This window comes from Hemitrygon akajei, unplaced genomic scaffold, assembly GCF_048418815.1.
Source record: "Hemitrygon akajei unplaced genomic scaffold, sHemAka1.3 Scf000073, whole genome shotgun sequence".
Classification (NCBI taxonomy): Eukaryota; Metazoa; Chordata; class Chondrichthyes; order Myliobatiformes; family Dasyatidae; genus Hemitrygon; species Hemitrygon akajei.
This window is the reverse complement of record NW_027331959.1, coordinates 4,164,112-4,236,200: the sequence shown is the minus strand read 5'-3', so window position 1 is coordinate 4,236,200 and position 72,089 is coordinate 4,164,112. Positions and strand designations below refer to the sequence as shown.

Below are 72,089 nucleotides of genomic sequence, written 5' to 3'. Positions count from 1 at the left end.
GTCATTCTTGGACCTTCACACCTTTCCTTTCTTCCACCACCCTCCACATTCCCCTCAGCTGTGGCGAGGAGGGAGGGCCACAGGGGTTAGGAGGGAACTGTGGGAGGGGAGCGAGGTGGGACATTGTGGGACGGGGTGAGGAGGGAATGCTGTAGGAGGGGAGTGAGCTAACACGATTAACTCAACCAATACGAAACGCAATGGATCCCGATAATGTTGGTAAGCTGCCGATTATTACCGCTGGCAGTCTGTATGTAACTAGCAGCTGTGGATTTTTTTTTTCGTTCCAGATATGCGTTTATAGGCCAGGCCCACATAGCGATGTTGGTCTTTATGAAGTCAGGGCAATACAGAGGAAATGGGATCTCATAGCTGTAATATATTTTTTCCTCAAAGGGTTAATGGAGGGTTCAAAAATAAGACTGAGCATTTGCACTCTCACAGATCTTCACCAATTCTGGGATATTATTTCGGGTCCAAAATATTACTCAACTATACTGCCGTTGAGTACACATTACATGCTGCGCCGTCACAGGATGACTGAATACTCATCAGGCCATGCACTCTTAGCGCTGATGTCATCAGGAAGTATATACCGGAGCCTTGGGTCCACACAATTGGGCTCAGGAATAGTTATTTCCTCTCAACCACCATGCTCCTGATAGTGTGCGTAACTTCAATTATTCCAGTGGTGAACAGATTCCACAACCTATATTTTCTTTCAAGGGTTACATAACTCTTGTACTCAGAATTAATTTTTCCTCATCCATTTGTTGAAATTTTGTTCTGATTTTGCATTTGTGTACAGCGTTGCCTATTATTTTTCTGCGCTTGTTTTTGAGAATTTCTTTACAGATTCTGTTACGTTTCTATGTATGTACACTGAATGCCGTAAGTAAATGAACCTCGAGGCAGTATATGACTATTTGTGGACATCTAATAACAAATTGCCTTTTAACTTTATTCTTTACTATCTGCAAACATCAAAACTTTCTCAAGAGTATCGAATGTGCAATTAGTTGAGTCACAAAATAATGCCTGAACGGGAGTGGAGTTCATGTTTTTAAGAATTCTGCATATTCCTGCTTAAAATAATTGGCGAGACGATCAGGGTCCCATACAGTTTCTAAAGCATCCATTGTGAACTTAGCAGTTAGGAAATACGAATAATCAATTCTTGATATCTGCAGCATTAATGCGATATTTAAGCGTGAAAATCCGTACCTGAATTGCTGCGTTCAGTAGGAGTCACTCTGGAACCTGTGTACATATTGAAAAGAAGTTTACACAAACGCATCTCTATTGGTGTTTATGTTTGGTAATTCTAATTACGAAATTAACAAATCAGTTGGAGAGAAATTGGAAATGTCAGACAAAGCACAAAGCCTACCATAACAAAGAACGATGACATCTTCTTTGTGATCACAGTCGTGTTGACCAAATGATGAGGATCGACATCTGGACAGAGAAGATTCACTTCCGGTGCATTTTACTTCATCAAGCCAGACAGCACCGGCTACCTGGGTCATTTTAACATCTTCTGGAGGCCAGAGAGCAAGGCCACACCCTAGCTGTCTGCAGACTACATTGGCATCGGCCAGATCCCAAGAGTCGTCACACACCGTGCCCCAAATGTTATTAAACCGTATCTCAAGCTTTCCGGAGCATCTGTGACTGCCGCCAACAAGACGCAATGGAACATCTAGGTATGAAACAATAAAATGAATATTTATTTAATAATTAGTCTGGGAATCCGATGTTCGTCAGAGAGAAATTAGAACTAATTATAGAACGCAAGGACAGGCACCTCGGCCCATCATTTCTCAATCCAATACTATGCAAATTATACCACCAACAACATACACAAAATGCTGGTGGAACACAGCAGGCCAGGCAGCATCTATAGGGAGAAACGCTGTCGACGTTTCGGGCCGATACCCTTCGTCAGGACTATCCGAAAGGAAAGATAGTAAGAGATTTGAAAGTAGTGGGGAGAGGGGGAAATGCGAAATGATAGGAGAAGACCGGAGGGGGTGGGATGAAGCTAAGAGCTGGAAAGGTCATTGTCGAATGTGATACAGCGCTGGAGAATGGAAAGGATCATGGGACGGGAGGTCTCAGGAGAAAGAAAGGAGGGGGAGGGAGCACCAGACGAGATGGAGAACAGGCAAACAACTAAATATGTCGGATGGGGTAGGAAGAGGAGGAGGGGTATTAACGGAAGTTAGAGAAGTCAATTTTCATGCCATCAGGTTGGCGGCTACCCAGCAGGTATATAAGGTGCTGCTCCTCCAACCTGAGATTGGATTCATTTTGACAATACAGGAGGTCATGGATAGACATATCAGAATGGGAATGGGACGTGGAATTAAAATGTGTGGCCACTGGGAGATCCTGCTTCTTCTGGCGGACCGAGCGTAGGTGTTCAGCGAAACGGTCTCCCAGTCTGCGTCGCGTCTCACCAATATATAAAAGGCCACACCGGGAGCACCGGACGCAGTATACCACACCAGCCAAATCACAGGTGAAGTGTCACCTCACCTGGAAGGACTGTCTGGGGCCCTGAACGGTGGTGAGGGAGGAAGTGTAAGGGCAGGAGTAGCACTTGTTCCGTTTACAAGGATAAGTGCCAGGAGGGAGTTCGGTGGGCAGGGATGTGGGGAGGGGGGGGGGACGAGTAGATAGGGGAGTCGTGTAGGGAGCGATGCCTGCGCAAAGCAGAAAGGCGGGGAGGGAAAAATGTGTTTGGTAGTGGGATCCCTTTGGAAGTGGCGGAAGTTACTGAGAATTATACATTGGACTTGGAGGCTGGTAGGGTATTAGGTAAGGACAAGGGGAACCCTATCCCGAGTGGGGTGGCGGGTGGATGGGGTGAGGGCAGATGTGCGGGAAATGGGAGAGATGCGTTTGAGAGCAGAGCAGATGGTGGAATAAGGGAAGCCCCTTTGTTTAAAAAAGGAAGACATCTCCTTCGTCCTGGAATGAAAAGCCTCATCCTGAGAGCAGATGCGGCGGAGACGGAGAGATTGTGAGAAGGGGATAGCCTCTTCGCAAGAGACAGTGTGAGAAGAGGAATAGTCCAGGTAGCTGTGAGAGTCTGTAGGCTTATAGTAGATATCAGTAGATAGGCCGTCTCCAGAGATGGAGACAGAAAGATCAAGAAAGGGGAGGGAGTTGTCAGAAATGGACCAGGTAAATTTGAGGGCAGAGTGAAAGTTGGAGGCAAAGTTAATGAATTCGACGAGCTCAGCATGCGTGCAAGAGGCAGCGCCAATGCAGTCGTCGATGTGGCGAAGGAAAAGAGGGGGATGGGTACCGGTATAGACTGGGAACATGGACTGTTGCACAAAGCCAACAGACTGGGACCCATCGAAGTCCATCCAGGTGTCACCTTAAATGCGTCCGTTAATATTTGGTATTTTTTTTACAATGATTCAGACTCTCTACCTGACCTGTCTCACCTAATGTTATGCATCTGTTAGGACTAATTTTAGGTCCGCAGAATGAGTCTGAAGTGTTTCCGTCCTTTCTTATCCAGGCAGACTCTGAGTAAGTCTCTTTTATAGCCCCCAGATGCTTCTTGAAATGCGACGAATGGCAATATAAATAATGTGAAACCATTGCCTTACATATCCACAAACACTTTTTGCAGTCAATTCACTGTTAAACGAACACGCAACATATCTTATTCTTACCATCAGTGTCCGATTAATGAAGGCAAGTCACAAACCTTCCTCTTCAACTCATAATTCATCATGAAATGCTCAAACACACGATGAAGACACTATCAGCCACTGTTTTTCTGTCCTCAGTTCATACCGGCGAAAAAAATTAGTCGAATACAGCTCATGCATTTCTTTCAATTCCATCCATAAATTGCGACTTTGAACATACGTCGTCCTATGTTCTGTCTAGTTAACCACTCGTGTTAGTTTGGTAATGTAACACAGAATGGCTTGATGTTTCCTTTCCTCATATTTTCAATTAAATAACTATCTTTATCTATGGATCGCAGCCTTTATTCATCTTTCTGTACTGCCCAATAGACCGACCGCATTTATGTATCCTGCGGTTTCCATATATTTACTTCATGTATTTTGATCAAACCATCAATGACTTTCTCCTTTGAATATCCCCATACTTTCCATCGTTCACTTCCCTCCTTCCCAGGTAATACCGATTCCCAAGTCCGTCCAGCTGGTCATAAGACAATTACTGCATATCATTTATAATCTTGCCAGATAACAAATGCTCCCAATTAATTCCAATTAACTCCCTCTATGTTCTGGCTGGGAATGGAATTTTTCCCAAGACACTCCCATTTGGCAGTGCTCAACAGTTTCATGGGAAACCAGGATTCTAGTCAATGCGGACACAATTTCGTAGAGGGCAAAAGGAACGAAATTCATTTTTCTAATAGCGACATTTATACAAGGTTTTCTGATTTCAGCAAAGGCTTTTTCGAATTCGTTACCTTCTGAAGGGAAAGAGGAGAATGTGTTTTCTTGCAAGCAGCCTTTTTCAGTGAATCCTTCCGTCATTTTGGTTTCTGTTGGCAAAATAAACATTTTGACGATTTTATGCATAAAGATGTAAAACGTAAATAGATATAAGACTCTCTTATTTACCCTCACATACAACTCCTCCGTCATCCGAATGGTCACACTGGTGTTTTCCCCACGGTTGTGACTGACACTGCCAAAGGGTCGATTCGTGTGTAGTACATTCAATCTCATCCAACCATATAGGTCCATGACCCTTTCCGAATTGATAAATATACATTGTTGGCCCACATCTCATTTGTTTGCAAATCACTTCCGCAGATTTGGCATCAAGTTTCGTGGAGCACACTGTTCCCCAGGTCCCGTTGTACCACACTTCAATTCTTCCTTCGCATCGACTATCTCCGTCCTGCAGGCGCAACTTTTTGTGCTCTGATAAGGATGCATTTGAAACAAAGGTTTTTGAAACTTAGAATACAATGGTAATCGCGTTTTTTGTACTTCTGCAACAGAAATTAGCCCCGTGTGTGTGTGTGTGTGTCTGTCTGTGTACGCGCGTGCGTGCGTGTGTGTGTGTCTATCTGTCTGTCCGTCTGTCTGCCTGTCGATATGTGGCGTGCAGAGCTAGGGTAAACATATAAAATGAGCACATTCAATAGGAAGTGATAGATTAGCAAAATTAACTGAAACCAGAAGCACGGAGTGATATATTGAGCTGAATTACTGAAAGGAGGGAAGGCGTTAGTGAAAACGGTACGTAGTTAAATGTTTTGACTGTACCTCAGTACCTTATTCTTAAGACCGCACCTATTAAATCCGGACTAACAACAGACTGTGATGAAATAAAGGCGAAATTACAATATTATTTTCATGTATTCTATCCCCCGATTCGATAACAGTATTGGAAACTGATTTCTGTATTGTATTTTTAAAACCATTATATATATATATATATATATATACTAATGTGATCACCTGCACTATTTAATGGCATGCAAAATATCCATGCTTTGAATTCGGAAAAGCTGACCTCACAAGAGCTTCTGGCTCTTTCCCACTTTACTTCATTATGCCACAAGTACTCTGATTGTGTTATCTGACGTTTATTCTTTTATGCAACATTAAAACTCAATAGAATATTCGTCTTCCCGGTACACATTACAACCTTGTAGTCTCAGTGTCAAACTTCTAACGTTGGCTCTTCTGGATGATTTTGTTTCGAGAGATTATTTACTTCTGATTTTTTTCACCAGTTGCCCTAATAAGTGAGAAGGAGAGGTAAAGAAACATGGGGAGAAAGAAACAATGGCAATGGGGGTGGGGGGCACCGAATGCATGTTTTTGAATCTAATTTTTTTTTTTATTTTATTACGTGGTATTTAGATCGATCCAGTTTGATAAATCGTATTGTTCTGTCTCTCCTGGTTTGGTTTGCTATGTTACGTCTCGTAACCAGCTGGACCTGCTTACTTGTATGTTCACAGCTACTTACTACTGCTTTGCTTAGTAATTGAATTTCCTCAGGATATCGGGCATTTAAGAATCGATCGAATATTTTAGTCAGAAGCACTTTCCTACGGGTCGAAAGAAATTGGATCAACATTTGGATTCAACAGTTGAATCTATCTTTTGTGAGAACACCTAGCAGCGCAGTTTTTTTCACAGCTTCTTGAGTAGTGTAAAGAGTCGGTGAACAATCAGTCAACCATCAAACTGTATCGACGCAGAGACTGGTGATTATTTGCTTGCCTAGCTTTAGTGAAGAAAACGGGGAAACACTGGAGCGAGGGCAGAAGAGTTCTTAGGCAGAATCAATACTGAACTCAGGATGATTAATGTTATGACATTAGTAATGGGAAATATGAGCATTCCATATACGTAGGGAATAAGTTGATTGTTTCTGCGTAGGTGTGCTCTCATGCATTATCAACATTTAGACAGTTCATCCTGGCCCAATGGTCTCCTTTCCTGCTTTACATTATTTATTACATCTCCTTAGTCACTGCGTGCTGCAAAGACAAAGAAAAATAAATTTTAAAAAACTGTAATTTTCTTTACCAGAGCAAGTCAATGTCAGGGCTTCTTTTTGACTGCAGTCATGTTCGCCCCATGGTGCTGATGGACATTCCCAGAGAAATGTTTCGTTACCCGAGCATCTCACTTCATCTAACCAAACTGGGAGAGAGCGTCTTCCGCAGTAAGCGAGAGTTTTATTCTCCAAAGCATATCCACAACCCAGTTGTCTGCAGACCACGTTAGCGTCAACCAGATCCCAGGAGTCATCGCAAACCATGCCCCAAGATCCACGGTAATAAACCTCTAGCTGACCAGCACATGGATCGTCACTTCCGGAGAGCCGTAACTGCAAGTGGCCTATCGAACAGAAACATGGAAAATAAATCAATATATCAATAACAAATCTGGAATTAGTATTATTACACTTAGAAAGAATTGTGCTGTGATGTAACAATTATTCCGGAATTCTAAAAAAAATGTTTGAAATTTAAGCACAAAATGTAAAAGTTTGGAAGAATAGAACATATCGAGAAGCGTAGAGTTGCTTCCCTCATTAAGGACGGAACTCAGCGGCTGGTATTTGGACGTTTTATCACATCTGCTGCCTTTCCATTTCCCTGCCTTTTGCACAAACGAGGAAACTACAAGCCAGTTAGACTGATCTCAGCGTATGGAAATATATTGAAATCTATTATCAATGAGAATGCAGAAGATAAACAAATGCCTGACAAATCTGTTGTAACTATTTTGAAGAAATAATAAACAGGATAGACAGAGGAGAATCGGTTAATTTTGAGGAGCTTCGATCTTCAAACGGCCATCGTCAACTTGCCACACATGTGGCTGCCTACCGAGTTAGAGCCCATGATATAAAATAAATATTCTAGGATGGATAGAGCAGTCGATGATTGGCAGTAGGCAAAGATCGGGAATGAAGGGAATGTTTTCTCGTTGGCCGCCGGTGACACGTGTTATTTTTAGTGATCTGTGTGTTACGGATTCAGGCAACAATAAATATATGAGTTACGCAAGGGTTTTTATAACAAGTAACACGTTTATTAAACACCGAAAGCAAACCCCCCAAAAGTAAACAAATCACTAACGTAACCGGAATTCAGCTGCTGTGCGGCAGCTTAAACGGTTCTTAAAGCAATGAAGCTTACAGTCCTTAAAGCGATGTTGCAAGAACAGTTCTTTAAAGTAGTATTGCCAAAAGTTCAAAATGCTCACAGTCCATTTAAAAGGAGAGATTTTTAAAGACGATTTAAGTTCTCTTTCACGTCTTTTTGTTTCAGTTTCCAAAATCGAACTTTTCCCACGAAGAATTTCACGAAATGAAACGGCTTAAAGGCACTGACCTTTCCTTTAACACACTGTCCTCAATCCTTTCTGCTATTTCGCAGAGATTAACACGAGAACAGTCAACGAATTCCTTCCGAATAAGGATCAAATAAAGTCGAACCCGTTTCACCGTCGAAATCGATTCTCCTCGATCTTTAACTCCCGAACTCCTATCTTCACTCTCCATTGAATCTTAACTAGCAGTATTGTAAGGAAACTGCTGGCCATGACCTTTTAAACTTTAGGCATTAGATAAAACTTCATCTTTCAACTGAACTGCGTCATTACATTAAATCACGCAGTGGCATGAAGTCAACATGACAAATCCAGCCACGAACTGCCCCTCCTCACAGGGAGGGGTCCTCCTTTTATACCCTGTAAAAAAAAACCTGTTACATCATCTCTACTGGCGGGAAAATGACGTCACTCCACCATCACAAGACCATTACCTCATGTCCAGTATAACTTCAACCCCAATCACGTGACAAGGGTACCAGTGTCACGTGTCACGAGTACGTAACATGTGCTTGGACCAATTCCACTTAAGTTGTGTGTCAATGATTTGGATCGATTTGTTGATGACTTTGTTCAGAGATTTGCAGACAATATTAAGGTCGCTGGAGGGTGAGTTAGATTTGTGGTGGTGATAGGCCACAGAATTACAAATATAGCTTAGGAGAGTGGACAAAAAAATGACAGATGCAATACAGTTTTGGTTAGTATGTGGTCATGCCCTTTGGTAGAAAAAAAGGAAATGTTTGTTTCCTAACTGGAGAGAAAATTGAAAATCAATCAATCAATCAATCAATCAATCAATCAATAGATGGATGGATGGATGGATGGACGGATGGATGAATAAATAAATTAATATATGAAGCGCAAAGGTTCTTGGGAGCCCTTGCGCAGGTTTTTCCAATCGATAGTTCACGGGTGCAAGTCGATGGATAATAAGGCAAATGCAATAGATGTAATTTTGAAATTATATGAAGCTCTAGTGAGACCTCACTAGTAATACTCTGCGCAGTTTTGAACCACTTATCTCAGAATGGATCTGCTGAAAATGGAGTGGGTCAAAGGAGGTTCACTAGAAGGTATTTTCATAAGAAGAGCGTTTGATGGCTCCGGGTTGTGTTCACCAGAATTCTGAAGAATGAGGGTTGACCTAATCGAAACCCATCGGATGATGAAAGGTTTTGACAGAGTGGATATGCAGAGCATGTTTCCCATGTTGTTCGAGTCTGAGACCAAAGGATACTGCTTGAGAATATAGGACAATACAGTTGTGTCATTGTTGATTATCAGCGAGGAGTAGATTTTTTGTTCATTCTAACTGTGGTCCTCAAAGAGGAAGTCAATAATCCAGTTTCAGAGGGAGGAACAGAGACCCAGGTTATTGATCTTGTTTATTAGTTCTGCGTTTTCAGTGCAAAATAAATCCATTATCAAGGTACGTATATGTTCCCAAAAACGACGCTGAAATTCGCATATTTAGTAAATTGCTTTTCACTTCGTTTTGTAGGATTTCCCTTCAATAGAATTGAAGTTTCCATACTAAGCTGTGATATAGCTTGTTAATATACTTTCTAACTTTCTTTCGAAGTTTGCTAAATACCATACCGAATCTTCGAAATCACCTAAGTAACTCGGGACTCTGCTGCAGTTTCACTGTAATTGCAGTTATGTGTTGCACCTACGACAGGTTCGCCGAAATTAGAACAGGAGGTAATTGAAATTGCTGACCTTCTCCGCATCTGCTGCTCCGTTCAGGCCTGACTCATGGACTGGTGGTTTCCTCCTCCTGAACTCAATACCTACTATTTGTCATGCTGATTTGAGAAGGAGGTTGGTGCTGTGGCATCATTCCTCCTGATTTTTAATATCCATTCACAATGCAGTTGTGTCACCAACTTTGATTCGGCTTTCGTCAGTGGTGTGGTCAGCAAATTTGAGTATGGCAGAGGTGTCGTTTAAAGCGAATCACCAGTGCTGACGGAGATTTTAGGGTAGACCGTGTTGTCATTCAGAACATATTGCCGGGGTCTGCAGTGCAGGATACAATTGTATAAATAGTTATTGGGGTACCGACTTCAACTTTCTGATCAGTTGTAAGGGGATGGTGGCATTTTATGCTGAGCTGCAGTGAGGAAGCAACCCTGTAATGTGTGTATCTTTGCTGTCCAGATGTCCCTGGATAGTATGAAGAGCCAATGAAATGATATCTTTAGTGGAACTATTGCTCTGGTAGGCAAATTTGAGATGCCATGGTCCCTTCTGTCAATTCCCCACGTAGCTATTTACCTCCGGAATTGGGCCTCAGTCCCCTCGTTTAACTTCCAATCATTCCCAGGTTTCACTAACAACACACTCCTACTGTCCATCAGAAAATGCAGGATAAAGACAACGAAAGCGCTTGCAATTCGTTGGTCGACTCCGGTGTGACCTCGTTTTGCTGTTCATAGGACTGACAGTTCTAAGCCTAACATCGCTCCTGGATTCTCTCCAAGCCCTGGACTCCGGGTAAAGACTCTCTTGGATACTGAATTCACGCTCGCTACGTCAATAACGCCTCCCAAATCTGCCTCTGCGCCCGTGTTCTGCACTTGGTTTCGTCCACCGCCACGCCTGTGTAACACGGACTTGTCTCCTCTGAGGCAGAGGTTGATATGTTCCATTAACAAATTCTCAAAACACTTCCTCATTGTTGTTGCCATTGTAACTGACCGATAGATCTTCAGGCAGATCATCAGGTTCTCATAAGAAATCGGTATGTGAAGTTTACTTGTGGCTCTATCAGACTGCAGAAGCAAGATGCTGACGATCCCCCTGAGCACGCCAGGCAGTTGATCAGCTCAGGTCTGAACTACTTGGCCAGATATCCCTTCTAGTCCGGATGCTTTTGGTGACTTTGCCCTCATGAATGCTAATTGCATGTCAGCCTCTCAGACTCAAATCACAGAATTAAGGGGGGTTTCGGGAATTCTTGATGTCTCGTCCAGATTTTGACAGTCAAAGCGGGCATAAAATGGATTGAGACCATCTGGAAGCGAAGCTTTTTGTCCCCTACGTCGCTTGATTTTACTTTGTTCAAACCCTGCCTAACTTGTCAAGCTTCCTTCATGGATTTCAGCAAGGCATTTAGAAAGGTACACTAAGCAAGGCTTAATGAGAAAATAAGGAGACAGGAAATCCAAGGGGACATTGCTTTGTGGATTCAGAACTGGCTTGCCCACAGAAGGCAAAGACCGGCTGTGGACGAGACCTATTCTGCATGGAGGTCGGTGACCAGTGGTGTGGCCGAAGGAACTGTTCTTGGACCTATACTCTTCGTGATTTTTATAAATGCTCTGGGGAGGAAGTGGAGAGATGGGTTAATAGTTTGCTGATGGCACAAAGGTTGGGAGTGTTGTAGATAGTGTGGAGGGCTGTCAGAGGGCACAGCCCGACACTGATAGGATGCAAAATTGGGCTGAGGATTGGCAGATGGGGTTCAATCTAGATAAATATGAGATGGTTCATTTCGGTACGTAGATCAAATACAATAGCAGGATATAGTATTAATGGTAAGACTCTTGGCAGGGCAGAGGATTGCAGGGATCTTCGGGTCCATATCCATTCAACAATCAAGCTGCTGGACAGTTTGACTCTGTGGTTAAGTAAGATTACGGTGCATTTGGCGTTCATAAATCGTGGGACTGAGTTTAGGAGCCGGCAGGTAATGTTGCAGCTACATAGGAAGCTGGTCATACCCCACTTGGAGGACATTTCTCAGCTCTGGTCGCCTCGCTACAGGAAGGATGTGAAAGCCATAGATGTTGCCTGGATTGGGGAGCATCCCTTATGAGAACAGGTTGACTGTTCTCGGTCTTTTTCCGTTGAAGAGCCGAAGGATGAGTGGTCACATGATTGAGGTGTATAAGATTATGAGAGGCTTTTTTTCCCAGAACTGAAATGGCTAGCACGGGAGGGCACACTTTTAAGGGACTTCTAAGTCGGTAAGAGGAGATGACATGTGTATTTCTTTTTAACGGAGAGAGTGCTGAGTGTGTGGAATGGGCTGCCGGTGACGGTGGTAGAGGAGGATACGTTAGCGTCTTTCAACAGACTACTGGACAGGTACATGGAGCTCAGAGAATTAGAGAGCTATAGGTAGCCCTAGGTAATTTCTAGGGCACTGCTTTGTGGGCCGAAGAGGCTGCATTATGCCCTAGCTTTTCGATGTTTCTGTGATTCGTGCTTAATATCCTGCTCACCGGTCTTGTTTTCCTCTTATCTGGCCCTCGCCAAATTGCGAATCTCATCTTTCATCTAATGTTTCGTTTTGCGAAAGATTCTGTGTGATCTTGTACGTCCACACTGGTCTATAATTAATTATATGAAGTATGTAAGAACCATGGTGTTATCATTCAGATCCACAGATAAGTTCCTGAACTCAGCTCAGTCCTCCGAAGAGAAGCATCCCGTAGCCGTCGCTCCTGCCTCCCTCGACGTCCCCTTTGCTGTCCAATTAGATAGCGCTTATCTACTTGTCTGAAAGTAGGAGAAGGGCGACCACTAAATCAGATTTACCGAAATCCGGTCTGGTCATGGAAAGATATTTTCCACAGTTATATATGCGAATATACAAGCTACACGTACGACACATTAGGAATTGCTCAGGTAGATCGCAGGAAGATTCTGGCAGCAGACCGCAGATGAGTAAAGGCTGAAATTTCTGGGCAGTATAGGTAGGATAGATATGTCCCTCAAATGAAGAAATACTCAAATGGCAGGGGTAGGCAACTGTGCCTGACTAAAGAAGTGATGGACTGCGTAAAATCCAAGAAAGTGATATATGATGTAGCAAGATTGAGTCAGAAATTGGATGATTGGGAAGATCTTAAATTCCAACAATAGGCATCCAACAAAAGCTCTAACGGAAACATGAAATATGAGAGTAGACTAGACAATAATATAAAAAAGGATACCGAAAGTTGCTGTTTTCTTTCAGTTGTCTGAAGAGGGAAAGGGAGATGAACACTTGTATTGGACCACGGGAAAATGACGCCGATGAGGTAGGAATTTGAGACAAAAAATGGCAGATGAGTTTAATCTGTATTTTGCATCTGGAGTGTACTATGAAGGCACCAGGACTGTACTAGCAACCAGTGGGTGTCAGGTCGCAGGAGAGAGTGATATTTCAAAGGAACAATACTTGGCAAACTCAAAGGTCTGAAAGTAGATGTCAACTGACGAAATGGACTAAATCCCGGAATTCTGAGAGAGTTTACAGAAGAGATAACAGATGCATTGGTCGTGACCTTACAAGAATCAGTTCATTCTGGCATGGTTTTGGAGGACGGGATGATTGTAAATATCACTCTAAGAAAGAAGGATGGGAAAGGAGAGAGAATTATAGTCCAGTTTACCGATCCACAGTGGTTTGGAAAGTGTTGGATTCTATTACATATGATGATGTTCCAAGGTATTTGGAGAATAATGATAACATAAGCCAATGTTAGTATGTTTTCTGCTGAGGGAAATCTTGTTAGATTTCTTCGAAGAAGTAATAAGCAGAGTAGACAAAGGTGAGGCAGTGGATGTCATTTACCTGGACTTTCGACGTCGTTTAATAAGGTGCCACACATAAGGTTGCTTAACAAGATTAAATCCTATGGCGTTTAGGAAAGGATCGGAGATGGATAACGGAATGGCTGATAGGCAAGAAGCATGGAGTGGGAATGAAAGCGGCCCTTTCTGCTTAGTTGCCAGTGACACACGGTGCTCCTCAGGGGTCAGTATTGGGACCGCTGCTTTTCACATTGCTTTCAGTGATTCAGACTATGAATTTGATGGTCAAAGCTTGCTGATATTACGAAGAAATGTGTAGTGGTAGGTAGTGCTGAGAGTGCAAAGTGCTGGCAGCAGGAGTTAGGCAAATGCGAAGAATGGGCAGAAATAATAGCAGATGGATTACAATGTAGAGAAATGTATGATAACACATTTCGATAAAAAGCAGCAATATGCGTACAATTATCTAACTGGGGAGAACTTGCAAACATTAGAGGTGCAGAGGGACATAAGAATATACGTGAAAGTCTACCAGAAATTAATTTAAAGGTTCAGTCTTTGGAAGCAAAAGACCAATGTATTGTTGACATTTCTCTCGTGGAATAGATTATAAAAGCAAGGAGATAATATTGTACCTTTATAAGACACTTGGAGTATCCTCAGCAGTTTTAGCCCTATCTCTCTGAAAGGGTGTGCTCTTATTGCAGAGAGTGCGGAGGAGATTGACGATGATGATTCCGGGAAGGAAGGTGTTAACATAAGAGGTGTGTCCGGCAGGTGGATCTATACTCACAGGTATTTCATTGAAATTTACTGAATGTTGACGGGACAAGATAGGGTGGGTGTGGAGAGGGTGCTTTCTATGGTGTGGGTATCCAGAAGTAGATGACGCAGCCTCATCTTTGAGGTGCGCCCGTTTAAAAGAAGGGTACAGAGGAATATGTTCAGCCATCTAGAAGTAAATATTTGTAATGATATGCCACAGACGTCGGTGGAGGCCAAGTCGGTACGGAGAGTTAGGGTGGAAGCTCATCGTTACTTGATCAGACAGAATATCAAACGATATGGTCAGAAGGCAGGTGCATGTTTTAGATTGGAATCGGAGGTGAACCTTGCGTAGCAGATTTGATGGCCTGAATAGCCTAATTATGTTCCTGTGTCTTTTTTAATGCGATAGCATCAAATTTGCTCACAACCTGCTGCAACTTTCAGGCTTAACCTATCAAAACTCAATGTGCAGCAAAATATCACTGATGGAACAAATGATGCATTCAAAAGTCAGTGTAGTGACGGCGACAAGTTATAAGTGAGTTAAACAGGAAGAAATCTATCGATCACACTACATGAAAATCAGCTAGAAGGTAAGACACACTTTCGCTAGATTCAACCCATGAAGACGTAAAGGACAGCATTTCTGTTACAATGGTGTTGAACGATGAAATGCAATCGCCAAACGTCAGCTGACCTGGGTATTGCTACCACTTGATGTGCGGACCTCGGTAAGTCTGATGCAATTTGCATACTGAGTGACGTCGCTTGTGATTGAACTATGTCACATCTCCAGTCAGGTTGATATTAAAAAGGGTTCTCAATTTAATTGTACAATTGGCAGATTGCGTCCTGCATTGCCAATGGGTAGCATATATCTGGGCATGGAGAATATCAGTAATACAACTGCATTTGTCACACAAGCTGCACTGAGCTACAAGCCAGTTAAGAGTCTATGCATTGTAGCGATGTATTTCGTCTCCTCTTTCTGTCACTCCCACGCCCTGTCTACCGCAATGAAATAAAATTGATTTTGCAAGGACGTATCGTTTAGGTAGCTGAGTGCGTAAAAAAGACAATACCTGCATTTATCATGATATTTATAACGGATTGTCCTATTAAAGTGTCATTCGTTCATAGTTCATTTTCCCTTTGTATACCAATTGATATTCATCACATTTATGCCTAGGGCAAGTATCACTTTTATATAAAAGAATAGCACTGAATGCACCAGTATACAAACAACCAATTTCATTCCATACATTGACACAATTAATGTTGGTTCATAATGAATATCACAAAATTGATCTCTTTCATACACTCCTGGTGACAATCTGACGCTCAAAATAATAATAATTCCATGAAAATTGTTATTAGTGCATGGACAAAAATATCACCAAATTACTCCATTAAAAGTTGTAGCGAAAAATATTAGAAGTAAAAGACAATTACTTCCGTCGTACTTAAATGTTTATTTGAGTCCTTATCTCTAATGGTTCCGATCAGAAATAATGTCAGACGTCAGTACCATCGCTTTGTTTTGCACTTTCCTGCAAATTTCTTCTTTCAAATTCCCCCTCCAGAATCTCTTCCTTGCGCAACTGAATGCTCAATTTCCATTTTTTGGAACATAGACCAAAGAACATAGATGTGCCCAGCGTGTAACCCACTCTATAAACTGCATATAAGTGCCCTAACACATAGCACTCTACTTTTCTAAACTCAAAGTATCTATTTAAGTCTCTTCAAAGACCCTATTGTATCCGCTTCCAACACTGACAGTGCATTTCATGCACCCACCACACTTTGTAAATACATCCCCTCTATATCTACTTCCAAGAACATTAAAACAATGCCCCGTTATAGTACCATATCACTCCTATGAAATGACCAAAGTACAATTCCTATAATCCTTGTATGCACCTCTATCAGGTAGAGTCATAGAACCGTAGGACCATAGAACAGTACGGCACAGTACAGGCCCTTCAGCCTTCCATGTTATGCTGACCCATATAATCTATAAAAAAGCACTAAACCCACACTAACCCATAACCCTCCATTTTTCTTTCTTCCATGTGCCTGTCCAAGAGGCTCTTAAATACCCCTAATGTTTTAGCCTCCACCACCATCCCTAGCAAGTCATTCCAGGCATTCACAACCCTCTGTGTAAAAAAACTTACCCCTGATGTCCCAACTAAACTTCCCTCTCTTAATTTTGTACCTCTGCCCACTGGCATTTGCTATTTCTGCCCTGGGAAACAGGTGCAGAGTATCCACCCTATCTATGCCTCTCAAAATCTTGTACACCTCTTTCAAGTCCCCTCTGATTCTACGCTCCAAAGACAAAAGTCCTAGCTCTGCTAATCTTGTTTCATGTGAGTTGTTCTCCAATCCAGACAACATCCTGGTAATCTCCTCTGCACACTCTCCATAGCTTCCACATCCTTCCTATAATGAGGTGACTAGAATTGAACACAATACTCTAAGTGTGGTCTCACCAGAGATTTGTAGAATTGCAAAATGACCTCTCTACTCTTGAACTCAATCCCCCTGTTAATGAAACCTAGCAACCCATAGGCATTCTTAACTGCCCTACCAAACTGTGCAGTGTCCTTGAGGGATGTATGAGTTAGAACCCCAAGGTCCCTTTGTTGATCCACACTCTTAAGTAACTGACCATTAATCCTGTACTCAGTTTTCTGTTTTGTCGTTTTAAAATGCATCACCTCACACTTGTCCGGATTGAAATCCATCTGACATTTTTCTGCCCATCTCTGCAGCCTATCTATATCCTCTTGTAACATTCGACCACCTACAGCGCTATCTACAATTCTTCCAATCTTCGTGTCATCCGCAAACTTACTCATCCATCCTTCCGCTTCTACATCCAGGTCATTTATAAAAATCACAAATAGCAGGGGTCCCAGGACAGACCCCTGCGGCACAACACTAGTCACCGACCTCCAGGCAGCATACTTTCCATCCACAACTACCCTCTGCTTTCTTCCTTTAAGCCATGTTTTTATCCAAACAGCCTAGGTTCCACTTATCCTGAGCCTCATGACTTTCTGGATGAGTCTCTCATGAGGGCCCTTGTCAAATGTATTGCTAAAGTCGATGTAGACCCCATCCACTGCCCTACCCTCATCAATTTCTTTTGTTACCTCTTCAGAAAACTCAATCTGGCTTGTGAGGCACGATCTTCCCTTTACAAAGCCATCTTGACTATACGGTAACCTCTTATGCTCCGTCACTCCAAGAAGAAAAATCCGAGTTCACTCAACCCACTCTCATAAGGCACGCTCTGCAATCTAGGCAAAATCGTTGTAAATCTCCTTTGCACCCTGCCTACAGTACCCGCATTTTCTCTGTAGTAAGCTGACAAGAGCTTAACGCAGTACTCCAAGTGGGGTCTGACCAAGCTGTAACACTACCTCACGGCTCTCGATTGTGCCATTGCTATAACTTAAATCATCATGTATTGAGACCTGAATGGAAGTCTGAATTTGGAAAGGATAAACAAGGAGACTGGCAATAACACAGAGGGAATAAGCAAGGGTTGTGGGTGGGGGGGTGAGGGGAAGAGAGAGAGAGAGAGAGAGAGAGAGAGAGAGAGAGAGAGAGAGAGAGAGAGAGAGAGAGAGAGGAGAGAGAGAGAGAGAGAGAGAGAGAGGGGGGGGGGGGAGAGAGAGAGAGAGAGGAGAGAGAGAGAGAGAGAGAGAGAGGAGAGAGAGAGAGAGAGAGAGAGAGAGAGAGAGATAGAATGCAGGTAGAACCCTTGATATTTAATTGTAATCAATAGCAAAATTGTCGAACTGCCAGGACGATGCCATTCTGTACATATGCCAAATTATGGATAAATCGTTGAAAACATCTGCACAAATTTCGTAGTCCTAGCCAAGCACAATTGGTGAACTTCTATGCGAAGTTTGCACATTTAGTACAGATAAATACATTTTTATTCATTCGTGCTCAGTTTTCTATGCACCTTCCCAACTTGTACTAGCCACTAAGTTAATTGAGTGCAATAAATTCGTTCGTATGTTTTAGGAGCTGGGCTGCCGTAAGACTTGGGCTGCCGTAGGAGCTGTGGGTGGGTATATAATTGGAAACCCTGCAAGAGGGGATATGATTATTAACGCCGATTTGATTAAACAAATGGAGATTTAAATATCGTCAAGTCTCAGTGTTTCTAAATTTATCTGTATATAATTAATAGCAACACGATATTAGAAATTAAAATTTCCACTTCTCCATGCTATTCACCTGAACACAGGACGCCGACGCCGATGATGTCGGAGGAAGACTGATTCAGTATCGATGTCCTGCAATTTTGGAGATGCGATTCGCTTCCTTCACACTGAATGTCGGTCACCCACACGGGCCCTTCTTTCCCTCTGTGCCCCGAGGCGATGTAGGAGGATGTGGCCACACCGCAACGCAATTGATTACAGACAACGTTGGTTTCATTGATATTCCAGAAGTTATCCTGAATTCTGCTCCATCTGCCGTTATCATAAACCTCCACCTGGCCGTCGCAGCGGCTTCCCCCGTCGGTCAGCCGCAGAGACCATATTTCATCTACAATATGGATGGGATTGTGTAAAACAGTTAATAATTAGCTAATGTATCCCAGATATGTTCAGCTATTAGCGGGAAAGATTAATTTATCTACTGATTTCCTACAAGGTAAACACCCAAGAAGCCATTTAACCTCTCTTCTCAATCCGCAGAATTAAAAAAAACACACACATAGCGGTCCCAGGTATTATTCTTACTCGCCGAACATAAAGGAAACCATTTATTTTTTTTAATACCAGTCTTCGCTTTTTTTTTTTACAACAGTTTATAATATGAGTTAACTCACCTGCAATTATTACATCTTTATTTCTACAGATTTTAAAATGTTACTAAAAATTTCTATCTTGACACCAATTGACATAATTCTCTGCACTTGCAAGTATTTTCTCCTCACATTTTATTTTTATTCACTGTGTACTCAGGGTCTAGATAATGACAATAAAACAGTTCAAATTGCAAACACAGATAGTTGCCTCAAAAATTTAGATTCGTGACATAGTTTTGTCGGAAAAATTTGGATACATTCATTTGTTATTTTTGCTTATTTTTGTCTTTGTTTGGATATCTTTACGACCAAAGAAAGGTTTGATTCAGACAAACGCTTCAACAACTCACCGGTGCAGATCAAGCTGGCGTCATCTCCATGCGAACAGCTGATCTGACTCCACGCTGTGACTTGACAATCAGCTAATCGGGACTCATTTCCCAAACAAATGTAGTCATCCTTCCACATTGACCCGTTTCCTGAGCCAAAGTATGCATCTCTGGGAGTTGCATTTACTGCACCACACTGTAGCTGTTCACAGACCACGGCAGCATCTTCCAAGCTGAAGTACTCATCACAAAGTGTTCCCCACTGGTCCCCGTGCTGAACTTCCACCCGGCCGGAACATCTGTTGTCCCCATCAACGAGTCGTGCTTCATGATTCCCTGTTTTATTCATAAAAGAAGTCAGTTAATTAATCGCAACATAAACTAATTGAAAGAATTTGCACAGGATAGGACCGCCATCCAGTGCGTCTGCTCGGCAGAGCCTTGCGAAAATAACACTGTATAGCACTATGCAGACATGTTATTTTTTTAAATCTGATTGACCCGCAATTATTTTTCCAATGTATATTTAAAGTCTTGTGAATAATCTGCATATACCACAGCAGGAATCTCGCATTTTTGATGGATATTTAACAAAATGAATACCATTGTTTCAAACATTGGGCCATGCAGGTGAAGAAGGGTTTCCTTGTCTGATTTCTATACAGTACTCCTGATTCTGTTGATCGTTCAGTTTCATGCCCATCACTCTAAATGTTATATTCTGTCCAAGTTGAAAATACCATTATTCAGCACCATATTCGACCCATGCAGTTCTTTCCCACTCAATGGTCGATAGGCATATGTATTATATTTATTTATTTTCGTATTTATATGTAATATTTGAGGATGCTTCATGCATTCAAATATTGTGCACTCACATGGGACATTTTCGAATTTCTTTTCCGTTATTGGTGATTAAATTGATGTTTGTCTTTACTTGTGATGTATATTTTCTTTGCACTTTTCCATTATATATTTCCATGTTTGTTTATTTCACTGACGACTCGTTTCATCGGTTCATAAGCAACTTTCGAACTGTTAATCATGTTATGTCCCAGCAAGTGTCCGCTGATGATTATAAACTGTGTGAATTCCAGGCTATCTTTCGTTCAACTAACAGCTATATAGTTGATATTTTATTTATTCTTCTGCTTTTTTATCATTTTACAGTCGTTATGTCTACATTTCTAGCAGCAAAATCCGAGGCTGTTGGAACAAGTTATCTCGCTGTAATCATGTATTTTCTATACTGGTGCAGATGCATGCTTGAAGTTCTGCGGCAAAATCAATGGTTTGTATTAATCTACAGGTCCGCACCAATTCATCTGTGTGGTTCCGTTCAGAAGAAAGGAGAATTGTTTCGGGCAATATTCAATAATCCATCAATGATTCAGTACTGAAATAAATTATATTTAATTGCTTTGTGTTATTAGATATAGCCGTTACAGAGCTACAAAACCAGCTACGCATTTTAACGTTTAATCAGTTTTGTGTCTGTATTCAGACATGTGACAAAATCCAGTATCATTAAATTTATTCGAATTATTAATTTTCACGTTCAGGTGTACTGTATACTTTGAAAGGTGTGCTGAAAAAACTTGCGACATGTACTTCACAATAAATTTCTAAAGGAAAACACCAGTTCACATTTTTAATATATTTTGCACTGCGATAATGTATTGTTTAATTTATAATAACGCTGCATGATCAACTGTTGTCCTACAAACATATAAATGCGTATTTCTCTGCATGCTTATCTTTGTGAACTTAACGAATCTTAACCTACACGTTTTTGTGAGATTAGTATCATCGTGCATAACGCCTGCCATTAAGTTCCCCGCTGAAACAAATTCCACGTTATTAAGGACACTCAGTGTCTTGATGCAGAAGTAAATGGGCGAATCTACAAACTTCCTTTGTTCTCTGCTTTGTGGTTTTATCAGCGAAATTGCTGCGCTATTGTTGGTGATTTTTGTTTTCAACTTATTAACAAATATCAAATATCGTAATTTCTTTTGCCGAAACCAAATTCAAGTCAATCATTATTTTATTCTTCCGGCACTTTCACCCTGTTAATCTGCCCGTCGATGTCAGATGAAAATCATATCGAACAGTGCTCTGCTGATGCATTTTGCAAATCGCTAATGGGAGAATTGTCGATAACAGATATCTGGATCCTAGGTACTCACCAGAGCAGATCACACCGACATCATTCTCATGGGTGCAACGATGAGTTCCTGAGGAAAATGGACAGTCCCATAGCCTCGACTCATTACCCTGACATTCAAAGGCATGAGTCGAAACTTGTCCTGTTCCTTCCCCAAAATAAGCTCCTCCCCGCACAGTAACAACGACTCCGCATTGAAGCTGACTGCACACCACGTTGGCATCTTTCATATCCCAGTGCAGATCACAGACCGTTTTCCAGGTTTCTCCAAATTGCACTTCCAGTCTTCCCGAGCATTCATCATTTCCGGACACCAATCTTGGAGCTCGGTGATCTGAGAACGATATGAAGCACAGTTAGGAAAATGAACATTTCAGCAATATGCGTTCATTGCATATAGTTTCAATTGGTTCTCAAACAGATGACATGGTTTTGCACGGCCCAGTTTCATCATGGGATATCGGATCTGAGTATCAAAATTACTTTCTCTCTTTGGTCGATAATTAAGGCCAGATAACAGATTCTTAACACGTTTATTTTTTTTAAATTTTTTATATTCTCTTTTTACTAGAGGAAATTATATTACCACTCTTATGTTATGATAACACAGGCGTGAAAATATCATTATAATTAAGAAAAAAAATAAGAACTTTATTATTGTTGTTTTATTATTATTATTGTTATTATCATCATCATCATCATCATCATCATCAGCAACAGCAGCAGCAACAACATCATCATCATCTTCAACCGTTTGTATCGGAATTCCAAAAGCATCATTCATTTTCCTCAAAGGGAGTACACGGAAATGGAATTTTAAAAAAACTGTAACTTCCCCATCGTCACCCTATTTTGGAGCCAAGTATTCACTGAAAAACATGTGTATAATAAAAAAAAATGAAGTAAGAATTATATATAGGAGACAGAAACTTCAAACATGAAATCTGATGAAATTTAGTCAGGATTTTTGACTAAGAAACCATGGCTACAAATAGCAGTCCCCATTCAATATTTCTCATTCAGAATTCTATAAAGGTGAGGAATGCACACACGGTGATTAAATTGTCAAGACTGACGGCATAGTGTTCTGGATTTGATGGGAAGAAGAATCCCCTGTTTATCCGACTGCACTTTCATTCAAATAAATAATGGTTGGGGAATTTTGTCAGTTTGTTTACATTTATTCTACGTTCCACAAACTTTTCTACAAAAACGCCATTCCAAGAGATTCTCGAACTTCGTCCATCTGTACATTTTTGCTAGTCCTTATGTCATCTTATAGGTAGGTTCCATATTTACGGTGGCCCCTACCTTGGAAAGAAAATGCAGTGATGCTGTTCCCAACAGATGAAAGTAGGTAGCGCAGAGGCTTCACATCCAACTTATGATTTTCGTAACTTCTGCCATCTCTAAATGGACCCTACCACTAAATTCATTTTTATGCTTCCCGTCCTAAGCATGCACACGACGCTTTCCACAGGCATCACTCCGTCCGTAGTTCCCTTCTCCAATTATGCCTCCCCTCTAATCTCTCTCTCTGGGCATTTATTCCTACAAGCAGCCAAAATTCTGCACTTGTTCATTCACTTCCTTCCTGCCCTCCATAACAGGCTGCACCGAGTCCTTCCAGGTATTTAACAATTCCACTACGAAATGCTAATTTCGTCTACTGTATCTATTGTTTCTATGCTGCCTCCACTACATTAGTGAGACCTCATCAATCTGCAGCTCATATTTCTCTCTCAGAAGCGGAACTTCCCCATAGGTCAACAATTTACTTTCGACTCCTCTTGCAACATGACGGTCCATAGCTCCACTTGTGCCACGATGTGGACACACTCGGGTTCAATTAACAACACCTCATTTACTATTCTTGTAGATTTTATGCCGATGGCATAAATATGGTTTTATCCTTGAAGTTAAAAAAACAGTCACTTCCCTCCCCTCGTCTTCAATTCCCCACTCTATCCTCTTATGGCGCCTCACCTACCTAGGACATCCCTTGCTATCCCTCCTCTTTCCATTTCTCTGAAGTGACACTACCCTCTTGTGGCAGATTCCTTCTACGCATCTCTATTGTTTTCCCACCCACTTGCTTTCACCTACCAACTTCTATCTATATTTCCGCACCACCTCCCACTTTTCATTCAGAGGACTGCCCCTTTCCAAACTGTTCTAAGAAGTGTTCGCCGAATCGTTTACGCATTTGCATGGAAGCTGAAACCATGAGCTGTGTTCCAGCAGTGTTTTTGTTGGCTGCTGTAGATTTCCGGTGTCTTAATAGTTACATTTAATGCCACAGAAATGTCGACAATATACATCTTGAAATTATTTTTCTTCGCAAAATCGACGAAAACAGAGGAGTGTCCTAAAGTCTGAATAACAGTTAAAACGTTGGAACCCCGAAACACAACCAGCTCCCCCTCCCCCGCACAAGCAGCTGCAACGCAGCGATAACCCCACCCACCAACAAAAAAAATCAGCAACCTCTATCGACCACTCAAACGTGCAGCAAACTATCAATAAAGACCCAGACTTGCCGTATCCCAAAAACGACGTGCACCCGATAATGTGTCATATCACAGGCTCGCTCACTCCCTAATTAGGGAACAAGAGGTGTCCCCGTTTCACAGTGAAAGGGAGGAATAACAAACAACTCGCTGACTTACGATTTCAGAAGTTTGTTGTGTCGCTTTTTCCGAGCACTCCGGCCAGTGAGTCGGCAGCAGGAAGGCGCTGCTTTCTGGACAGACAATCCACGGCAGTTACCCGCTGCCGAATTTGTTGTCTATGCAACGAGTCATGTTTTTATTTTTATATGCCTTATAAGGTAACATCTCAGTCTGCTTTAGTGAAAAATAGCTTTATCTATTGTTAAAAGATCTCAGGCTGTCCATGCAATATCATTCTATGCTTTTCTACATCCTGTCAAGATTAATAGTAGCATTCACATATCACGTCGATTATAATTATCTTAAACATTTAAAAGTGCATTGGCATGAAGATAGCGTACAACCTTACCTCAGCAGAATCACGCTCGAATCTTCGGCCAATGATGCAAATAAATTATACCAATTTCTAATTGGCATGTCACTGCCGGTAAGCAAAGTACTCACCCCGAGTTCTCTATGTTCAGCAAAAGACCTCAATAATTCTATATTATCACATCTCTTCTAATTTCGTAAAATATAACAATATGCATCATTTCCGCACATTACCATTTGATCTAATGCCAACTGTAAATGCAGGCAATATTCTTAACCAAACAATGTATCAGTAACTGGATGTCATCAACAGAGCTATTAATTATTATATTTGGATAGTAACACAACTTGTTAAGCGGTACGACAGACGTAAGGATAATGATTTTCCTCGGTCGCGAAATTAAAGATAAAAACAATACCTCAGTGTGTCTCTCTGTGTCCTATCAACAATAAAGCTTGGTATTGAAATAGCTGCCCCAGCAGCGATACCACGTGAGTTAACTTTATGGACCAAACTTCCATAAATTTCATGGAGGAAACATTTACCGCCTTGCCTCGTCGGTTCTCTTGTTTAGCTTTTCGAAAACCTCGTTTCATGACAGATGACACCTCAAGGAAAATCGTCAAAGCGCATAATACGAAATTTATACAATCACTCACATAGATTCCACTTCCAATATTGCACACTCTGTATGGCTTCACTACTAAGGCTAATGTAATGGCTTCAGAGTAATATTCTACTGTTAAGGTAATGGCTTGTCTGTAGCAGCAATGTTTGTGTTATGACTAGAGATAACGGGTCTTTGGAATTCAGGGGCTAGCCAATAAGAGATTGTTGCTGTGTCTTGTGATTCTGGAAGCAGTTGTTTTCGCGGGCTTTTGCCAAAGGGCGAGAAAGGGATGAACAGAGAAGACGCGATTGGGAAGATTCGGTAGGCCGCCAGACGGAGTGGACTCCGAGCGGGCGTCCGTAGGTGGGTGACGCTCGGAGTAGATCGGATGGTGGAAGGAAGACTACTGACTGAGCTCCAACGATTGTGCACAGAGTGTTTAATAAGATTGGCACCCTTTTTTTCTATATATTTTCGCTCTACTAACCACATAGTTAAAGTAAAAGTTATAAACTTAATCATTTAATCGCATATTGTATACTGCTTGTTATTCGGGATACTGATTTGTAACAGGGGACACACTTCTCAGCATCCACCCAAACGAGATTTCCGAAGTTTGGCTGGACCGGGCAGTTATCACCCCCCTTGGCGAAGAGAGTGTTACACAACTTTCATACAGTTTACTGTTCTCAATACGCGTTTGTCATTGCAGTCAACATAAATAAAGTCTTTGCATTAAACTCCCCGAATCTTCAGCTGCATCTACTGTAACTAACGAAAATGCATTTATCTTTGCCAGAGTTTGATATCTCTGCGTTTGTTTACCACGCGTTTAGGGATAGCATTCCGAAATTGACCAAAAGAAAAATGGTTTGCAAGATATAACCAGATCAGAAGAGCTAGATTTTTTTTTCCTACAGGGAAAAGAGGTTATCGGGAAGAGGCTTTCACGGGTTTGCATATTTTCGCTTTGTCAGTACATTCAAGAGGTCATTCAGAGTCTGTCAGCAAAACATGTCCCCATATTCACATAAGATTAAATATTTGTTGTTGTGTGTTTTATAGCATTGTGAATTCCAACTATCTTGCCCTCTTTTAATATATATGCATTAATCTAACCACGTTTCATCTTGGGTCACACGTTGGCGTAGCATTTACTGTAACTCTGTACAGCGCCAGTGATCAAGATCCAATTCCCTCCACGGTCTGTACGGTGTTTCTCCGTTCTGCCAAAGACCGCGCAGGCTTCTTCAGGATGTTCCGGCTTACTCACATTCAAAATATGTTCAAGTTATTCAGGGTTGGTGAGTGGTGAACAAGCTGTGTTGTATCATGGCCGAAGTTCGACTTCAACTTATAAGACGCGTTTCACTGAATGTTTCTATGATTCAATCTACAGATGATCAACAGAGAAACTTTTTTTTTAGAATTACTTAATTTGCTGAATATAACGTTTTCCCAGGTTATCCAATCTGTCTCCATTAAGTTACTCAATTCCCAGCAATATTTCTGTATCACAAGTGTGGATCAAGCACAGCTGTATAAAGTTCTGATTAGTGACAATATTCTCGTTTTATCCATATCCTGTTGTACTATATATTAGATATCGATCAATTTCGTTTCCTCTGTACAGTTGATCATCTTACGACAAGCATTTATTTCCTAGTTATTGATACAAATCGTATACACGGAAGTTCAAGCACCACCCTTTGGATGCAACATTGGTCACAGATTAACAATAAGACAAACATTGTTCTATCATTGGATTCTGTCTCCTGCAGCGCAGCACAATATCAAAATCATTCAGCTTGCCTTGCAACCCGTGTGCCTCACCTTTACGAAAGCCTGTTATGCAAATCCCTGTGCAAAATATTTTTAAAGTGTACTGCGGACTTCCGGTAAGATGGCGATTGTTTAGCTGCTCCGAACTTTTGTTCCGTTACTGTAGCTATCTTTACACTAAATGTCTCCATTTTTTAAACCTTAGTTAGGATTCTTTTCGGTATCTCTTACTTGCCTGTGAACATATCTAACTTACAATGTCCAGCAAGAGTTCTAAATCCAGGAGAAAGGAAGCTATCGCTCCCTCAGACGAGACCCTGGTTGCGCTCGGAAAGCTCCGAGACGAAATTTTAAAGGAATTTAAAACCGCTTTCAAACAGTTGGATGACAAACTGGATCGGATCAACGATAAAGTGGACAAGCATGCCGAACACATATCTCGCATCGATTCGACTTCTGAGGATTTAGAAAGTCGTGTTCGATACTTGGAGACTCTCTTTTCCAGCTTAGAGGAAAAATCTAACAAACTTCTTTCCAAAATGGTGGATCTCGAAAATCGCAGCAGACGCTGCAATCTCAGAATTCTTGGATTGCCAGAGGCGACCGAACAGAGATCAACCGTGAAGTTTTTCGCCAAGTTTCTCTGTGAGATATTCGGGAAAGATTTGCTTCAGAACCCGCCCGAGCTCGAACGGGCACACAGAGTCTACGTTCCCCCCGGAATTCTGGGCTCCCGTCAGCGACCAGTAATCTTGTGTTTCCATCAATACCAGGTAAAACACAGTCTGATTGTAGAGGCACGTCGCAGGGGGTCTTTTCCTTTCCAGGATACAACCATTCGCTTTGTTGAAGATTTTGCACCCCAGACCATAAAGATGCGCGCTGAGTTTAAAGGCGCAATGAAAGTGCTTTTTGATAGTAGTTTTAAACCCTCTCTTCGCAATCCTGCCGATCTACGAATCAAGCTTAATACCGGAAAATACAAGTGGTTCATATCAGTGAAGGAAGCTGAAGCATTTGTGGCAAGTGTTCCGGCTATCCAGTCATCTTCGTAATCTGATCGGATCTCCTAAAATGGTGGATAAATACTCCTCGTAGTAAAATTAATTTTTCTGGACTCAGACTTGACTTGAATCACTCAGACATTATTCATTGAAACTCTAAGGGCTGTTGACAATCTCTCCCGGGATTTGGTGTGTGTGTAATCTATTTTCATTCTTGTATAACTTTATCTACAGAGTTCTACAACTGACTCTAACTTGTTTTGGAGGTTCGAAGTCTTTAGTGAAGGCCTCCCTGTTTGTTGGTTCACAGTTTAATTGCTGATTTATTTTTCCTGTTTTTATATTTATTTATTTTATCTTTTTTTTTTCTTTTCTTCACCCTTTTTTTCTAATCTCTGAATTTTTTTTCTCTCCTCTCTGAAAATGGTTGATAAATACTCGTCTTGAATGTATAATTTTCCCCTTCCTCTCTTTTTTTTTTTACCTTTTTTCCCCCTTTCTCTTACTTTATTCTTCTACAATTTTTCGCGGGTAGGTTAGTTTTGGTTTTCTTCCGATTTTCTCTGTATTAAGTTTTATATTTCTGCAGAAGGTGTTCTAATCTGTAGTTATGTTTTCTAGTGCATAAACTAGTTACTATTTGCTATAGTATTTATACGGAACTGTTGTTAATGACACAGATCTGGAAGTTGTATTTGGGTTACTTTTTTTGGTAGAGCTAGCTACTTGTTTTGGTAGCCGTCTAGTTTTGGGTTGTGTGGGTGGGGTGAGTTTTCCAGTTCCAACATCACTCACTGTATTTATTGTTTCTCTTTATTGCTCAGGACATGTATATGTTTTGATTTTACGAATCTATGTTTACATCTCTGCTCCCAGACTGCTATTGTACTGCTTGACTTTTTATATGCCTGCTGCCTTTTATGTATTAGTAATTGATAATGGCTTGTGCACTTAAATTCGTGAGCTGGAATGTAAAGGGATTGAATCACCCTGTTAAAAGGAGGAAGGTATTCTCACATATCAAACAACTCAAAGCTGACATTGCATTCCTTCAAGAAACTCATATTCATTGTTTTGATAACTCCTGGCTTCTGTCAAAGTGGGCGGGTCAGCATTTTCATTCATCCTTTGCCGCTAAAGCTAGGGGAGTTTCCATTCTTATTAACTCAAATATTTCTTTTGAACTCCATAATAAATATCTGATACAAATGGCCGCTTTATTATTGTTTCTGGTAAACTATATAACACTAAAGTTGCACTAGCAAACCTGTATGCCCCCAACTTTGATTATGTTAACTTTTTTGAACGGATTTTTCCCTCACTACCAGACTTAAACTCATACTCTCTTATACTGGGTGGTGACTTCAACTGTTGGTTGGATCCTAAATTGGACCGATCGTCCTCTGTTACCAGATCACCTACTAAATCTGCGTTAGCTATCCAATCGTTTCTCTCTAATTTTTTTATCTCTGATATATGGCGTTTCCTCCATCCTACGGAGAGAGATTATTCTTTTTTCTCACTTGTTCACCATACCTTCACTAGAATTGACTATTTCCTACTCGATAACCAACTTATCCCAATTGCCCACACTTGTGACTATCAGAGTATACTGATTTCTGACCATGCCCCAATTATAATCTCTCTCTGAACTTTCCTGGTCTCCCTCAGAGGAAGAAACACTGGCGGTTTGATTCAACTTTATTATCGGATGAAGATTTTGTAAAATTTATTAAGGATCAGATAACCTTTTATTTTAACACTAATACATCACCTGAAATGCCATCCCAGATTGTCTGGGATGCCATGAAAGCATGTCTGAGGGGTCAAATAATCTCTTACACAGCAAATCTCAACAGAAAATCCCGTGCAGATCGATCAGACCTCATTAACCAGATTAAAGATTTGGATCAAATATATGCCCAAACTAAGAACCCTGAATTATACAAGAAGCGCGTTGAACTCCAAACTAAATTTAACCTTCTGTCCACTCAACCTGTCAAACGCCAACTTCTCTAAAGCAAGAGTCGCTTTTACATTCATGGGGATAAGTCTGGTAAATTCCTAGCCAATCAGCTGAGGCGTTCCAAAGCCAAACAACATATTACAAAGATCCGGAAGCAGAACGGAGACTTTACATCGGATCATTTAGAAATTAATGACGTATTAAAAAAATTTTATTCTCGGCTTTATTCCTCTGAATCTCTGAATGACAATATTTCTGTTGATCAATTTTTACAGAATCTGAATATCCCCTCACTTTCATCTGATTTCAAAGCCAAACTCAATGCGCCTATATCATCAGAAGAAATATCTTTTGCAATTTCTGCACTGTCCTCAGGGAAATCTCCTGGACCTGATGGGTTCCCTGTAGAATTTTATAAATCATTCTCTTCTCTTCTTTCTCCTCAGTTACTTTCAGTATTATCTGACTCGTTTAATTACGGCAAATTGCCACCCTCTTTCAATGAGGCATCTATGATTCTTCTTTTAAAAAAGGGCAAAGACCCAACTGAGTGTTACTCGTACAGGCCGATCTCTCTGCTCAATGTTGATGTAAAGATCTTAGCTAAAGTGTTGGCTCACAGATTAGAAACCGTTCTTCCCTCCATTATCTCTGATGACCAAACAGGCTTTATTAACAACTGTCTCCCTGTTTTTTAACATTCGGCGTCTATTTAATATTTTATACTCAGCTCCAACTGGGCCTCCTGAATGTATTATTTCCCTCGATGCGGAGAAAGCATTTGATCGTATAGAATGGAACTACCTTTTTGCAATCTTAGAAAAATTTGATATCGGCCAAAGTTTCATCTCTTGGATCCAATTGCTGTACCTGTGTCCTACTGCTTCTGTTTTAACTAATTTTCAGAAATCCCAAGTATTTAATCTCAAACGTGGCACCCGTCAGGGATGCCCCTTAAGTCCCTTTCTCTTTGATTTGGCTATAGAACCTCTGGCGATAGCATTTCGAAACTGTCCTGAATTGACCGGGATTTGAAGAGGGGGTGTTGAGCATAAAGTTTCTCTCTAAGCTGATGACTTATTACTCTTTCTCTCAAATCCGTCTACATCCTTACCTCTAATGTTTTCACTTCTTGACCAGTTTAGCCAGATCTCTGGCTATAAACTCAATTTACATAAGAGTGAACTTTTCCCAATTAATAAAGAAGCACAAGAACTAATATTTCGTGATCTCCCTTTTAAAGTAGTCCATAATCAATTTACTTATCTTGGAATTACAGTCACGAGGAAGTTTAAAGATCTCTTTCGTGAAAACTTTGTCAATCTTTCATATGCTATAAAACAGAGTCTGGTACAATGGTCACCTCTATCTATGTCTTTGGTAGGTCGCATTAATGTTGATAAAATATATGTTCTCACAAATGTTTATACTTATTTCAATCTATCCCAATTTCTATTCTTAAATCTTTTTTTTTGATTCCTTAGACTCTATTATTTTGTCATATCTGTGGCAGAATAAGCGCACTAGAATTAATAAAATCCACCTCCAAAAATCTAAAAAAGAGGGTGGCATGGCTTTACCTAACTTTCGCTTATATTATTGGGCAGCTAATATACGTTGTGCTACCTTCTGGTCTTTCTTCCACGGTCAATCCGAGTGCCCTAACTGGGTGGCAATGGAGTTGATCTCCACTAAAGAATTATCTATATCTGCACTTCTTGGCTCTGCACTGCCTAGTAGTCTGCCCAGATCAATAGCTAATCCTCTTGTTAGACACACTTTGCGTATATGGGCTCAGTTCAGGAAATGCTATGGTTTCCAGGGGTTTTCCGTTTCTAGGCCTGTCGCACATAATCACCTTTGTTTACCTACCACGTACGATTCAGCATTCCATGTTTGGTACAGGAAGGGCAATAGACATTTTGAAGATCTCTTCATTGATAATCGCTTCGCTTCTTTTCAGCAGCTCTCTGTTAAGTTCAACCTGCCTAACGCTCACTTTTTCAGATATCTCCAAATCCGACACTTTATTGCTCCTTTAATTCCTAATTTTCCTGAAATGCCTGCGAAAAATGCTATGGGCCTATTTCTTTCTATTAATCCACTAGGTAAAGGTTTAATATCAATTATCCGAGGTAAACTAGCAGCCTTACGACGGGCCCCTGTGGATAAAATTAAATTGGCCTGGGAGCAGGATTTAAATATCTCCTTATCCGAGGAGAGCTGGCACTCAGTTCTCAAATCGGTTAACTCAACCTCTCTTTGTGCTCGCCATTGCCTTTTACAGTTTAAGATTGTTCATAGAGCCCATATGTCTAAATCTAAACTATCTCGATTCTACCCTGGCATTAGTCCGCTCTGTGAAAAATGCAAGAGGGGTGTGGCCTCTCTCATCCATATGTACTGGCTTTGTCCTAGCTTGGAGAAATTCTGGAAAGATGTCTTCACTACATTATCGGGTATTCTGAATCAGCACCTAGAACCAAACCCTTTAATTGCTCTGTTCGGTTTTTGGGGCGAGACAGATTTATGTCTGGGTCCGACCAAATGCCGAATACTATCCTTTGCCTCTCTCCTGGCTAGAGGCTTGATCCTCCTTAGATGGAGAGATGCTTCCCCGCCCACTCATGCGCAATGGCTTAACGACATTATGGCCTGCTTGGACCTCGAAAAAATTCATTATTCAGTTCTTAATTCGGATCTAAAGTTCCATAAGGTCTGGGGACCTTTTATCGAGTACTTTCATAACCTTCCTCTTGACTAGGGTTTTTTTTTTCTTTTTTTCTTCTTTTCGGTCCCTTGCTTTCAGCTCCCTTTTTTTTCTTGTAGTAGGCATTATTATCCTCTGTTGCTAAGTGTATTCACAGTCTGGGAGTTTGACTGTCCTGACCTATACTCTTTATATTGTGTTGTGGTCGGTCTGGAGTTGTTGTTGTTTTTTTTTCTTGTGTTGTGGGGCTGGGGGAGGACACTAAGCTTACTTGTCTTTAATTTAGGTGCTTTTTTGTTAAATTCTCTTCTTTTGTAGCATATTGTTATTGTATGCTTAATTTTGCACTGTATTAATGCTCCTCATTGGGATTTGGGGTTTTTAATTTGTAAAATATTTTGAAAAACTAATTAAAAAAACTTTTAAAAAAAAGTGTACTGCTGTGCCATGAAGAATATTCCCAATTACTTGAACAATTAATCAGGTATATTAGAAACACGGGGTTACCCCATCACAGCGTTATGCAGAATATGCAGAATCAGACCCTGCCTTTCCAACAATCTGTTTGCCCCAGTGAATACAAATATCGTCCTGCGGAGTTCCTGTCGGTTGACGACGTTAAGAGAAGGCAGAAACGGTTCCAGACGATGGAAGCCCAGAAGCCAATGAAATTATCAGTTTCAGTAAAAGTTTCTTAATAATTAAGGACCGCTCAAATTAATCAAATAGAGGCTAGTAATACCGAAGAATCATGTTAAAAAATAATCGCTAGGCGGTATATTAATATATATCAGGTATGCTGTCCGGATTTTATGAGACCAGATTCCCTTGACAAAGACGGAGAAATCACAGCTGAAGATGAGTATGTAAACCATAGTAAGGCTCGGTTGTAGAAATTGCTACTGCGTAAACCGAGTGTGCTTCATGGGATTTGATGGAGAGAACATTGCTTGACCGCAGTCATGAAGAATTGATTTGAATATCTTTCAATCCATTACAATACACACAAAGTGCTGGTGGAACACAGCAGGCCAGGCAGCATCTATAAGGAGAAGCACTGGCGACGTTGCGGACCGAGACCCTTCGTCAGGACTCCAGACGAAGTGTGTGTGTTGTTGAATTTCCAGCATCTGCAGATTTCCTCGTGTTTGCTTTTCAAACCATTAAGTCCTTCTCACCGTCTGCTACAGAAAGGATCTCGTAAGCTGCAAAAATATGTAAATTTTGTCAGTCCCATCATGAGAACTGGTCTCTGTAATATCCAAGATATCGTCAAGGAGCGGTGCCTCAAATAGGCGGTGTCAATCATTTAAGAGACTCCCTTCACGAAGGACATGCCAATTCCCATTGGTAACATCAAGAAGCTGGTACAGAAGCCTGAAAGCTCTCACTCCGCGATTCAAGAGCAGCTTCTTTCCATCTGCCATCCAATTTCTGAATGGTCATTGAACCCATGATCACGACCTCACAATTCTTCTTTTTTCTGTTTTTGCACTCTTTTTAATTTAACTATTTCACACTCACACACACATATCATGTTACATGTGTGTGTGTGTGTGTGTGTGTGTGTGTGTGTGTGTGTGTGTGCGCGCGCGTGTGTATATATACACGCACATACATCCACATGTTTAGACATATGTGGATCAAATGGATCAGCCGTGATGATGTGGTTGTGTGAACTTGATGTGCCGAATTGCATAATGTTGCTCTATATTATATACCTAATGCAATTCATATTTTTTCTATATTTTCTTGTATTGCATTCTACTGCTGCTACAATGTTAACATATTTCAAGACAAACGCCGGTAATATTATTTCCGATTCTGATTCCGGATACCCGATAGTCGAAGCAGTATCTCTCTAGAAACGGCAGCATGTGCTACAGTGCCATTTTCTTTTCCACTGTTCATAGAAACCCCTTTCAGCCGTATTTCTAGTTTTATGAATTCGAGAACTCCCTGTGAATCCCTTGCTGTTTGTTTCCTGTTCAGGTTATCTACAGTATTGTCCCGAAATGCAACGATGTTTTTCATATATTTTTCTCTGTACAGGATTGGTGATTAATCCATTTCATCCAGCGGTGTAATTTTGTTCAAGTTTCCTACAGTCCCGATAGATTTTGATCCCCTCAAGTTTGACAATATCTGGGAATAATCTTCTATGAAAAAGTAATTTCGGAATGCATTAACCTTATTTTTTCACATTGTTTTCATACACTGTAGGCTTAATTACTGGTTCTGCGAGACAATAGCAGTTGCACAACGGCAAAAATTGTGTGCATTTGAAACTTGAAATGCAACGCTGCAGTTAACACACATCTGAATCAAATAGAAAAGAATACAGAAGCACACAGACGACATCATCAACGCAAATAGGAGTACACGCATGTTCTGAGGTCGAAGATACTTCGTTATAACTAAAATGGCAAACGGTTCTTTGTAATGATACCAAGCAATAGCGATGGTCTGAAATCATGTTCATATTTTCTCACAGAATGAATGCGGAATCTAATCCGGAGGGACACTGGCATTCACAATGCCGTGAGTGTGATCATAAGACCATGAGATATAGGAGCAGAAGTAGGCCATTCGGTCCATCAGTCATGGCTGATCCAGTTTTTTCCAGTCATCCCCACTCCCCTGCCTTCCCCCCAAACCCTCTGATGTCCTGATTAATCAAGAACCTACCTATCTCTGCCTTAAATGCACTCAATGACTTGGTGTCCACAGCCACTCGGAGCAACAAATTCCACAGATTTACCATCCTCTGACGAAAGTAGTGTATCCGTATCTCCGTTTGAAATCGCACTTCAATCTGTTCAGGACTTTTAACATTCCGAATGTTTCTATAAGAACCTCCCTCATTCTCTGTATTCCTACGAGATCCAGTGAGCACAGCCTAAGTGCCGCCCTTCAATTTCAGGAATCATTCTCACGAATCTTCTCTGAAACCTCTCCAATGTCAGAATATCGTTTCTAAAATACGGAGGACAAAATTGCGTGCAATACACTGTGTGGTCTGCAACTAACTTATAGAGCCTAAAAATCACATCCCAGCTCTTATATTCTGCACCTCTAGAAACGAATGGCAAAATTGCATTTGCCGTCTTCAGCTCCATCTCAGCCTGAAGGTTAACCTTATGGTATCCAGCACAAGGCCTCCCGAGTCCCTTTACATTTATGCATTTTGAATATTCTCCCCATCCAAATAATAGTCTGCCCGTTTATTTCTTCCCAATGCACTTTCCAACATTGTATTTCATTTGTCACGTATTTGCCCATTCCCGTAAACTATTTGTCTCTAAGCACTACACGCTCTCCACCTATCTTTGTATCATCAGCAAATTTAGCCACAAGTCCAGTAATTCCATAGTTCAAATCATTGACATACATTGTAAGATGCAACGGTGCCAACACCGACTGCTGTGGAACTCCACTGCTAATCGGCAGCCAGCCAGAATAAGATCTGTTTTCTGCCGATCAGCCAATGCTCCACCTATGCTAGTAACTCCCATGTAATTCTATGGCTCTTATCTGGCTAAGCACCCTCATGTGCGGCACCTTGTCAAAGGCATTCTGAAAATCCAAGTACACCATTTCTACTACATCTCCTTTGTCTACCCTGCATCTAAATTCCTAAATAATTGCAATAGGTTCGTCGTGCAGGATTTTTTCTTTCAAGAAACAATGCAGGCTTTGGCCTATCTTGTCAACTGCTTCCAGGTATTCCGTAATCTCATCCCCATCAATCGATTCCAACAACTTCCCAACTACTGATATCAGCTAACTGGTCTCTGCTTTTCTCTCTGCTGCCACCCACCCTTCTTAAATTGCAACGTAACATTTGCAATTTTCCAGTCATGCAGCACAATGACAGAATCGTTCGATTCTTGAAAGATCATTGTTAAAGTTTCCACAATCACTCCAACTAATTCCTTCAGAACCCGAGGGTGCATTATATCAGGTCCAGAAGATTTATAATCATCCATTAAGCTTCCTGAGCACCTTCTCAGTCATAATTTTCACTGCACATACTTCACTTCCATAACACTCTCGAATGTCCGATATACTGCAGATGCCTTCCACTGTGAAGAATAATGCAAAATACGCTTTTAGTTCCTCTGCCAACTGTGTGTCTCTCAGTACAATATCTACAGCGTCATTTTATTGGTTCAATATCTACCCTCAACTCTCTATACTTTTCAATACTTAATAATGCTTTTAGTATTTTTTTATATAGTCGCCAGCGTCCTTCCATACTTCATCTTTTCGTTCCTAATGACCTTTTCTTTTTCCTTCTGCAATCCTGATCTCCACTGCAGCTTTGACCTCTTTGTACGTACTCTCTTTTGTTTTTGATTCGGCTCTCACTTCACTTGTCAGCCTGGGTAGAGTCCTTCTTTCATTTGGATTTTTTTTTCTTTTTTGCCATATATCTGTCTTGTCCTTCTCTTATTTTTCGCAGAAACTCCAGCCATTGCTGTTCTGCTGTTCTTTCTGCCGTTGTCCATTTCCAGTCACCTTGTTCTGTTCTCTTCTCATGCCATTGTAATTTCATTTACTTCACTCAAATATCAACACATTAGGATTTAGTTTCTCCTTATGAAATTGCAAAGTGAACTCCATCATATTCTGATCACGTTTCCCTAAGGGTTACTGAACCATAAGGTCTCTTGTCACCACCAGATCATTGTGCAACACACAATTCATCACAGCCGATCCCACAGTGCGCTCATCAACAAGCTGTTCTAAAAAGCTATCCTTTAGACATTCCACAAATTCCCTCTCTGGAGGTCCAGTACTGACCTGGTTTTCCCAATCCACTTTCATGTTAAAGTACCCAACCAATATCATGACATTACTCTTCTGACACTGCCTTCAGATACCTCCTGCTTCAATTTGTAGTCCACATTCTGGATGTTGTTTGCAATTCTTTGTAAAACTACCAGTAGGTTCTGTCATACGGGAGGCGTTGGAACGGACCCAAATGCCAGACACAGACACTTAAGTACTAGGGAGAGGACTAGGTGGATCAAGAAAACAAGGGAAGTGTGGTAGAAAAGACGCTGGACAAGACACAGGCTCTGGACGAGACTAGGATACAGGGCCTGGGCTACGACTTGGACTTGGACATGGACTGGAATCTGTTCGGAGCCTTGGACAGGGACTGGAACCTACTTGAGCCTGGGACACGGACTGGAATCTCCACGGAGCCATGGTCACGGAGCACAGGAAAACCGAGCCTTGGTCTGGAGCACAGGAACACAGAACACAGAGCCAGGACCCCTCCTTGCGAACAGGACATAGGACCGGGGCTTTACACAGAGTCAGGAAACCCCCTTGGGGCAGGACTTAGGGCCGGGACTCATACACGTGCCCGAAACACAGGGACACAAATATATAATTCCAAGCTCAACAGAAGCTTCCTTCTGTTGGTGTGGCAAGGTTCCGGTCTCACTCCGACGGCTGAACTTGACGGCGATACAGGCGGGGATGCAGACGAGTTTGCCGGCAAGGCTTCAGAGAGAAGGAAGACTTCAGGGTAACGGCAAAGACGGCCTGACTTACCCAACCGAGGCAAGTACAGGAATGTACAGATCTAACCGTAAGGTAACGGCAAGGATGGCCTGACTTACCTCACTGAGGCAAGGACAGGAATGATCAGATCCCACCACAGGGTAACGGCAAGAACGTCCTGACCCCACAGAGGCAAGGACGGGATACCAACGAGCTGAACCAGCAAGCACACTCGAGCCCGGGATCACTTTTATTCCAACCACAATATGAGAGTCAGATGCCTGATTAAGCACAACTGAAACAACGGTCAGCCAAAATACTGGGAGTCCGGTTTCCACGGACCGGACCGTGAATCGGAATGCGGATTTCACGGAACGGACCATGACAGGTTCCTTTTACCCTTCTCATTTCTTAACTCACCCCAGAGAGACTGTGCACCTTCCGATCCTATATCATCCCTTTCTAATGATTTAATATTATTTTATATACACAGAACAACACCACCTGTTCTGTCCACTATCCAATCTTCCCGCCACACCATAGACCCTTGCCAGATGTGAGGGCAGTTTCCTAATCCCTTACTTCCTACAGGACCCATCACATTTTATTCATACTTCTCAATTAGCTGAAGTTTACTGACAGCTTCGAAATAAGACGGAACGCAGGGGGACTAACAACAGCTGTGGTGAAGAGAAATTGCCAAAATATCGAGTTTGGTCTATGTTAGTCCTGATGACAAAATTTTGCATTTTGTTACCCACAGATGTCGCTTGATCCGCTCAATCGTTCTGGTGGCTGTGCCGGCTGTCACGTATTTACGATTTATGTAGGGGTTTGAAATCAGAATGCTATCTCATCATGACAGTAATAATATCTAAACAGATAGATTTAGTACCCGATCTCTCGCAGCGAGCGGTAAGCTTGTGTTATTTCGATTCTCGGACAGCACGGATTAAGAAAGAGAGGGCGTACCCAGAGAAAAGGGGCTCGATTTACCTGCGCAGATAACTCCGGCATAATCGGGTCGAGAATGGGTATAGTAACTCCATTCTTCTGATTTACATTCCCGCAGAGCAGGCTCAGTCCCGTCGCAGGTAACATTATGGGTTATAATGCTGTCAAAAACCTTTCCAAAGTGATATTCGTGTGGGGCTTTCAGTGCGGCGCCGCAGCTCAACTCTCTACACACCACAGTTGCATCCAACAGATCCCAGCCCAAAGCACCGACAGGTCTCCAGTATCCCCTGTAGTTCACTTCCAGTCTCCCGGTGCATGGACTGTCTCCTTTTTCCAGTCTCACCTTCATACTTTCTGGAATAAAAAAAAAGATTAAACGTCAACACAAGAGTTTTTGAATAGGCTAGAAATGTTGAGCAACAGACAGAAAATGCTGGCGGATCTTTGCACATCAGTCAGCAACCATCGAGAGGAGCAAAGTACAGAGAATACGAACATTGATTGTTCATGCTGAGGAATGGCGTCAGCCCGAATCATCGATTGTTTGTTGATTTCCGCATATGTTTCACTTAGATACTGTATATATTTGTTAATTAAGTAGGCAAACAAACAAATAAATACATATATAAGCAGTTAAATTGATCAATTGGTATTTCATATAGATATTCATTGGTATGTTAGCATATCTGAAAACAGGTTGAGTGAACTCGGCCTTTTCTCCTTGGAGCGACGTATGATGAGAGGTGATCTGATAGAGATGTATATGATGATGAGAGGCATTAATCGTGTGGATAGTCAGAGGTTATTTTCCAGGGCTGAAATGGCTGCTACAGGAGGACACAGGTTTAAGGTGCTGGGAAGTACCGAATATGTCAGAGGTAAGTTTTTCACGCAGGGAGTGGTGAGTGCGTGGAATGGACAGCGGTAATGGAGGCGGATACAATAGGGTATTTTGAGAGACTTTTGCTGCTCAGAGAAACAGAGGGCTATGGGTAAGCCTAGTAATTTCTAAGGTAGAGTCATATTCGGTACAACATTGTGGGCCGAATGGCCTGTATTGTGCTGAAGGTTTTCAACGTCTCTATCTGTCCATTTATCTGCCTATTTTGTGGCAGCTATATGATTATTTGTTTATTTACTTGCTTGTTTCCTTATTTCATGCTGTCACCATTATTTATTATCATTTATTTGTTTATTTGATGCGCGCAGTGCTTTTGTAAGGAAAATGAATCAATATTTGAAAGCATAGGTGTATAATGAGAGAGGGGAAAAATCAAAAGCACCTGAGAGGCACAACTTCTTAACCCCCATGACCGTAGGTGTGCCAGCGAACAGCGAGAGAAAGTAGGTGAAGCAGCTAAAGACACGCAACTTTAAATCCACTTCGACAGCTATAAAGATAGAACATGTTAGCAGAGATATTGGACACCATGTGACAAATCAAATCAGATGATCATGTTGGCTCTCTTGTATAGTTTAGGGGAAAGAACTGTTGCGGTGCTGAATTACACTATAATCAATGGCTGCAAATGTTGGAATTTGGAGCAACTGAGAACAAGTTCGACGAAATAAGGAAACGATCATCATCTGCTTCACATTGAGTTTGACTTTGATCATCACATTCCAGACATTTCTGGTTCGAGTCTGTGCAGTCCAGACGGCGATAAATTAATGCGCGGCTGAGATGATGGCGCAGGGGATAGGGCTTCAGGTTCTTTGGTGATTGGGATCACTGCTGGGGGAAATATGACTTGTACCAAAGTGCTGGGTTGCGCCTGAACCCGAAGGGTGCCGATATCCTCGCGGTCAGATCATTGGCTGACTGCTCGGGGGCAGCGAGTGGGAAAAGCCATTTCAGTTGTCTGCCATTGTCTAGATGTGTTTCGCAGGGTTGGGTTTCTGGAATTGCTTCTTTTTACGCTGTATGTCAATGATTTAGATGATGAAATAGATGGCTTTGTTGTCAGGTTTGCAGATGATATGAAGATTGGTGGAAGGACAGCTAGTGTTGAGGAAACTTGTAGGCTGCAGAAGGACGTCGACACATTTGGAGAACAGGGAAGAAAGTGGCAAATGAAATACAATGATGGAAAATGTATGTTCATAAACTTTGGTAATAGAAATAAAGGTGCAGACTATTATCAAACTGGGGAGAAATTCAAAACAAAATCTCAGCTGTAAAGGGACCTGGGAGCCCTGGTGCAAAACCCCCGAAAAGGTTAACTTGCAGGCTGAGTCGGTGGTGAGTAAGGCAAATGGATTATTTTGCTCTGGCGTCTTCATTTCCAGACGACTAGAAAATAAAAGCGCAGGGATGTGATGCTGAGCCTTTATACGCACTGGCGAGGCTTCACCTTGAGCACTGTTAACAGATCTGTGCTCCCATTCTGAGAAAAAGATACGCTGGTATTGAAAAAGTTTCAGAGGAAGCTGCGACGATGAGTCCACGAATGAAAGGATTCTCACAGAAGAAGGTTTAATCCCACGGATCTGTACGCGCTGTAATTTGGAAGGATGGGGAGGGGATCTCAGTGAAAATTTCGGATATTGAAAGCCTAGTCGGAAAACATGTGAAAATGACGTGTCGGAGGATTCTTGGACAGGAGGGAGCAGCTTCACGAAAGAGGGACGACCATTTAGAATAGAGATGATGAGATATTTATTTTGCCAGAGGGAGGTAAATTTGTGAATTCATTACGGAAGACTGCGCTGAAAGCCAGGTCGTTGGGGATATTTAACACAGAACGTGATGGTCACGGCAAGGGAAAGTCCGAGGTGTGGAGCTGAGGAGAGGGGAAATGATCAGCCATGACTGAAAGTGTAGCAGACCCGCTGGATCATATAGTCTAACTCTGCTCCTCTGTCTCAGGGTCTTACGGAGAAATACTCTCCCACCACAGATGTTGTTCGACCTGGTCATATGATCGTGTACTTGTGCAGACTGACAAGTTTTCTGCACTCTAGTTAACAACAGTAAAGGATCCGATAACACGAATAGTAATTCCAACATGACGAAAATAATCCCGATACAAGTTGGATTTAGTTTGTCGCCGAGGACTTTCTGTTCGAGTTAGTGATATGCCGGAGGACATCAAAATCGCGGGACAGCAGATATAAAAACCTGACTTTTACCTTTACAAACAACACCAGCATCCTGACTGCGTGAATAGCCAGTGTCAATCCATGGATCTGATTTACACTCCTGAAGAGTGACCTCGCTCCCACCGCACTGAACGTTCGTCGTGAATACAAGTCCGGATCCTTCCCCACAGCGACCATCAGCAAAGGCTTTCACTGCAGCGCCGCAGCCCAGCTGCCGACACACCACATTCGCGTCCGGCATATCCCAGGAATCACCATTCACAGTCCCCCAGTTTCCTTTGTAGTGAATCTGCAATCTCCCGTCGCATCGACTGCCGCCATTCACCAACCTCAGCTTCACGCTTTCTGGAAAATATCAGAAAATAACCACCCACGGTAAACAGCGGTTTAAGCTGGGGGCACTTGACGCTCGGCGCATCGCGTGCGCTACTAAACGACGCCTGAAATTTCCAAATTCTGCATGCAAAACGTGTGATCAAGCGGGAGGTCAGGATATGGAAACCCCTTTTGAGCTGCTTAACGTGACAGAAAGACAAGAAACTAGTTGTCGACTGAGAGCTAGAGGCAGTCTGTCGTCCCAGGAGAAGAATCGGGTCGCTCCCCAAAAGAAAAGGTCATATGCATCCTTCGGAGAGCGGCAGATCTGCTATTCTGTCATTGTCCTACTGCACACAGTCCACATTTATTGGGGAATAGAAACCAAAATTTGTTGGAAAGTGTCGAACTGAGACTTCGCGTGTCGTCAGCATCAGAGGTAAGAGGATGAATTTAACAATGAAAGCTTATTTAAACTTGGGGAAAAATAAAGTCATGGGAAATATTTTTCTGCTATCTGCCCTGCCTGGAGGTGACTGATTATAGTCCCAAGTAAAAATAAAATCCTATTTCCTTGCCGGAAATATACTGGCATGGGAAGAGAAATGACTGAAAGGCAGGAGGCAGCGTCTTGGAATAAAGGGTGTCTTTTATTTTGGCTGCCAGTGACCAGTGGTGATCCTCGTGTGTCAGTATTGCAGCTGATACTTTTCACATTGTTTCGCAATGAATTAGAAAATAGAAGTTATGACTTTGCGGCAAAGTCTCACCATGATACGAAGATAGTATGAGGAGCAGTTAGTGCCGAGAAAGCAATGCGATTGCAGAAGAATGTAGACAATTTGGGAAATCGGGCAAAAAAGGAAACGGATGAGACGTCATGTTGGGAATTGTATGAAAATGCATTTTGGTAAAATGAACAATGGTGCAAATTATTCCCTAAATGCTGAGAAAACTCAGAACTCAGCGTTTTTACAAGACTAGTGCAAGATTCCCAGAAGGTTAATTTACAGATTCAGTCTGCTGTATAGAATGCAAATAGGCCGTTTCTTCTAGGGTATTAGAACAAAAATCAATGAGATAATACTGAGATTTTACAAGACACTAGTGAGGTCGCACTTGGGGTATTGTCAACTGTTTGGGCCGCATATCTCAGAAAATATATATATTGTCATTAGGGAGAGTTCAGATAAGGCTCACGAAGTTGATTTCCAACGCAGGATGGGCGTTTGTGAGGAGCGTTTGGTAGGTTTCGGTCTGTACTGACTAGAATTGAAAGGAATACGGAGTGGCAGAATCTCTTTGACTCCTACCGAATGTTGAATGGACGAAGGTGGACGAGGAGAGGATGGTTACTATAGTGGTGTATCCAGAACTAGAGCGCACAGCCTCAAAATTGAGGGGCGAAGTTTTAAAAGAGATGTAAGAGGGGATCCTTTTAGCCAGACGGTAGTAAATCTCTGCCATGCACTGCCACAGACTTCGGCAGAGGCCGTTCTTGGTTATATTTAAAGAGAAATTTGATAGTTTTCTGATGAGTCAGGGCATCAAAGGTTATGGCGAGGCAGGTGTATGGGGTCGAGTGTGATCCAGAGTCAGATATGATGGAATGGCAGAGCTGACTCGATGGGTTTAATGAACTAATTATGCTCTGAAGTCCAATGGTGCAGTCACCTATCAGCTTGGGTTTCAATAGCAATTAGTTATAATTGCCCAGCCCTCCGCGGAGTGAAATGTTAGCAAAGTTACCTGACGGTTCTGGCTGACAATCCCCGACGCGGCCTGAAATGAGAAATGCAGAATTAGATGTGTTTGTGAAGTAGTGAGATTAGACTGTGTGGTCATAGGATGTTGGGCGGGGAATTCAACAGAAGAAAAATAAAGACAGAAACTCAAGACAGATTAAGCTGTATCTGCGGACCAGATTTATCTGGAGTTCTTTTCTTATCAACACTGCGTATCATAACGTTATATCTGTGTTTTTCTTTCCATTCCACCCAATATTCAGCAAGATTGCTATAAACGTGCACATGTGAACAGTTTATTAATAATAATATATATCTCTACATTACCCCATAACTTCCATATTCTTAATATACTCACTAGTCCAGATATGCATCATCGTCAGTGCCACGACAGTGTGCAGCATTATAGCGGTGGTCATTTAGAAAGGTTTCTGCAGAATATTAAATGAGCCGGTATTGCAGACAGCTGAGAATCTCTCCAAAACCTTCTGACGCTTCACTTGATCTGAACGGTGTGCTCAGTATTTCTCTCTGAACTGTCAAATTTCACATATTGAGTTGTGAACTGCAATTTGCTGAAACGCACCAATGAGATAACTCTTGCCCTTTAATGGACATGATGGGGCCATCTTCTTTCATTGGCTGTGAGAAACCAATGAGCTGTGAGAAACTGCAAAGGCCATGAATCACCGACCCGATGTGTGCATCGAAACATATCCTGTCCTGTAACTTTGTTTCAGATCTGGTGAGCTTTCTCTGAGACCAGATTACTGAACTCCTATTTTCCCAACACCATGTTGATGGGCACATTGACAATTTGCTCAGCATTCCTGTCCCGACTCACACTAACATTAGTTGCATGACAGTATCACAACTTGGTGAATGCTTCTTTAATTCATGTTCCTTGCTGATCAGCTTCCGGTGCGGAGATGGGGGTGGGGGTTGCAATACAAAAATACTTCATTCTGTCGTCAACTTGTCCATCTATGTCTCTCGATTTCAGGTGGAATAGTTTATATTATCTCCATGCAAAATCCCAAAGAAATAATAAAGGAGTGTTGTATACCATTCCCTGATGATACATGGAATTATCTGAAACAGATGTCTCCAAAACGAAGATTCTTTCGCAGCAATTCATAAATCTCTAGGAATATTAGAACGCATTCCAGAACTTAGTATGTTTTTTCCGCGTCTTAAAATGATTGTGAGTCTATGACACTGAGTTCTCAGTTTCCCTCTTTTTTTTTGCTCGATGCTTTATTTCCCGGCAGTTTACTCCATGGAGATGCTCTCTCTCAACCAGTCTCTCACCCGAATCAAGTTTCTCATATGCCCCAGTTCACTGACACAGTCATTCGCCATAGTTTACCGTGAGTGGCAAGCTGATGCACAGAAGAATTTGGAAACAGGCTGATGACAGGCATTTTTTTCAGTAACAGAAAACAGAATGCGAGGAGACAAAGAGGCGCCAATGTGATTGAAAATGATAAATGCAACAGGTATAATTGACATTATATAATTATAATGTAAGTAAGACTTGCTGGTAATCAAAACAAAAGGCAAGGTCCGCGGTATAGTGGCAGCTATTTTGATGAATTTGTGATAGATATGCGGCTAGTAGGTTAGACTGCGGCCGCTGATCAATACCAGGCGTCACTAATGACATCAAGGTTTCAACTGTTTTCATTCCAACTACATTGTGCTGCCTCTGAAGAGCTGCAACTGGACATATTTCATCAGGCATCATCTTCAGGGACACCAGAAAACCAGATATCTGTTATCAGATACCAGACTTCATTGTAATGGGCAAGGTGCAACAACGTAACAGCAAAATAAGTTGATTTTTTTTCTATTTATTTGTTCATTTAGTTGAATTTTATTTTGTTGGATGAACAGTAATTACACTCTGTATAGTGATGTGATCCTTCTGTCAGGTTTGGGAGATGACGCAGAATTCAAACGTCCCTGAAGATTATGTCTGAAGATGTATCTTCAGATGCAGCTCTTCGGAGGCTTGATGCGGTGTTTGGAATGAAAGCTGGAGCCATTGACCAGCTAGAAGCAGAGACAATTGTAGTTAGTCGGTTCCGGTATGTAGCAGGCCATTATAGATTTGTGTCTGACGGGGGACGTGTGCGGCTTGCATGCATTGATGGGGTGCCCTGGGGATATGCAGATCAAACAAATATACCATTTATATGTTGTTGAGTTACAGGTCACCTCAGGAAAACTAGCAGCAACAGTCACAGAGAGGAACCAGGTCAGCCATTGTTGAATTGCAAGGCAGACAAATTACAGTCGAGCACAGGCGAGAGGGAATTCTAGATTCAGCCATACAGGAAGAGATTTCTGTGATCGCAAACCAAAATTCAGACTGATATGTTGCCTCACTTGTTCCAGAATATGCGATGTCTCTGAGGAGACACAGAATATTCCAATGGAGATAGTGCGCTGCGTTGATTCGTCTTTCATTTTGTAACCAAAGTCATAGCCATGAAGGAAGCTCTAGATCTGCTAACTTAATTTCGCGAGTTAGCCTGGAGTTAAAAGGCAGGAAATCCGGAGTTGTATTCAGAGTATTACTTTCTGTACCATGTACTAACGATGTAAATAATTGGAATAGAGAGCGGAATGGGGGCTTCAGAAATTTTTGCTAATAGGCGTTTCATGAAGAAGCAGGGAATTGTGCAGGGAAAATGGGCTGCAGCTGAACTGGAAGGGTTCTAAGTTTCACAGATTGTATTTGTAAGTACAGTCGGCCTGACAAATAAATCTGAAATGAAAGGCAGGCAGGGGGCACTTAATGAATATCGTGGGCATTATAGATTGAAGTAAGTTTATCTCTAATCAACGAGTATCATAGGTTAGGCTGATGATTCAGAACCGAGATTAATGCTTTCAAATATAGCGTTCACTCCATAATACAACCATGATTGATATTGGGACTCATCTGCCAACTCAACGTCCCATAATGTTTATATGTTAGAAGTGATAGGATGGGAAGTAAAAATATTAGAGAAGTTTTACGGGTAATTAGAGAAAATGTTACTGATCTACTCAGAGAAGACATTCATCCCCTGAGGCAAAGTGAGTAAATCTGAAATGAGTTACACTGGTGCGATTATTTTATTAATTCCCAATATCCAGTAGAAGCATGGGAGCAGATCTGCAGACAGATTATGACTGATTTAAATGAGTCAAATGTGTTGTCGTGTTTAATTTTACCTTACCAATATTAGTGAGAACAGCATTGCTGCAAAACCAAACAACAAACAAATCAAGAAACAATCTTTTTTTGAGGCAGAGTTTTTCAGCTGCTTCCAGGAGTGTTTTTTTTTTAAAGCGTATGACAGTACTGGAGTTTCCATTTGGGAAATGAATGTGTAAGGGTGACTAATAGTTCTGTGGAAGAACACATTAGAATGGGCGGCAATAATTCATTATTTTTCAATGCAGTAAGAAATAATGGCTAATTTGGTACCAACCAGAAGAACTGCATTGGCTCAAAGTAAATCACAACATTGACTGAGGATTCTGGAAATGTAAATTGCGAGCAGGTGACATTGGAAAGTCAACATTTGACTTTTGGGAAACCATTGAAGACAATATTACCAGCAGTCAGGTAAGGCACGTTCAGTGAGATTGGATGACACAGATGGTAAAGTAAAAGGCCTTAGGTGACAGAAGAAGTTGTGGTTTTAGTCACTAATGGGAATAAAAAAAAAACATAGCACATGAAATCGGGCAAGGTATTCAGAGATATATAGAGAACTTAATCAAGTAAGAGAACCACCAAGGGTTTCAGAACGATCTTAACATCTTGCTCAAGAAGAATACTAACTACATATGTTGCAGATTCAGTACAAGAGACTGACTATGGAGAGGGTATTACTGCTGAAGGAGCATGGAGGTAATTTGTGTTAGGAGTCAGAGGATGTCGGCAAAGTACAAAATCAATTATTTGCATTTATATTCACTAAGGGAAGATACAGGGAAAGTGAGATCGGAGTGTGCTATTAGAATAAGCTACTGAATTGTGAAACAAAGAGGTAGATGTTATTAAGAGTTTGAAGGACATTAACATGGACACATTCCCGTGGCCTATTAGGACGTATCCTACCTTATGGAGATGCACGTGGGAAGAATGTTGTGGAATCGATGAAGATTTCTGTATTTACTGTCTATTCAGCAGAGCTGGCAGTGAATAGTGGAGATGAAAAGCAGAATAGATTTTTTTATTAGAAAGTTCAGCATTCTATTTTTAGAAACTAAGACTTCAGGGAAGTCCGGGAAAATTGGAAGTATTTGTGCAGAATGGAAGATGAATGTCCAGCTGGATTAGACGCTGCCTCAAGCTGTGTTTTCCCTATGCCAAAGTTCCTTTGATAATGATCTGATCATATTAATTCTGGATTGTATGCAGTGCATCCATATACAGAACAGCGCTAATACAATGAAGCCTGTGAATATACCGATAAACACGATGGTACTGTATCATAACATAATGAGAAATAAGGACACACAGATTTGCTACTCCAAACCCAGATAACCAAATGCTTTTTCCCCAATTTCAAAACATTATTGGTGTTATATGCTTAACTACACTCTTGGTATTTCTCACACCAGTCATTCCTGAGTACAGCTTTGAGACGACAGCAAGCTATATAAAAATTAACATAATGCAGCCGCTGTTTACGTCTTCAATCAGATCTTTAATGTTAAACTGTTTGTTCTGTTGATTTACAATAGCAATTTGAAAAATTCTGCTGCATTCAGATTGAGCTAGTTATTTATTGTCAGATCCTGCACTCGAGTTATTTTTCTGTTCTGGCTGTTAGAAGAGATTGCATTGATTCCAAAATTTGCCAATGCAATCAATTTCTCCTCTCCCTCCCCCAACACTGTTGACACTACGAACATCTGTGTTTTCTTTCAGTTTTCGTGGCATCTTGCCACGAAATGTAGTCACTCCTACTTTAAAATAGCATTTCAAAATGTGTCTTGCACTTCTTGCCCCGAGGAATCTCCAGAAAGAATATTTGCACAGTAATAATTGAATATACTGCCTAATATTTATTCATTCATTCTCTGTATATATAAACTATCCTGTCACATTCTGCAGCAATGTCGCTAAAAACTGTTTTTCTGTTGAGCTCACAGGAAACACCTGTTGTTGCACATATCTCTAATACATCTTCTCCTCTGAAAAACTGATACGCGGTTTCTACATTTATTTTGTAATTACATTCTGACATACGTTTATGGGCCTACTTTTTATTCCAGACTCTTTATCCAATTCGTCGCTGTGCGAATGTTCAGTTTGAGTTTCTGAATAGTTATTGAGGAGAACTTACTGAGTTGCTGGAGGAGCAACATTACATTTATCGACAATTTAATTCTGAAATGGGACGAATCTTGGAATGAAAGTCATTTGCAGCCGTATTGTTTCAAGAGTAAAATTATACGACCAGTGTCCAAAGGCCTGGAGCATTGTTCTATTGGTGCAACTAGGCAATGTTATTTCACGTAATCACATAATTATTGAATGAAAACCTAACTGTATTCATGAAAATTTTTGAAACAAATATACTGTTGATGAAACCCACCTCACTACAGAAAAGGATCTTGGCGATTGTAGGGATGACAAAAAAAGCGGACTGAAAAGCCTGAGCGTATGGATATTAAAGGATATTAAGAAACAGGATATGCTGGACCCTCATGTGACTTTGTGCTATGACCCTCCGGGCTGTTCAGCTGAGGAAAGCCAATATTATTCACCCCTTGAGGGACAGAGGGTCCCAGTCTCGGTGATTCGAGAGGTTAAAGGAAGAGAGGGCAGTGCATTACTGACCGAATTCCCGAATTTCCTTTGGTGACAGTCAGGACTAGTGGTTCCCCCATACCACCGGGAGGCTTTACTCTGGGTTCAAGCCAAAGAGCCTAGGGTTCCTGGCCTACACCCGGACAAAACAAGGCTCCAGCCGAGGGAGACTGGCAAGACCTGACCGTGGGCCAACTGCGATACTGGAAGGAAGGAGTCAAAGGTGAAGACGGGACATCTGGCAAGACACTCTTTAATATTGACCGTACCCAAGACGTTGTACTACATCTCTGTGAAATTTCAGTCCATGGAGTCGACCGCAACAATAGCCCACCACCCCCCCCCCCCAACCCTCGTCCGGATCGCCGTGAGAGAAGGACAGACTCTCCCATCCATTCCGCAATACCCCTTCCAGCCCAAGGCAACGTTTCATGAGGCTGTAAGCTATTTTGTGGATCCAGCAAGAAAACGATGTTCTGTCTATGCGATAAGTGACGACAGTGAAGTAATTGAGCAAGTCTGCTTTGCAGCAGCTGTCTCCGCCCAGAAAGCTGAGCTACTTGCTCTGACTCGTGCCTGTATCCTAGCAACAGACTAAAGTGCAGTCTAACCGTGTACTCAGTTCTGACTTTGAGAATCCACCACATAACCAGTTCTTGCTAGAAGACCTTCAACAAACAACGCAAAGCCATAAATGAAGATAACTTTCAGGAGGGAGTTCACAAGTATTTGGAACAAAGTAAACAGGGCTTGAATGAAGGTTTCAGTAGAGGAGTCAAAAGTGCAAGCCGAAGCTGGAATCCTCTTTGATTAACGTTTCTAATTTTAAAATGAAAAAGCCTGTGGAAAAGAAATCACAAACAGATTAAAATGCGAACGTTTACATAGACCCGTACCCCACATTTTCAGTTCCCTCGGGAAACCAGCAAGCTCTTATTAGACAAAATCTAAAGACAGGTATGACAGACATGGGGGGAAACGTAACTGACATTGGGTGAATATATAAGTTCCAGGGCGATGTCCCTGAAGGAGAACACAAACTACCATCCCAAATGGATTACCACCTTCAACCTCAGACAAATTTCTGGGTGACCCCTGCATGACAGGTTTGTGTTCCCTTTGTGTTCTTATCTATCTTGATAGATTAGGTAAATAATTCTACACACTTGGGCAGGGAGGGAATGGTTAATATCTTGGTGGCACCCTGATTTCCAGGAAGCAGCTGGAAAGCGAGCCACAGCATGTAAAAAAAACGAATGCTGGAAAGGGAATGTCTTGTGTTTTCGGAACGGGGGGAACTTTTTCTTCTTTACAACTTGATTTTATAGAACTACCCAGAGCACATTGTTGCAAACATTGCTTGCATGTTTGTATTTAGATATAAATGTATTTAGATGTATTTAGCAGATAGATAGACGCTATACCCACCAGTAATAATACCGTTGTAAAAGTATTACTAAGAGAAGTGATTCACTGTTTGGGATTACCTGAATCAATAAGCGCAGACAATGGGCCTCATTTTATTGCTAAGATAAATGAAAAACATCTGTAAAGAACTGGCAATAAAACAGCAATTTCACTGTGCTCACCATCCAAGAGCAGCCGGTATAGTGGAACGAGCAAATGGAATCTTAAAGGATAAGGTAACGAAACTTATGCAAGAAACTGGACTAACCTGGCTTAAGTTTTTACCTTTGTAATTGTTCCATATGAGAGTTGAACCCTAGACTAAAACTGGATTATCACCAGGAGAAATCATCTATGGAAAGCCTATGCGTACACCGTGGACACCGGGGTTAACACGCCCCCTCCCTGCTAAAATAGAGATGCATACTCTAGGGGAGGAAATGGGAAAATATTTCTGTAAACTAACCAAATATTTTCCAAAGTTTGCACTTGTAGGTTCGCCAGCCCCACCAAGAGTACGTGAATTAAGCTAAAGGGGATTGTCCCACTGTTAATCCTTCAGACTTTGTCTTGATAAAGAATTGGGACAGAAATAAATTAGACACTCGGTGGAGAGGACCCTATCAGGTGCTACTGACCACACCCACGGCCGTGAGGGTGGAGGGGCACCCAAGGTGGATTCATCGATCGGACTGTAAACCCGTCTTTAATGAAGTAGAATAAACAAAGGGGGAATAATATCATGACGGCTGTACTAATGTTACTTTTTGTACTATATGCCACAAGTCTCCAAACAAGTACTTCCCTTTCTCTATGCCACACATATGCAGAACGAAAAAGGCTGTCGGCCTTTTGGGAATGTGCCAGGTTATCCCAGCATGCGGAACCAGGATTGCCCTTGGAAGAAGTACCTTTGAATAGTAGTGAGATGTTATCTGTGAGAATTATGAATTCTTTGAGTAAATCCTGAGACTCATTATAGGATCGATGGTGGATATCAGGATGTAGAACAACCCAGAATTGTGGGTGTCACTGTTTTAAGGGATGCCATTTACGAATATCTACAGAAGTGACCTGAGAGAACTTCTGTACAAACGTGCCCACACTCTGAGTAAGGTAAATGGGATATGTTATTGTCGTACTGGAAGAATAGAGGAAACATTTTGGGGAAGTAGCTCTTATACAGAAATTAGGACTGATCCCCTTCTGTACGCTGTTAATGGAACTTATTGTGTATGTGGTAAGAAGGCACATCCGTGGCTCTCAGGGCCTTATGATGACAAGGGAACTATCACGGTGAGAAATTGGACGGGATGTTGCTACTCAGCTTATGTAGTACCCTCTCTATATTCATTAGCCAACATTTCTCATCATACGCAGCTAGAACCAAATTAGAGAGGAATTACAAAAGGTGAGACATTTTGGATGATATCTTTTCCTTTCTATGGCATAGACCGAAATTCGTGAGAAGTATACAAGTTGGCAGCTGCACTAGAACAGTTGGCGAATAGCACTGCGAATGTTTTAACTGATATCCAGACCCAGATTAAGGGTTTAACTACTGAAATAGCAGCTCTGAGGATGGCAGTTTTACAGAATAGGATGGCATTGGATTTATTGCCAGCACAGAAAGGGGTGATATTTGCTGTCACGGGAAAGGAATATTCCAGATGATGCTTCTAATGTTACAGATCTACCTCAGCATATCACTCAGGAAATCCAGAAAATTAGGGCAATTAGCGAAAAGATGCATGGGTTCACCGATAGTAAGAGAACCTGGCCCTGGCCTTTTAACAGTTCTGGAGACTTCTGGGGAATGCTTCTGCATGCTGCTATGATAATAGTTTTAATTATAACCGTAGTAATTCTTATAAGATAAATAACGACACTTTGGAATTTAGTCCCTTAGACATTCTACAAATACTCTCTTTTGAGGTCCAGTAGTGGCTTGTTTTTCCAAATCTACCAGCATGATAAAATTTGTAATGATTATCATGATATTGCCCCTCTGACACGTCTTTTCCACAACCCGGCTGCCGATTGGAAGCCAGTATACAGCTGCCATTAGGGTACTTTTACCCTTGCCATTTCTTAACTCAAAGCATAGAGACTCTACAGCTTCTGATACTTTGTCATCCCTTTCTAATGATTTAATATCATTTCTTATACACAGGGGTACACACCCCTCCCCTGTCTACTAACCTATCTTTCCGATACACCGTATATCCTTGGACATTCAACTCCCAATGGCAGTCATCCTTTAGCCATGTTTCGGAGATGGCCACAACGTCATACTTGCCAATGTGTATCTGGATTTCAAGATCGTCCATTGTATTTCTCATGCTGCTGTATTCAAATGCAACACTTTCAGTCCAGGATTTACTGTTTTTACTGCACCACGCCTCTATTACCCGGTAACTCATCTCACTGGCTGTGATTAAGCCTCATCTCCTGCCTTTGCTTTCTATCATCTCTGTTGCAGGTTATCTCTGATTTATTTCTGTTTTCCACTTCCTCAGTCCTATCATTCCGGATCCCAAACTAAATTCAAATTAGTTGAAACTCTCCCTAACAGCTCTATTAGAGCTCCCCTCTAGTATTTTGGACCGCTTTGGGTTCCGCTGTAATCCGTCGTTTCTGAACAGGCCGCACCTCCCCGAAGTCCCAAGGATCCAGGAAACCGAAACACTGTCCCCTACACTGGTCTATCAGTCACGCAATGATATGCCTGATCATGCTACTTTTGCTCTCGTTAGCGTGTGGCATAGACAACAATCCTGAGATTACTACCCTGGAGGTCCTGATTTCCAGCTTCCTACTTAACTCCTGAATTCACTCCTCAGGACCTCCTCTCTTTTTTCTACCTATATCATTGGTACCGACGTGTACCAAGACTTCAGGCTGTTCACCCTCTCCCTTCAGAATTCTCTGCACCCGATCCGAAACATCCCGTACCGCGGCACCTGGGATTCAACACTATCTCTATCAGGCTGACAGAACCTCCTGTCTGTTCCCCTCACTATGCGATCCCCTATGACTACCGTAGTCCTCATCTTACTCCCTCCCTTCTGCTTCACGGAACCGGGCTCAGTGCCAGAGACCTGCAGGAGTTGGACCTGCAGGACGGGCTGCGGGAGTTAGATGAGTGGGTGATTGTCATGGAAAGAATGGGAAGAGCTGAGATACTAGAGAGCACCCCTGTGGCCATCCCCCTCAGTAATCGTTATCACGTGTTGGATGCTGTTGAGGGGATGGCCACAGGGGGGCTCTCTAGTATCTCAGCTCTTCCCATTTTTTCCATGACAGTCACCCACTTATATAACTCCTGCAGCCTCGGGGTGACTAACTCCTTGTGTCTCCTATCTATCTCCTGCTCACGTTCCATTACAAGCTGTAGGTCATCAAGCCGCAGCTCCAGATCCCTAACACGTTCTCTCAGAAGCTGCACCTCGGTGCACCTGGCACAGATATGGCCATCTGGGAGACTGGAAGATTCCCGGGATTCCCATATCTTACACCCACAGCGAAGTACTAACTCAACAGACATGCTATCGTCCATGCTTATATGCTCCGTAAATTTGTTCACTGCTTAATCGCCTAGAGGAGGGAACGGGATGTGAGATGTCCAATCTGCTGAGAACACAGAAACAGAGGAAGGAAATCTAATGACGACGAGGTGATTCTGCATCAAGTAGTTCAAAATGCAGATTTCAAGTAGTAGTTCAAATGGCATAATCTCTAATCCCCGCACAAGGAGTAGAGATTATGTACTGGGTCGGTGTAGGTACCATCGTGCAGGGTACTAATGAGGCTACACCTCGAATTCTATGCACGGTTTTAATCCCCAAGCAGAAAGAAATCTTAAGGGTAGCTATGGAGTCAGTCAGAGCGGTTTTACCAGGGTAATACATGGGATGGTTTATCAGCAGAGGTGAGCTAATTTGACCCTGAATTTAGAACACTTTCACAAACAATAGGGTATTTGTGCAGCTTCCTGATAGAGTATCTCTCCTTGTCAGTTAGAGAGGCACAGAGAGGGTTCATTTCAAATGGAGATGTGTGAAAATTCCTGGAATTTTATATTTTCTCTTTAATTTCGCTTTGTGATCAATGAGGTATCTGTCTATTTGAGCGTACAATCTTTGGGATTCACTGCCCTGAGAGTGTGAAGGCCGGTTGGCTGGGTATTTTTGAGGTGGAGATAGATAATTAATTAAGGGGAACGAGGGGAATGGTCACAGGAGCTTTGATCATACACGGTCGCCATGAATAATCCTAAAATCATAAAACGCAGCAGGAGAATTTTTCCTGTTCTCTGTTCAAAATGGAGGTTCCGCTAATCTGTGGGCTTGTTCCCCTGGTCCCCAAATACTCTCGACATGCACTCTTTCTCGGCTTTTCAGTATTCGAGAGCCTCCCTCATTTTTTTTCTAAACGCTATCGGATACAGGCCCAGAGACATCGAATGCTCCTCATGCGTTAACCCTGTCAGTCTCGGAATCATTTTGATGAGCCTCCTCTGGACTCGGTCCAATTCCAGCACATTTTCCCTGAGATGAGTCCCTACACTGCTGATGATAGTCCGTGTGGTTTACCCAATGCCTGATAACGTCTCAACATTGTCTCCTTATGAATAGTCCTCTGATAATAACCCTAATGATGCATCTTGTTGTACTTTCCCCTCTCGAGTCTGGTCCCAAAAAGGGTGCCAAGCCTGCTTCACCAGAAAGGGGAAACGCCCGCGCGCGGGACGGGTCTGTGAATGCGCGCCCCCTACAGCATTCCCGCCCGGGGAGGGCGGGATCAGGAAGGCTTTAAAGCGAAGCCGCGAAGTTTGAACAAATCTCTTTTGCAACTGCAGCTCACCGACTACGTGTCGTTATTTCAACGCTGCGTGTAGCACACCGCTACATCCTTATGAATAGTCCTCTCGTAATGAATGGTGACATCACATTTACATAACTCTAAAGGTGCATGGCCAGAGTGGAGGGTAGGAGAGGCGATGGACAGTGAGTTTGTTTTTACTGGACGGAGAAATCGATATTCAGGTTGGAGCTACGCAGGTGGAATCTGATGTGTTTCTCTTCAACCCTGAGGCTGTCAATTTGAGCAACTCCAGCCATTGCTATTCTGCCATCGTCCCTGATAGTGTTCTCCCATACCTCCGCAGTTCCCCTCACTCCACTAATAATGATGACTTGTTGAACCTTTCCCATCTCGATGTGCAGGGTGAATTCTAATATGTTATGATCACTGCATCCACATGACTCCTTTACCATAAGCTCCCTAATCAAATTTGGTTCATTACAAAGCACTCAATCCAGAATTAACTTTTCCTTAGTTAGCACAATTACAAGCTGTTTTAAAAGGCATCTGATAGGTGTTTTCCAAATTCCCTCTCTTGAGATCAAGCACCAACCTGATTTTCATCATGTGCCTCTACCCATCCCGCTCATGGACTGTTTGTCCCACTCCCATCGGGGGTAGACTACGCAGCATCCTCACCAGGGCAACCAGACTCTAAACAGCTACTTTTCCTAAGCAGTAAGGCTGATAAATATCTTTACCCACTAACCCACCATTCCACACGACCTCTATTTTTATATTTTCCTGTCTGTCATCTTATCTTTAGCCAACCAGTGCCAAGAGTCACTTTATGGATATACCATCGATCCGTGCACAGTATATAAGCTGTGGATATATGCTGTTACATTTGTGGCTTTGTGTTGCATTGGAGCCGGAATAATAATTTTTTCGACCTCATTTACACGTGTTTGCTGAAAAGGGAATTAAACAACCTTGAATCTTGAATAAACATTTCAGCAGGCTGCAGCGCCACATTTCTGTCTCTCAGCTTTATTGCGGCAGAGCGCCACCTGGTGACAATGGAGTGAACAAATCAGAGGGTCCTGTTATTGTGGCAAATCACCACCAAGTATAAGAGTTGTCCACAAAAGCGAGAGTTTTACAGCGATAAGGAGGGGTGTAGGGGCTGGAAGCCAACTCTGCAAGTAGATGAAGTGCCAGATCTGCCCCAGACCACTCTCCTCACCACTAGTCAGGGTCCCAAACAGTCCTTCCACATGAGGCAACTTTTCAACATCGTGCCTGTCGGGTCATTTACTGTTTCCAGTTTTCCAGCTGTGGCCTTCTCGACATCAGTGAGACCCGATGTAGTCTCTGCATTCTGCACTCTGTCCCGATGAGATTCTGCAGATGTTGGAGATGCAGAGTAACATACACAAAATGTTGGAGGAAGTCAGGAGGTCAGGTAGCTTCTATAGAGGGGGATAAAGCAAAACAGAGATTTCCTGCGGAGACGCTTCATCGGGACTGGAAGTGGGGAGAAGCCGGAATAAGATGGTGTGGGGAGTGGAAAGAGTCCAAGCTGGTAGATGATAGGTGAAGCCAGATATGACTGAAGCTGAGTGGGTGGGAGATGAAGTGAGACGCTGTAAGGTGGTAGGCGGAAAATGCAAAGGGATGAAAAGAAGGAATCTGATAGGATAGGATAGGACCATGGGGAAAAAAGAAGTAAAAGAGGAAGCAGAGGGAGACGATCCGCAGTGGAGAAGAGAGAAGTGGGGAGACAGAATGGAGGAGACGGGCGTGTGGGCTGATGAAAAGAAAAGGTGGAGGTAGAAGCTAAAGACATCGATGTTCATGCCATCGGGTTGTAAACTACCCGGATGTAATATGAGGTGCTGCTCCTCCAACCTGAGAGTGAACTCATCGTGTTAGTTAAACTATGAACCGGAAAGGACAGTGGATTAATAATTTTACCCTGGAATCCCTATTAAATCCATCCTCTCTCACCTTAAACCGGTGCCGTCTGGTTGTTGATTCAACAAAAGTGGGAAAAGGACTGCACACATTCCCCATTTCTGTACACTCAAAGTTTGGAACAAGGTCAGTCTCAATCTCCTGCACTTCAAGGTGTGAATTCCCAAACTGCCCAAATTCTCTCCAGAACCCAGCCCCTCGAGTACCGGCACCATTCTCGTAAATCTCCCCTGCACTCAGTCCAGCTTGACGTCCTCACTCCTGTAGCAGAACGACCAAAACTGAATACACTAATCCAGACATGGATACCCTAACAATACTCTAACCCTAATGTAACCTCACTAGCCTCTTCTTCAGACCATGAAGCATGAGATATGAGACAGTGGCTGCTCAGCCAATCGAGTCTGTTCCGCCATTCCTTCATGTCCAATTGATTATCGCTCGCAACCCCATTATCCCGTCTTCTCCCCACATTCTTTCACCATCCATTTAAAATACACTCAATGACTTGACCTTTACTCCGTCCGTGGCAATGAATTCCAAATATTTACCAGTCCCTAACTGAAGAAATTCCTCCTCATCTCTGCTTTCAGTGGACGCCCTGTATATTGAGGCCGTGGCCTCTGGTCCCAGACTCACACAGTGTGAGGTGAATCTTCTTCACAGCTACTCTGTCGAGGCCTTTCAATATTTAATAGGTTTCAATGAGATCCCCTCTCTTTCTTCTGGACCAGCGAGTACAGGGTCAAAGCCATCTAATTGTCCTCATACATTACCCCTTTCATTCCTGGAATCATTCTCGTGAACCTTCTCGGGATTCGCTCCAATACGAGCACATCTTTTCTTAGATAAGATGTCGGAAACTGCTCACAATACACCAAGAGCGATCTGACCAATGCGTTATAAAGCTACAGTATCACATCCTTGCTCTTACATGCTAACGTTACAGTTGTCATCCTTAATCAACTCAATCTGCAAGCAAACGTTTAGGGTCACCTGCTCAAGCACACCCAAGTATTATGAACATCTGATTTTTGATTTTTCTCTCATTTATTTTTTTTCTACGCCCTATCTCTTGCATTGTACATGAATGTACACTTGCATACGCTGTATTTCTTCTGCACCTTCGTTGCCTGTTCTCCAAATCTATCGAAGTCCTTCTGCATAATCTCGATTTGTTCTAAAGTACCTGTCCCATACCTATTTTTGTATCAACTGCAAAGTTCCTCATAAAGGTATCAATTCCGTCCTCCATATCATTCAGACTTTACAAGAAAAGATGCCGTCTCAATACTGACCCCTACGGAACACCATTAGTTACCGACAGCAAAACAGAATTGTCCACATTATTCTGACTCTTTCTCCCTTGTCAGTCAGCCAGTCTTCGATCCAGACAAGTATCTTTCCCGTAATTCCATGAGCTGTCATCTTGTTAAGCAGCCTCACGTGCAGCACCTTAGAAACATAGAAAATCTGCAACAAAATACAGGCCCTTCGGCTGTGCTGCAAGACAGCAGTATCTGGACTAATTCTCCTCCTGGGGAGGAGTGAAACACTTTGTAGTTATAGCAGAGACTGAGACACATGAGAACCGGCTGAAAAAACGGAGGCAACGAAAGCTGCGTTCGCACGCGTCCGACTGATCCGGCCCGCATGAAGCTGCATTTTGCTCAATCCGGCCCGTGCCCTAAAATGAGTTTGACACCCCTGGACCACAGTGTCTCTGCGACACTGCCTTCGTCAGGTCCCTGTAACATAACATCACCGATATAGTGGTGTATTCTGACGTTAGTCTCCAAATCACGCACCACTATCCCGTGGCATAAGATAGGACTATGAACATACCCCTGTGGCAAACGAGCAAAGGAATACTGCCAACTGTTCCAGGTGAACGCGAACTGCTCCTGTGATTCCTCCTTCAAGAGAATCGAAAAGAAGGGGTTGGCAAGATCAATAACAGCATATCATCGACCATCTGTATCATCCGTAATATGATCAACCATCGTCCCTATGTCAGGCATAGCGGAACTCGGCGGGGGAGAGTATCGATTCAATTCTCTATAATCAACAGTCATTCGACAGGACCCGTCTGTCTTCTTTACCGGCCAGACCGGGCTATTGTACAGGAACGTGGCAGGTCTTAATACCACAGCTTGCTACAATGAGGCAACAGTATCAGTTATTTCGCTGTGTCGCCCCGGTATCCGTAATTGTAGAATTGACGAAATCTGCGTCGTTGGGGGTATAATCAGGGGCTTCCACTTAGCCCTTCCGACTACCACCTGCATGCTCCAGATCCCAAAATTAAAGGACCCTTCAACTGCATTCCGCGCAATGCATTCATTCCTGAGATACTTTCGGAGGTTTCATCAATCAGGACAGATACAGAACGCGGTGCGTTGTCGGCGATCGTTACATCCCCCATCCCTTCAATATTATACTCCAGTCCCCTCCACATATCGGGATCGCCCGGGATCACAGTATGACCTGCTCCCGTATCCACCAGAGCAACAAATCGTAGATCATTTCCCTTAGCCCAGTGGACACCCAGAGGTACATAAGGCCTAGGGTCCTCCCGGGTCCACATCAAATTAATCTTCAATGTCGGAGGAACGCGGACAGCCCCCTAGGTCCGGAAGAGGTTGTGAATACGCCATTTCCCGGTCTCCTCCTGTATGGCCTTCTTTCCTACGTCCTGCAGTTCAGCTAACGATGGTACAGTGAGGAGGCAGAAGGAGCAGGAGGGGCAGCCGGCGGCTTCCGAGCTTTCATGTGCACATGACACACAGCATAAAATACACTAATCGGTAAACCGCCAATATTGTCTTTACTGAGGCCTGCTTTCAAAAGAGTCGTGAAAATCTCCCTGAACGTTAGGGCGGGTTTCTGTCATGGTTCTGGTTGGCTGTACCCCTTTAACGCTTCTTTCGCCCTGATTATACCCTAATTTCAGTCATTAAATTTCCATTTACAGCTGGTTCACTTAATTACAGCACACCTGGTTTTCATCAGAGACTGCAATAAGTCCGATGGCGTCACTATCCCGGGTTGCCAGTTTGTTGGTCTATTCTCGTGAGCTACTTCGTTCCCTTGTCCGATTAGAACCGTTAGTTCTTAGTTCAGCCCTAATTTCAAGATAGTTCCTGTAAATCCCGTCTCCGTGTCAAGATTTCTCCGGTTTGCTGTTCTACGTTCACGTCTACGCCAGCCTCCCCGACTCAGTCGACGTGCCGGTGACCTGCACTGGGGTTCTCCTCAGTCGCCCCGTGTAATAGAACAAACTGGCCACAATGAACCCAGCCAACGCGAATTCCTTGCAACAAGCCCTCGTCAGCCAGGCCATCCTCTCCGGCATGTCATGGAGAACCTCCGTTCCCTGTCAGTGAACGTAAGAAAGATCAGTTAACAGATCGACCGATTATCTACCCATCTGACCCCGTCGTCTCCGGGAACTCTGTCTGACCAGCCCAGACAGCCTGTACTGACGACGCCCAATGCGTCAACAACACGTACCTGAACCAGAACCCTGCGCCGGAGATCTGGGGAAGTGCCGGGCTTTGCTACTGCAATGCTTCTTGTTGTTCGAGCAGCAGCCATCCACGTACGCCATGGACATATCAAAAATAGCTTACGTTATGGGGTTGTTGCAAGGAAATGCCTTAGCATGGGCCACCGCGATTTGGGATAATCAGCCAGAGACCTGCTCTTCCTTCCCCAACTTCATCTCAGAAATAAGGAAGATTTTTGACATCCCGTCCGCGGTAAACAATAGACAGTAGGTGCAGGAGTAGGCCATTCGGCCCTTCTAGCCAGCACCGCCATTCACTGTGATCATGGCTTATCATACACAAGCAGTACCCCGTTTCTGCCCTCTCCCCATATCCCTTGACCCCACTATCTATAAGAGCTCTCTCTAACTCTCTCTTGAAAGCATCCAGAGACTTAGCCTATACTGCCCTCTGGGGCAGAGTATTCCACATATCCACCACTCTCTGGGTGAAAAAGTTTTTCCACTTCTCTGTTCTAAATGGCCTACCCCTTATTCTTATACTGTGGCCTCTAGTTCTGGACTCACCCATCAGCGGGAACATGCTTCCTGCCTCCAGTGTGTCCAATCCCTTAATAATCTTATATGTTTCAATCAGATCCCCTCTCATCCTTCTAAATTCCAGTGTATACAAGCCCAGTCACTCCAATCTTTCAACATATGACAGTCCCGCCATTCCTGGAATTAACCTTTTGAACCTACGCTCCACTCCCTCGATAGCAAGAATGTCCTTCCTCAAATTTGGAGACCAAAACTGCACACAGTACTCCAGGTGGGGCTCACCAGGTCCCTGTACAGCTGCAGAAGGACCTCTTTACTCCTATACTCAATTCCTTATGTTATAAAAGCCAACATGCCATTAGCTTTCATCACTGCCTGCTGTACATGCATACATGCTTTAATTGACTAATGTACAAGAACACCTAGATCTCGTCGTACTTCCCCTTTTCCTACTTTAACTCCATTTAGATAGTAATCTGCCTTCCTGTTCTTGCCACCAATGTGGATAACCTCACATTTATCCACATTCAACTGCATCTGCCATACATTTGCCTACTCACACTACCTGTCCAAGTCACCCTCCGTTCTTATAACATTTTCCTGACATTTCACACTGCCACCCAGCTTTGTGTCATCAGCAAATTTTCTAATGTTACTTTTAATCCCTTCATCTAAATCATAAATATATATTGTAAATAGCTGCGGTCCCAGCACCGAACCTTGCGGTACCCCACTGGTCACAGCCTGCCATTCCGAAAGGGACCCGTTAATCGCTACTCTTTGTTTCCTGTCAGCCAGCAAATTTTCAATCCATGTCTGTACTCTGCCCCCAATACCATGTGCCCTAATTTTGCCCACTAATCTCCTATGTGGGACTTTATCAAAAGCTTTCTGGAAGTCCAGGTACACTATATCCACTGGCTGTCCCTTGCCCATTTTCATAGTTACATCCACACAAAACTCCAGAATATTAGTCAAGCATGATTTTCCCTTCATAAATCCAAGCTGACACGGACATCGTTCTACTGCTATCCAAATGTGTCGTAATTTCCTCTTTTATAATAGACTCCAGCATCTTTCCTACTACCGACGTCAGGCTAACCGGTCTATAATTCCCTGTTTTCTCTCTCCCTCCCTTCTTGAAAAATTGGGACAACATTAGCCACCCTCCAATCAGCAGAAACTGATCCAGAATCTATAGATCATTGGAAAAAGATTACTAATGCGTCCACGATTCCTAGAGCCACCTCTTTAAGTACCCTGGGATGCAGCTAAGCGTCTACTCACCCTCCGTCAAGGCTGACGTACTGTTGCCGAATACTCCGTGGAGTTCTGGACGCTAGCGGCCGACTCGGGTTGGAATGATGAGGCACTGCAGCAGCTATTCCGGCAAGGCCTCTGTGATAAGGTAAAGGACAAGTTGGCTGCTAGGGATGACACTAACAGCCTGGATTCAGTTATCTACCTGGCCACCAGGTTGAAAAACCGACTCGGAGAACGTCAGAGAGAGAGAGAGAAACGGTCGTCCTACTCATTTGGCATCCCATGGCACGCTTTAACATCTTCTCCCAGCCCTACCTTCTCTCCTCTTCCCGTCCGTAGAATAGCACCCGACCCGGCCGTTTCCACCACCCCGGGAGAGGAACCAATGCAGCTGGGATGGAGCCGTCTTTCTCCCACAGAGCGACTCCGGAGATTCAGAGCTGGGGATTGTTTCTGTTGCGGTCAGTGCTACCTGTTCCCTTTGGCCAAAATAGAGGGCTCACCAGTAGAAAGGGGGATGCTGGTGAGTCAGACAATATTCGCTTCTGTTCCCCAATCCGGGATGCAGATCCAAGCTACTGTAAGCTACAGCCAACAGTTCCTGTACTTGAGAGACTCCGGTGCTGAGGGCAATCTGTTGGATGAAAACATTGCTTCCTAGGCTGGAATTCCTCGGGAGTGGTTGAGTACCCCTCTGGAAGCCCGGGCACTGGACGGAAGACTTCTGGCCCGAATAACTCACCGTACACCACCACTGTCTTTGATCCTCGCTGGGAGCCATCGGGAGCAGGTACAATTTAACTTAATTTCCTCTCCTCAAGCTCCTATAGTTCTTGGGTACCCTGTTAAGCCGGCATAATCCTTACATTGATTGGTCCGCCGGGAAGGTAGCCAATTGGAGTCCGTTTTGTCACTCCACTTGTCTACAGTCGGCCCTTTCCCCTGTAAGAACCGCCACGACCTCATCTGCCGTTGAACCCCCCGACTTGTCCATGGATCCAGCGGAATACTACGACCTGGGACAAGTGTTTAGTAAACAACGCGCCCTTTCCCTGCCTCCACACCGACCATACGATAGTGCAATCGACCTTCTCCCCGGAGCCCATCTACCCACCAGTCGGCTGTATAACTTGTCCCAGCCAAAGAGGATTGCAAAGGTGGGTTACATCAGTGAATCTCTCGCGGCGGGCATTATCCGACCCTCATTCTCCCGGGTGGGCGCAGGGTTCTTCTCTGTGGGGAAATAAGGATGGTTTTCTCCGTTCCTGCATCGACTACCGAGGCCTAAAACATATAACCATAAAGAACAAGTACCCACTGCAGCTTATAAGTTCTGTGTTCGAACCACTTCACGGAGCCGCCATCTTCTCGAAGTTGGACCTGCTAAGCACCTACCATATGGTCCGAATAAAGGAAGGGGGCGAGTGGATGACGGCATTCAATACCCCTTTAGGCCACTTCGAGTACTTGATTATGCCTTTCGACCTCACCAATGCCCCCACGGTTTTTCAAGCCTTGATTAACGATGTACTAAGAGACTTTATTAACCGCTCTGTCTCTGTCTACCCAGATTAGATCCTAATATTTTCCAGCTGTCCCCAGCAACACTTTCATCATGTCCGTCAAGTCCTGCAGAGACTGGAGGAGAAAACAATATTCATAAAGCCGGAGAATTGCGAATTCCACGTCCCCTCGGTCAGCTTCCCGGATTATATTATCGACAGCGGACAGGTGATATCCCTGAACAATTCTAAATGACTCCCTTCACCGTGTATCTCTGCACTTTTATGTTTGCCGATTCTATCTGTTCCTCAATGTGCCCCAGAGTCTGAGTTTATTCGAGTGATGTCCCACTCGTAAATAATATCACAATCATTTCGATGTTCTTCGTTCACTCAGCTTCAGGAATAAAATCGGCTGATACCTCTGACACTCATTGCCCGGTGTGTTACCAGCACAACCATCAATACGTTTGCCTCTGGTGTAAATACTGGAGGGATATTTTTCTGTCATTTATGGATTCAACTCAGTAACCAGATGACTTTATCTGCTGCTTTATCATAAAATACCGGTTTACTTGGGGTTATCTCGAAAGTGCCCTGGTGGAAATAAACGCAGGACATCTAAACAAGGTGAGGCACCAAGTAATTTCAAATTAGAAACCATTATCACCAGAGAAACACATACAGACAGACAGAGACACACACACACTTAGAGGCACACGCACACACACATACTCACGCTCACGCATACACATACACACAGACAGACAGACACACACACACACAGGCAGACACACACACACACACGCACACAGACACAGACACACACACACACACATACTCACGCTCACGCATACACATACACACATTCTCCATCTTTCACTCGCACACGCACACCCTCTCACACTCATACACACTCACTTTCCATCTCCCGCTTTCTCAACTGTCTCTCTCTCTCTGTCACACACACGCACTCACTTCCTCCATCTCTCTCCCTCCCTCCCTCTCTCTCTCTCTCTCTCTCTCTCTCTCTCTCTCTCTCTCTCTCTCTCTCTCTCTCTCTCTCTCTCTCCCTCCCTCCCCCACACGCTCGATCTCTCGCCCCTTCATGTATTAAACTATTTGTCGATGTCTCTGTTCATGCCTTTCTCTCCCGACACCGAAGGCTTCAAACAAGATTTTATACGGTTGAACTTGCAAGTTGATTGAGGGACAGAGAAAAAGAAAACAGAAACGACATTGAAACGGTCGCACGGCCATGTTGCAGAAAGAATGCAACGGTAGCCTCATGAATGAAAAAAAACATTGGGTTGGGGGAACAGAGAGTTCGTTTCAATCCGGAAATGAAGAGAGGGCTGATTTGCAATCCACTTGAAATACAAATTATTGAGAGGAAACGATAGCAGTGCAGGGACAATCAACAAATGGGAGACATTCAGTCCGATTATATGAGAGTGTGTGTTTCATTCTCCACCTGCCTGTCGCGGGCAGAGTGCGAAGAGGGGTGGTTCATTCTGTACCCATCGGTCTCCAGTGCAGTGTGAGACTGTACGGTTCATTTTGTAGATTTCAGCCCCTGGTATAAACTGAGAGTGTGGGATTCTATAGGTGTCACTCTCTGGTTCAGTGAATTCATTTTATAAATACCAGTCTCTGCTACAGTGCGAGAATGTGGGTTTCATTCTGTATCTGTCAGTCTCTGCTGCAGTGCAGTGTGGATGTGTGGGTTACATTTGTGTCTGTCAGTCTCTATTGCAGTGTGAGAGTGTGGGTTACATTCTGTGTTTTTCTGTCTCTGCTCGAGCGGAAAGCGTGTCGTCTCCGTCCAGAACCTGCGCACATCTGATACAGTGTGAGCAGGCGTATAATTTTCTCCATCTTTCCAGCTCTTCCTCAAATCAAGTAAATATAGTAAATCTAGTAAAAAAAAAGAAGTAAAAAAAGATTCTGTATTCCCAGAACTATTTGTTAGGACAAGCGTCTTCTGCAGTCGGCTATGTTAAACGTGTGAGATGGACAGTGCACTTATGAATGATGATGTGTTATGGAGCAGTACGCCCTGTGTAATAGATTCATATGGCAAACAGACCGTTCGGCCCGTCTTCGTTGCTCAACCACATAGAGCCATGTGATTAGCGCCTGATCTGAAACTTTCTATGGCTTGGCAACACAAATCTGTACACGTTGTATGAAAATAAAGAGAATATTGAAATTAATTAATTTAAGTAAATAAGTGCCTAAGTAAGATCAGAATTTGGTAGGAACAAACCTCTGAAATACAGCGCGTGTCATATTCCAGCAACATTTATGTGAATATATTTCACTGAGCAATTCGAAATTGCTACCTTCACCGTGTATCTCTGCACTCTTACGTTCCGCGATTCTGTTATCCATTCCACTATGTGCACCTCAGTATGAGTTTGTTCAAGCGATGTCTCACTCATAAATAATATAATATTCGTTTATATATAATATGACAGCCTCAGCTAGTGCGTAATTTGTTTTGTATATTTCTCATGGTGTGTGATGTGACGGTGCAGAAGAAGCTGCACTCTGTGCCTGACCCCGTGTGAGTGTATGATGGGACAGTGCCGAGGGAGTTTCGCTGTTTTGGGACATCCGTGATATACTGTATTTAATCAAGCAACTAATGCTGTCAAACCCCTGTCATGCTATCGCGATTGCATTACTGCGCTGGACCTGTGCTGGGTCCTCGGAGATACTGGCACCCGAGATTTTTACACTGCTCTCCGTGCCCACTGCTGAGCTGTGCAGGGCGCCCAAACTTTTGTTTCGGACTCTTTCCCTTTTTTGTCATTTGGAAACTGTAAAAGATGGAAATAATAATAAAAGTAATCTTGCTTAAAATATTAAATAAATGTCTCATCTTTAACTTTTTGTCTTTTCGATATCAGGTAATTTTTATCCTCTTAGCTGCTCACAGTAACATAAATTTTGACCAGGGGTGCCCAAACATTTGCATGCCACTTTATTTTGGTTATTTTTGTGCTGCAATTTATTCCTGCAACAATTTCTTCTTTTCACATTTCCCCCGACAAGTCAATCTCCGAAATCACATGCAGTGTGAATCATTTGTGAATGATTCCCTCATTCGTATGTCTCCATCCATTTCACAGTTTCAAAATACATATATTGTAATATTTTAAACATGTGAAATTCTGCACATGATGTAATCCAAAGCAACTCACAAAACGCTGGATCAACTCAGCAGGTCAGGCGACATCTGTAGACATAAATAAACAGTTGACGATTATTCCATCATCTACCCGAGACCTTTCTTTGCGTCCAGCAAGTAAGCGGGGAGACGCCATAGTAAATAGCGTGGGGAGGGAAAAGAAGAAGCGAAATGCGTATAAAAGATAAATCACTGGAGCGGTCTCAATCTGTTAAGAGGGGACAGAGGAGCACAGGGAAAACGGAAGCAGGACGGCGACGACGTGTGAGGTGATAGGCGGGTGGGAATAAACATGAAGCCAGAGTGGTGAATAGAAGTAGAGGGAAAGAGGAGGGATGTTTTTAACCGACACTCATGACATCAGGTTGTTGATCCTCCGTCTTGAGTTCATTCTCACCGTGGCACAAGAATAAGCCATGAACCGAGAATATTGGGTGGGGATAAGGAAACAGAATTCTAATGTCTGGACACCAGAAAGCTCCGCTTTTAACGGCTGGAGCGCTGGTGCTCGACGAAATGAAGCCCAGTTCATCACGGGCCTCGCCAACGTGGAGACGGCCGCAACACATCAGGAGAAATGTTACCTCACCTTGAAGACTTGTCCTGGGGAGCTGAATAGGAGGAGGTGAATGGCAGGTATAGTAGGCTGACCGCTTGCAGGGAAAAGTACCGTGAGAGAGATCAGTCGTGAGGGAGAGATGACAAAGGGAAATCACTCCCGAGCGATCCCTCCCGACAACGGAGTGCTGGGGTTGGCAGGTAGTGATATGTGTCTTTGAGCTATCCCTTTAAAAATATGGTCGGTCTATCCGCGCTCACCTAACCTTCCCACCGCCTTAACAGCGACAGTGTTCCTTTTGTCCTTATCTAGAACACAATGTCAACCCGAATTCAACATATTCTACATTTCAATTTCCACCATCCTACCAATAATCTTATGTTTATTTCTCCCCCACCCCCGGTTCTCCGCTTTCTGCACGGTTCAGGTGAAACGCCTTTTAATTCTGTTTGGGAAGCCTCCAACCTAATGGCGTGAATATCGAGTCTCCTACCAGTAAAAATGCTCCTTCGCTGCTCTGTTCTATTCCCCACACTGGCCTCTTCTCACTTTCCTATCACCCCGTCGTGGTCCCCTCCTTCATCCCTTTCTCAAATCGTGCATTTTCCTCTCCGATCCGAGTCCTTCCTCTCCAGCCCTTTAGCTTCCCTGTCCTGTTGGCTTCTCCTGTCCTTCTTGCTCTTCTCCTTCCCCTCCACCAGCTTTTCTATTCTGCAGGCTTGACCCTTCCTTTCCAATTCTCAAGAAGGACATTGTACACAAACGTCAACTATTTTATTTGTTCACTTCCGTGAATACTGTCTAAACAACTGAGTTCCTCTAGCATTTTGCGGGTGCTGCTTTTAATATTTGGTGGTGAGATATCGTGCCGGAGCTTCCGATTCGAATGTGTTATTGCAGTGTTCCTTTTGAGCCAGTGATGGCTCGTTGTATTCCAATGTTGAACTTGCGTTAACAGCTGTTCCCTATAATGTTCAGGTTCGTAATGACTATGGAAACTTACACTGATATAATGAGTTTCAGAGGCCAGAAACTCCCATCCTTGCATCTACAACAATTTGGAACTAGTTACTCTCAAGTACTGCAGGTTGCCATTGTTCTAACTATGTGATTTTGAGGTGGTCATGTGTCTAATATTACATTGCAGGAAGACAGTGTTGAATTTATTTGTCAGTTTTACGGCTCCGGGTTGTGACTCGGAAAGGAAAGGCTGCACCTGCTTGAAACAATTGGGCAGGCAAAGGTAATGGAACCGAATGAACAGAGTTGCAGATGACAACAGATGAGTCTGTATCAGGGCAGCGGGAGTGTCAGGAAATGTTGAAACCAGGGTGTTGTGTCCGTCCATCTGGGAAGAATCTGGAGCGACACGGATAATCAATGGACAACATTCTGATCTCCTTCTTGAAAGTAGAGGAGACGTATGCCGGTCAGATGGACCCTCAGTGTCGGATCCGTTTCCAAATGAGAGTGAGAGGGGAAGTCAGCATCTGCTTCAGCTGATGCCTGAACTTAGTCTGGCTGACGGCGTAAAGAGCGGTGTTCGTGCAGCAGCTCAGAAGTTGCAGCATATAGCACAGTTCGTTGAGAAATGAAGGTATCCTCAACCAATATGGGACTTTCACTGCATGAAAGAGTCTGTTCCACATTGCCATCACCCCATATAACGCCCATAACAGGATGAAATTTCCTGAGACGACCAGCAGTAAAACGAGGGACTTTCTGCGGCTCTGCATCTCCGGGTCTCCGGAACTCTGACCAGGGCTGGAAGCCCGGAGTCTGCCGCGGGCTCTACTGGCCAGTAAAACGTTCGTGATGGTGAAAGAATTGAGCAGGATAACAACGAGGAACGGGATCACAGTCGAAAAGGCAATACGAGAGACATCGATTACTGTCCAGACTAATGACCCCAGTAATTCCCATCTCTGCATGCAAGGCCACGCTATGTTCGAGGAAGTATATACATCTTGGACCATGAAGAACCAGATAACGTTCTTTAAACAAATCAGTGCAGTCACTGTGCTCAGAACCACAGCCGCCGTTCTCCCAGTGCAATACTTAGCGTTTAGATCCTGGAAGCAAATGGCCACGAATCGATCAAAGGTGAAGGCGACGGTGAACCAAACAGAGCAATCTGTGGCGGCCTGCAATAAGAAGACGTGGGTTCTACACACGCGGACGTAAAACAGGAAGGAGAAGTCATCCGGAAAAGCCTTCGGAATTTTCATCAATATAACGTCCAGGAAAACGACCGCTAGGTCAGCCGCTGACATGGCCATCAGATAGCGGGTGATTGTTTTAGAGAGTCCGCACTTTCCCCGTGATAGTATGACAATCGTCAGCACGTTCACTGTGAAAAGCAGAAGTACAGAAATTATATATCAAACTGAGAGCATTGTTGCAAAATTTACTCAGAACAAAATCAAATACTTGCACGCTTCAGAGGTGGAAAATTTTATCGGTAATTGGCAGCAATTCTTTGGTCAGTCAGGGATTAATATTCAGTGTTACGCTAGTTACTGGAAGTGACGTCATCCACTGGACAGAATAACCGTTGGATTTCGCGATCAGAGTGAGAACAAAAATGAGCAGATAGCGTTTGTATCATTTCTCTCCACTCAGAAATATACATTCTGAGGGAATCAGCAAATATTGTGTTCAACTTCGGAAAATTTCAGTCGAACGAATCGAGTTGATATTGACCCCAGTGCAGAGTCATCGATCTCCGTACATCACGGTAACACACGGCCATATTCAATAAGGCAAAGGTTGTGCTTGTTGATAGAATACCGTGGCTGCATGCACAATGGAACTGGGGTCAATAAAATCAATAACATTTCATCTGAACACGGTTCGGGGAAATGCCGCAGCCTTTGTATCCTCCGCTGGTTTTGCACCTGCGTTATCAAATCTAACATTTCACCAAAAGGCACGGGTCTGATCAGTATGTTATAATTGGCCGACTCCTCGATCCCTTTGAAAGGGCAGTGTTTCGGATGCACAGAAAAGCCGAAAACAGAAGTCTACAGAATTCTGATGTTTCAGGTGGGAATGATGCAGACAAACACCCAAATATAGTTGCTACTGAAACTGTCGGACGGTGATTCAAAGCCTTGGCGTCGCTATTAGACCAAAGGTGGAGTATATTTGTAAATAATGGAGATTGTTGGAAAACATTAATTCCCAGTGAACACACGGGTACACAATAAGAGTGTGAGAAGGCTGCAGGGGATGGAAACTGCCGTAATGAACAAGTGTAAGAATATTTAGGTCATCCCAAGGTGTAAAATACAATAGTCAG

At 42.8% G+C, this 72,089-nt stretch overlaps 1 protein-coding gene across 1 annotated transcript; it reads right to left on the bottom strand.

Annotated features, from left to right (window-relative positions):
- Window positions 1-18,432: 18,432 nt before the first annotated feature.
- Window positions 18,433-61,830, bottom strand: LOC140722248 (scavenger receptor cysteine-rich domain-containing protein DMBT1-like). The gene is made up of 7 exons (XM_073037034.1): window positions 61,734-61,830; window positions 42,180-42,494; window positions 40,331-40,438; window positions 39,087-39,401; window positions 21,722-21,850; window positions 19,371-19,685; window positions 18,433-18,755 (listed from the first exon to the last, which is right to left on the bottom strand). The coding sequence occupies exons 1-7, from the start codon at window positions 61,828-61,830 to the stop codon at window positions 18,433-18,435; spliced, it is 1,602 nt and encodes a 533-aa protein (XP_072893135.1).
- Window positions 61,831-72,089: the final 10,259 nt, after the last annotated feature.

Bases quoted from the DNA above. Each gene is read 5' to 3' on its own strand.
- LOC140722248 (XM_073037034.1), bottom strand. From the start codon at position 61,830: ATGGCGTACGTGGATGGCTGCTGCTCGAACAACAAGAAGCATTGCAGT. The intron at 42,495-61,733 runs GTACGTGTTGTT...GATATTTTCCAG, and splicing joins GGCGCAGGGTTCTGGTTCAG to AAAGCGTGAAGCTGAGGTTG. The intron at 39,402-40,330 runs GTGCTTTTGATT...TTTTTATTCCAG, and splicing joins TAAGAAGTTGTGCCTCTCAG to AAAGTATGAAGGTGAGACTG.